This window comes from Oncorhynchus mykiss, chromosome 23, assembly GCF_057628025.1.
Source record: "Oncorhynchus mykiss isolate SJ-2025 chromosome 23, ASM5762802v1, whole genome shotgun sequence".
Lineage (NCBI taxonomy): Eukaryota > Metazoa > Chordata > Actinopteri > Salmoniformes > Salmonidae > Oncorhynchus > Oncorhynchus mykiss.
The window spans coordinates 58,044,249-58,116,337 of NC_143044.1; the positions used below are offsets into that span (position 1 = coordinate 58,044,249).

At 43.8% G+C, this 72,089-nt stretch overlaps 1 protein-coding gene and 1 long non-coding RNA gene across 6 annotated transcripts; one reads left to right on the forward strand and one right to left on the reverse strand.

Moving 5' to 3' along the window:
* Nucleotides 1-12,825: 12,825 nt before the first annotated feature.
* LOC110531428 (glutaredoxin 3) lies at nucleotides 12,826-52,520 on the reverse strand. Of its 4 annotated transcripts, XM_090217773.1 has the most exons (11): nucleotides 52,037-52,520; nucleotides 50,942-51,050; nucleotides 42,200-42,274; nucleotides 36,702-36,906; nucleotides 30,604-30,776; nucleotides 24,619-24,680; nucleotides 24,469-24,526; nucleotides 20,179-20,231; nucleotides 17,907-17,946; nucleotides 17,697-17,789; nucleotides 12,826-13,984 (listed from the first exon to the last, which is right to left on the reverse strand). In XM_090217773.1, the coding sequence occupies exons 1-11, from the start codon at nucleotides 52,099-52,101 to the stop codon at nucleotides 13,934-13,936; spliced, it is 984 nt and encodes a 327-aa protein (XP_090073899.1). In that variant the 5' UTR covers nucleotides 52,102-52,520; the 3' UTR covers nucleotides 12,826-13,933. The 4 variants fall into 4 exon arrangements, with proteins under 4 accessions (XP_090073899.1, XP_090073900.1, XP_090073901.1 ...); XM_090217774.1 differs by lacking the exons at nucleotides 42,200-42,274; nucleotides 50,942-51,050; nucleotides 52,037-52,520 and adding an exon at nucleotides 42,158-42,177; XM_090217775.1 differs by lacking the exons at nucleotides 12,826-13,984; nucleotides 17,697-17,789; nucleotides 17,907-17,946; ... (2 more) ...; nucleotides 24,619-24,680; nucleotides 30,604-30,776 and adding an exon at nucleotides 31,433-31,518 and having other exon boundaries at nucleotides 52,037-52,419.
* Nucleotides 52,521-53,080: 560 nt separating this feature from the next.
* LOC118966092 (uncharacterized) lies at nucleotides 53,081-60,151 on the forward strand. 2 transcript variants are annotated; one of them, XR_016491182.1, is made up of 5 exons: nucleotides 53,081-53,236; nucleotides 53,471-53,546; nucleotides 54,195-54,335; nucleotides 54,895-54,948; nucleotides 56,146-60,151. It is a non-coding gene; the product is annotated as an uncharacterized LOC118966092 (long non-coding RNA). The 2 variants fall into 2 exon arrangements; XR_016491181.1 differs by lacking the exon at nucleotides 53,081-53,236 and having other exon boundaries at nucleotides 53,460-53,554.
* The last annotated feature ends 11,938 nt before the right edge of the window (nucleotides 60,152-72,089 follow it).

Genomic DNA, 72,089 nt, shown 5'->3' on the forward strand with positions numbered 1-72,089 from the left:
GGTGAGAGGATGGTCTGGGGCTGGAGAGAGGATGAACTGGGGCTGGTGAGAGGATGGTTTGGGGCTGGAGAGAGGATGGTTTGGGTCTGGAGAGAGGATGGTCTGGGGGGGATGAGAGGATGGACCGGGGCTGGGGCTGGTGACAGGATTGTATCGAGTCACAGATCTAGGGAAGGGTACCAAAAAATGACTACAGCATTGAAGGTCCCCAAGAACACAGTGGCCCCTGTCATTCTCCAAATGAAAGAGGTTTTGAACCACCAAGACTCTTCCTAGAGCTAGCCAGCCTGACAAATTGAGCAATCGGGGGAGAAGGGCCTTGTTCAGAGAGCAGACCAAGAACCCAATGGTTACTCTGACAGAGCACTAGAGTTCCACTGTTGAGATGGGAGAACCTTCCAGAAGGACAACTGCCTCTGGTGCCCTCCACCAATCAGGCCTTTATGGTAGAGTGGCCAATTGGAAGCCACTCCTCAGTAAAAGGCACATGACTGCCCATTTGGAGTTTGCCAAAAGGACTCTCAGACCATGGAGAAACAATAATCTCTGGTCTGATGAAAACAGCCTAGTGGTTAGAGTGTTGGACTAGTAACCGAAAGGTTCCAAGTTCAAATCCCCGAGCTGACAAGGTACAAATCTGTCATTCTGCCCCTGAACAGGCAGTTCAGTTATTTGTCACATGCGCTCAATACAACAGGCTTTACTGTGAAATGGCCGTCATTGAAAATAAGAATTTGTTCTTAACGTCAGTTAAGCCTAGTAAAATAAAAGGTTTGGGGTCAGTTCCTTTTCAAATCCAGTCATTTCAGACTGTTAACCAAATTTCAATGCAACATTTTCCTCATTGGAAAAAGCATTGAAGATCATTTGGAATGTCAGTGTACTTCCTGAATTGACACCAACTCTGCTGAACAGTACAACAACATAGAAAGGCTGGGTATCCTTTACCCACCGGGAACACCACATCATTTCAACGTGGATAACTGGGTAATGTTTGGTTGAGACGCTGACGAATGAGATTACAACCTGTATTCCGGCCACATTAAAAGACAGCCAAGAGTTAGTTGAATTGCCAATGTTTTATCACAGTTCTCTCAACATTCTAAAAACACAACAAACATTCTAAAAGCACAACCAACATTCTAAAAACACAACCAACATTCTAAAAGCACAACCAACATTCTAAAAGCACAACCAACATTCTAAAAGCACAACCAACATTCTAAAAACACAACCAACATTCTAAAAACACAACCAACATTCTAAAAACACAACCAACATTCTAAAAGCACAACCAAATTCCAAGAAAAAAACTATTTTAGATGTTTTGTTTATTTATATGACAGATTCAAATCAAATTGTATTCGTCACATGCTGTGTAATCAACAGACTAACAGTGAAAACATTGTAGTTTGCATCCTTGAACCTTTTGTGTTGGTTGTCGAGAGAAACAGAAGTTTTAACTGTCATTCACGTGTACGTTCTCTGGCTCATTCTAAAAACAACCTTCATATCAGTTACCCATTAACCATACATCTGACAGGCCAAGTGCGCCCCCCCCCTTCCTGTTCATACAACGACCAATAGAAGAATCCTTTACCATCGATGGTTGCCTGGTCTTTGGCGCCACCTGGTGGTTGAAGTGTTCCTGTCCCCATTCCAAATGGAATCCTATTCAAATCTAATTTTATTTGTCACATGCGCTCAATACAACAGGGGTAATAGACTTTACAGTGAAATGCTTACTATCAAGCCCTTAACTAACAATGCAGTTCAAGAAATAGTCAAGAAAATATTTAGTAAATAAACTAAAGTTAAAAATAAATATATAGAGATAAAAAGTAACAAGAAATGTACCTATTCCCTGTGTAGTGCACTACTTTAGGACCTAATCAAAAGTAGTGCACTGCATTATATAAGGAATAGTTAGCCATTTGGGACTCGATCCCTTTTGACAGGATGAAGCTCAATCAGTAGGGTGTGATGAATGAACAAGAACGGAGAGATTCCAGGAGAAATGAAAGGATCCCAAGCCATCTCTCTCTCTCTCTAGTCACTCTCTCTTAGTCGCTCTTTGTTTTTCTCTCTGTTTCTTGTGTGTGTCTCAGTCTCCCCTCCCTCCATCTCTCCCTCCCTCCATCCCCCCCCCCTGTCTCTATAGAGTGGGTCTGCCTGCTTTAATCACCACTATATATTTGCATTGTGGGATTCTGGAAGTGTTTTTAGGGACAGCCAGCGTGTGGCATGCCCACCTTGGCCAGCGCATCAGAGCAATACTAATACCCTCAGAAATACAATCAATCCAGAGCTATCCAGCTGGAAAAAAAGTCCCTTCCACTTGGAATCGAAGGTATTTTAATGGTTTTTAGGCACTGAATTCACTACGGGCCTCCGGAGAGACTTGGAAACTGAAATTGTGCGAAAGGGAGACACAGACTTTAAAACGGTTCTTGCATTCGAGAGTGAAATCTTTGGCTGGGGGGGGGGGGGGGGGGAATGGAAAGTTTTTTTTTTTTCTTCATGGCTGTAAATCCCTTCCATTAGTTCTACACAATAAGGCAACAAGGGGAATTTGTAAAGAGTGTATCGTCTCAGCATTCCTCTTACGACTGAAAGGAATTTGAATTCCAAGCCGATGAAATGCCATAGACGTCAGAAATATGGTCTTGTTAAAATTGAGGGCAGTTGACTGTTCATTTCTTTGTAAATATTTCAATATCAAGTCATCTATTCTTCAAGCCAAGGCGTAGCCTGTGTATCTTGTACTGTACTAGGAAATGAAGAGTCCTGGTTGGTTCCTGTCTGGTTACACATCATCATAACACTAGACTCACATTCTCTCTCTCTCTCTCTCTCTATCCCTTTCTCTCCCTCGCTCTCCAACTCTCTCTCATCCTTCACTGAATAATGGAAAAAAATGGATGAATAGAAACTACTGGTACAGTTAAGGACCATACCATTACAGCAGAGAGATGAAAGGGACCAGAGAGAGAGAGAGAGAGGGAGACTAGAGAGAGAGACTAGAGAGAGGGACGAGAGAGAGAGAGAGAGAGAGGGAGAGACTAGAAGAGAGAGACTAGAGAGAGAGAATAGAGCGAGAGAGAGAGGGCGAGAGAGAGACTAGAGAGACTAGAGAGAGAGAGACTAGAGAGAGAGAGACTAGAGAGAGAGAGAGAGAGAGAGAGAGAGAGAGACGAGAGAGAGAGAGAGAGAGAGACTAGAGAGAGAGAGACTAGAGAGAGAATCTAGAGAGAGAGAGACTAGAGAGAGACTAGAGAGAGAGACTAGAGAGGGAGAGAGAGAGAGACTAGAGAGAGAGAGAGAGACTAGAGAAAGAGACTAGAGAGAGAGAGACTAGAGCGAGAGACTAGAGAGACTAGAGAAAGAGAGAGAGAGAGACTAGAGAGTCTAGAGAGAGAGAGAGACTAGAGAGAGAGACTAGAGAGAGAGTCTAGAGAGAGAGTCTAGAGAGAGACTAGAGAGAGACTAGAGAGACTAGAGAGAGAGACTAGAGAGGGAGAGAGAGAGAGACTAGAGAGAGAGAGACTAGAGAGAGACTAGAGAGAGAGACTAGAGACAGAGGGAGTTACTGACTATACCATTACAACAGGGAGATGAAAGGGACCAGAGAGAGAGAGAGAGAGACTAGAGAGAGAGACTAGAGAGAGAGACTAGAGACAGAGAGTTACCATACCATAACAACAGGGAGATGAAAGGGACCTTTTACTTAACGAACAGTAAGATATCTCTGTCCTGCTAATGCTGTGTTTTATGGTCTCCACTCTGGCACCCTGCAGCTAGTCTGGGTGTTGAGGACATGGGAGAGACTAGAGAAAGCTTGAAGCTGACAAATGATTTGTGTTGGTGATAAAAACCTAAAAGCTAGCATTCTATAGACAAGATGTGGTGTGTGTGACTCGAGATAGAGATAGTCTGGAAGAGTTAAGAACAATGCCTCATTGTCTCATCTTCCTGGCATCTGGGAAACTAGGTAAAAGACCATCCTGTGTAGATAACCAATGTGGCTTTTGGGAAGGTTCGAAGTGACTGACTAAGCAATCTTAGGTATCAGCTATATAAAAACTGTGCATCGTCTGTAAAGGCTAGACTCTCAGACTAACATTCAGTCAAGACTGGTGGGCCTACAGTCTCATTATTGCAATAATGAATCGATATTAAATAAAGATGATTGTTTTAAAGAAATGACCAAGACCTAGTCACTCTCAGTGCTGAATTTCCACGACAGGAGAGACCATCGTCATCCTCTACACTAGGGGATCCCTTTGAAGATCTAAACTGAAGCTGGGGTCATTTTTACTACTGTCATGCCTCCTGCTGCTCTCCCTCTCTACTAACCACAGGTCCTGGAACCATCATCACACACACCTGGATCTCATCACCTCGATTCCCTTTCCTTCTATCTAGCCCTCTGTAATCATCAGTCATCACACACACCTGGATCTCATCACCTCGATTCCCTTCCCTTTATCTAGCCCTCTGTAATCATCAGTCATCACACACACCTGGATCTCATCACCTCGATTCCCTTTCCTTCTATCTAGCCCTCTGTAATCATCAGTCATCACACACACCTGGATCTCATCACCTCGATTCCCTTCCCTTTATCTAGCCCTCTGTAATCATCAGTCATCACACACACCTGGATCTCATCACCTCGATTCCCTTTCCTTCTATCTAGCCCTCTGTAATCATCAGTCATCACACACACCTGGATCTCATCACCTCGATTCCCTTCCCTTTATCTGGCCCTCTGTAACCTCAGTCATCAGACAGTATTGGGTTACGTTCATTACTCTGCTCCTGTTTAACTATTATCTGGCCCTCTGTAACCTCAGTCATCAGACAGTATTGGGTTACGTTCATTACTCTGCTCCTGTTGAACTATTATCTAGCCCTCTGTAACCTCAGTCATCAGACAGTATTGGGTTACGTTCATTACTCTGCTCCTGTTTAACTATTATCTGGCCCTCTGTAACCTCAGTCATCAGACAGTATTGGGTTACGTTCATTAAAGCAAGGAAAACTGATTCTGTAATGGGACTGGCAATCTGAGCTCATTCAGATGAGGAATCAGGCCTGGGCCAAAGCAAGGAAAACTGACTCTGTAATAGGACTGGCAATCTTTCTGACAATTGAGAAACAGATGTACTACCTTGATTAGGAAAATCCAAATCAAGATATTTTTTATTTTTTAAGCTCCATCTCTGATCCTTCTAAATGCTATCCAGATATCTGGTACTATCTGGTACTATCCAGATATCTGGTACTATCTGGTACTATCCAGATATCTGGTACTATCCAGATATCTGGTACTATCTGGTACTATCCAGATATCTGGTACTATCCAGATATCTGGTACTATCCAGATATCTGGTACTATCCAGATATCTGGTACTATCCAAATATCTGGTACTATCCAGATATCTGGTACTATATGGTACTATCCAGATATCTGATACTAAGGTTTGGAAGGCGGCCCAAGGTGGTGAACCTTGTGACCTAAATATTTAATCTCCCTATTTCTTTCTTGCCTCGCTAAAATATAAAACATCTTCACAGATTCTCAGCTAAGATCTTTCTTATCTTTGAAATGTATTGTAAATGTAAATCAGTCAGGTTTTAGACCAGGTCATAGCACTATCTCTGCTGCATCCCTAGTTATAAATGATGTGGTTAACTGTATGGATAAAAGGCAACATTGTGCTGCCCATCTTCATTGACCTGTCAAAGGCTTTCAACACTGTTGATCCCTCACTGCTAATTCAGAGGCTTTTCTCAATTGGCCTAGACCAGGCTGCATGTAACTGGTTTAGAAATGACTTGACAGATAGAACTCAATGTGTATCTACTGATGGTGTTAAATCAGGTTTCCTGGACATTACTAAAGGTATCCCGCAGAGGTCAGTTCTGGGTCCTGTACATTGGTGTTAAATCAGGTTTCCTGGACATTACTAAAGGTATCCCACAGGGGTCAGGTCTGGGTCCTGTACATTTGAGTGTTTACATTAACAATATGGACTTGTCTTTTAAAAACAATGTAACCTGTACTTGTATGCCGATGATACTATTGTGCCCACGGTTGACCAGGCTCTATCTGAACTACAGTCTGCCTTCGTTGTATTACAGAAAAACTTTATTGACTGTGCTTTATTACGGGTGACAGGTTTAGTACTGCGTTCCCTGCGTTCTCTACCAGAACGTTGGTTAGACCTCTTTGATGTCACGTAGGTTGATATATTGCTATGTTTTAATGTATAAAGCTCTTTTTACAAAAAGTCCCACTGTGTACCTAACATCATTACTACACTTTAGACATACGAGTCACACTCTGGAAATGCCTCTACTGAGTTCGGTAAATCAGATTTTAATTTTCTTGCACCTTATTTGTAGAACTATCTTTAAAATGTTCTGAAATGTGATGTTCTGGTGCCTCTTGGTGAATTCAGAAAGATGATCGAGGTCCTTATTACTGATGAATGTGATGTTCTGCCGCCTCTTGGTGAATTCAGAAAGATGATCGAGGTCCTTATTACTGATGAATGTGATGTTCTGCCGCCTCTTGGTGAATTCAGAAAGATGATCGAGGTCCTTATTACTGATGAATGTGATGTTCTGCCGCCTCTTGGTGAATTCAGAAAGATGATCGAGGTCCTTATTACTGATGAATGTGATGTTCTGGTGCCTCTAGGTGAATTCAGAAAGATGATCGAGGTCCTTATGTTCATTATACTAGCATGTTGTATTTACATTGATGTGTGTATTCTCTGTCCCTCAGGGCTCATTTGTAAAAGAGACCTTGGTCTCAGTATGAAACCCTGATAAAATAATGGGCCAATTACATATTTTTTTGAATAAATGATATTTCTATGGCTGGGCCTATGTCATGATATTTCTATGGCTGGGCCTATGTCATGATATTTCTATGTCTAGGCCTATGTCATGAAATGTATCATGCTCACATTGCTAAATAGTCCGATAAAACATCTGTTAATGTAATCATTCGCAATGCATCTTAATAAACCAATATCCCACAAGTCAAAGAAGGGGTGGAACAGTTGTTGTTTTTTTACGGTGGTCTCCAGAGCTCATCCTCACGATTTGGGATGATATAAAAACGCTGGAGGGAGTCTGAATATATTGACACCACGACATCATCACCGCCAGCTCTGAGGAAACAGACAGATGCATATTTATAGCACCGGCTGCAGACAGACGGGGTGATAGAGCTTCTCTGGAGGGGAGAACGTTCTATTCTAAAGACCAATCATGTCTTGACTCTCAGAAACATATTCTGCATGGAAAAATGGCTCAATGTAATGAGCATAAACCTGAATAGCTGAATCACAACTGATAATGAGAGCACTTATCCAACAGAAGCCTAAAGGATGGACATTTATTTCTGGAAGCTACACACACACACAGTACTGACACAAAACATCTCTGATCTACCAAATGTTACTTCCTGTCTAGGAAGGAAGGTAGCCTCTCTCTCTCTCTCTCTCTCTCTCTCTCTCTCTACGAAACCTCTCTGATCTACCAAATGTTACTTCCTGTCTAGGAAGGAAGGAAGCCTCTCTCTCTCTCTCTCTCTCTCTCTCTCTCTCTACGAAACCTCTCTGATCTACCAAATGTTACTTCCTGTCTAGGAAGGAAGGAAGCCTCTCTCTCTCTCTCTCGCTCTCTACGAAACGTCTCTGATCTACCAAATGTTACTTCCTGTCTAGGAAGGAAGGAAGCCTCTCTCTCTCTCTCTCTTTCTCTACCTCTCTGATCTCCCAAATGTTACTTCCTGTCTAGGAAGGAAGGAAGCCTCCCTCTCTCTCTCTCTCTCTCTCTCTCTCTCTATGAAACATCTCTGATCTACCAAATGTTACTTCCTGTCTAGGAAGGAAGGTAGCCTCCCCCTCTCTCTCTCTCTACGAAACCTCTCTGATCTCCCAAATGTTACTTCCTGTCTAGAAAGCTATTTGAGCTCATGACATCTTTATGAATTGATATATTTTAATCATGGGTCTGCACTGCAATTTAGGATTTAACAACAGTAGAAATTCCACCATTCCGTACAAGATGCCGTCCTAAAACCAATCTAAACAAACAATGAAAAATGCAAACAAAGATGGGGTATATAGTGGAACAGATCTGCATTACAATATACACTGCTCAAAAAAATAAAGGGAACACTTAAACAACACAATGTAAAAATCAAACTGTCCACTTAGGAAGCAACATGGATCGACAACAAATTTCACACGCTGTTGTGCAAATGGAATAGACAACAGGTGGAAATTAGAGGTATTTAGCAAGACACCCCCAATAAAGGAGTGGTTCTGCAGGTGGGGACCACAGACCACTTCTCAGTTCCTATGCTTCCTGGCTGATGTTTTGGTCACTTTTGAATGCTGGCGGTGCTTTCACTCTAGTGGTAGCATGAGACGGAGTCTACAACCCACACAAGTGGCTCAGGTAGTGCAGCTCATCCAGGATGGCACATCAATGCGAGCTGTGGCAAGAAGGTTTGCTGTGTCTGTCAGCGTAGTGTCCAGAGCATGGGGGCGCTACCAGGAGACAGGCCAGTACAACAGGAGACGTGGAGGAGGCCGTAGGAGGGCAACAACCCAGCAGCAGGACCGCTACCTCTGCCTTTGTGCAAGGAGCAGTGTGTATACAGGCCCAGTCACAACATGTTGTTGGGTTATTGGACAGACTAAATGAGTGCTCCACCTGGTGGTTGATCTAGGGAATTACACTTTGGTGTCTAAACACGTTATAAACACCTATTAACATCTAACAGCATCTCTCTCTGTCAGCAGTCACTAACAGACAGTATCTCTCTCTGTCAGCAGTCACTAACAGACAGCATCTCTCTGTCAGCACTCACTAACAGGCAGCATCGCTCTGTCAGCAGTCACTAACAGACAGCATCTCTCTCTGTCAGCAGTCACTAACAGGCAGCATCTCTCTGTCAGCAATCACTAACAGGCAGCATCACTCTGTCAGCAATCACTAACAGACAGCATCTCTCTGTCAGCAATCACTAACAGGCAGCATCACTCTGTCAGCAGTCACTAACAGACAGAATCTCTCTCTGTCAGCAGTCACTATCAGGCAGCCTCTCTCTGTCAGCAATCACTAACAGGCAGCATCTCTCTGTCAGCACTCACTAACAGAGAGCATCTCTCTCTGTCAGCAGTCACTAACAGACAGCATCTCTCTGTCAGCAGTCACAATCAGACAGCATCTCTCTGTCAGCAATCACTAACAGACAGCATCTCTCTGTCAGCAATCACTAACAGGCAGCATCTCTCTGTCAGCACTCACTAACAGACAGCATCTCTCTCTGTCAGCAGTCACTAACAGACAGCATCTCTCTGTCAGCAGTCACAATCAGACAGCATCTCTCTGTCAGCAATCACTAACAGACAGCATCTCTCTGTCAGCAGTCACAATCAGACAGCATCTCTCTGTCAGCAATCACTAACAGACAGCATCTCTCTGTCAGCAATCACTAACAGGCAGCATCTCTCTGTCAGCACTCACTAACAGACAGCATCTCTCTCTGTCAGCAGTCACTAACAGACAGCATCTCTCTGTCAGCAGTCACAATCAGACAGCATCTCTCTGTCAGCAATCACTAACAGACAGCATCTCTCTGTCAGCAGTCACAATCAGACAGCATCTCTCTCTGTCAGCAGTCACTATCAGGCAGCATCTCTCTGTCAGCAGTCACCAACAGATAGCATCTCTCTCTGTCAGCAGTTACTAACAGGCAGCATCGTTCTGTCAGCAGTCACTAACAGGCAGAATCTCTCTGTCAGCAGTCACTATCAGGCAGCATCTCTCTCTGTCAGCAGTCACTAACAGACAGCATCTCTCTCTGTCATCAGTTACTAACAGGCAGCATCGTTCTGTCAGCAGTCACTATCAGGCAGCATCTCTCTCTGTCAGCAGTCACTAACAGACAGCATCTCTCTCTGTCAGCAGTCACTAACAGACAGCATCTCTCTGTCAGCAGTCACTAACAGACAGCATCTCTCTCTGTCAGCAGTCACTAACAGGCAGCATCTCTGTCTGTCAGCAGTAACTAACAGGCAGCATCGCTCTGTCTGCAGTCACTAACAGACAGCATCTCTCTCTGTCAGCAGTCACTAACAGACTGCATCACTCTCTGTCAGCAGTCACTAACAGACAGCATCTCTCTGTCAGCAGTCCCTAACAGACTGGAATAACAACATGGCAATCTGAGTGATTTGGTGGAGAGGAGACAGTCCTCCTGAGCACAGTCATGTGGAGAGAGGATGTGTGTGTGTGTGTGTGTGTTAGTGTTTAAGAGAGAGAGGGAGCAAGAGAGAGCGGTGTGTTGAGTAAATACCATGGTATGTGAGGAGGCTGGGATGAGTAGAGGTGGAAGAGGAAATTGAGGAGGGGAGGGAGAGAAGGAGGAGGGGAGGGAGAGAAGGGCCTCAGTCAGTCACACAGTGGATTTAGTGGAGAACCAGAATTACCTCAGGAGACACACAGATGTACTCCAAGTCAGGAGAGGAAAATGAGGAGGAGTAGGGAGGATGAGGGGAAAATGTGTATCAGGTGAGGTGAGCACACGGACATCCGGCTCACCACCGTCAATTAATATGAATGCTTTGTTTACTCTTATTGACTCCGGTGTGCAGAGCACCGACCGACCCACCGACCGACCGACCCACCGATCGACCCACACACACTTCATTACCCAGACTCTGTGGCTGTGGGTCTCACTCTGGATAAATGAGGGCCCTGCCTTTCCAGCAAATGTCTACATGTAACACCATCTCTTCTGTATTAAGTGATTGTGCATGCTTAAATAAATAAAGGTTAAATTAAATAAAAGGTTCAAGAAATAAAGGTTGGATAAAAGAAAGGTTAAATAAATGCTTCTGTGAGATAACAGGGAAGACTGATCCGGGGGATGTACCTGCTGAATGTCTTATTGATCCACACTGAATCATTCTATAGCTAGAGGACTCCTGATATCTCCAGAAGTGATGTCTTTATCTGTTGTCGTCTAGTACTGTCTTTTTGCTAGCTAGGTCCATCTACTTTAAGTGCTGCCTGTCTTCCCAGTGGTCTACTTGGTGTGTGAACTGCTGACTGATCATAACTTGCAGATAGTTGTTGACACATCAACCAGGATCAAGGGGCGGGGCAATTTGTGACACGTGTTGGTAATTAGTGGCTGTATTGGAGGGGGAGTGGTTTCACCTCTCCTAGGTAGTCAGCAATTAGTACAGGGAGGTGTGGTCTTCACCTCTGTTAGGTCATTCGTTCTTCAGTCTCCCCTGGTTTCTCAGCAGCAGCTGTAAGCGGCGGAGGAAGTCTAGGTCTCTGGCAGAGTTTGTAACTGCCGATCTGCGGTCAAGAACACAGAGTTCATCTCAGCCTATGCTGCCCTTCAGTCCCTAGACATTTTTGGCCCTGATTGAGACATGGATCACCCCAGAGAACACTGCTACTCCAGCTGCTCTCTCTTCATCTGACTACCTTTTCTCTCCTAGTCCGAGAACATCTGGTTGTCGAGATGGTAACACAGGGCTACTCATTTCTCCTAAGTGGAAACTTCAAGTGGGCTTTTTACTGAGGAGTGGCTTCTGTCTGGCCACTATCATAAAGGCCTGATTGGTTGAGTGCTGCAGAGAAGGTTGGCCTTCTGGAAGGTTCTCCCATCTCCACAGAGGAGCTCTGTCAGAGTGACCATTGGGTTCTTGGGTCACCTCCCTGACCAAGGCCCTTCTCCTCCGATTGCTCAGTTTGACCGACCAGCCAGCCAGCTTTAGGAAGAGTCTTGGTGGTTCCAAAATGCTTCCATTTAAAAATGGAGGCCACTGTGTTCTTGGGGACCTTGAATGCTGCAGAAATGTTTTGGTACCCTTCCCCAGATCCGTGCCTCGACACAATTCTGTCTCGGAGCTCTACGGACATTTCCTTCGACCTCATGGCTTGGTTTTTTCTCTGACACACACTGTCAACTGTGGGACCTTATATAGACAGGTATGGGTCTTTCCAAATCATGTCCAATCAATTGAATTTACCACAGGTTGATTCCAATCAAGTTGTAGAAACATCTCAAGGATGATCAATGGAAACAGAAACACAACCAAGCCGCACTGCTTCTTAACAGAGGAGGAAACACCATTCCCCTAGCGACCTGGACAGCGCGCATTGCGCCCAGCCCGCCACAGGAGTCGCTAGTGTGCGATGAGACAAGAATATCCCTACCGGCCAATTCTTCCCTAACCCGGACGATGCTAGGCCAATTGTGCGTCGCCCCACGGACCTCCCGGTCGCGGCCGGCTGCGACAGAGCCTGGGCTCGAAACCAGAGTCTCTGGAGGCACAGCTGGCGCTGTGGTGGTCTGAATACTTTCTGAATGCACCATAACCATGGAAATGTAATAAAACGATAAACAACACAATCTATAGCAGGGGTTCACAAACGTTGTCACTAAGGTTCTAGTTCTTTGCTCTGACTGCTGTGTTCACTAAGGTTCTAGTTATTTGCTCTGACTGCTGTGTTCACTAAGGTTCTAGTTCTTTGCTCTGACTGCTGTGTTCTCTAAGGTTCTAGTTCTTTGCTCTGACTGCTGTGTTCTCTAAGGTTCTAGTTCTTTGCTCTGACTGCTGTGTTCTCTAAGGTTCCAGTTCTTTGCTCTGACTGCTGTGTTCTAAGGTTATAGTTCTTTGCTCTGACTGCTGTGTTCTCTAAGGTTCTAGTTCTTTGCTCTGACTGCTGTGTTCTCTAAGGTTCAAAAGACAAATAAGGAAACCAGTCAGGTAGCATCATGGATGACTTTATTATATTTGCAGCTGGTGACAGAATGCTGTTTGATCAATCAGGTTAATTTGGACACCTGTGCTAAGTTCAGAAAAATCAATGGATGGATAATATACCATGTATTTCAGAGAGGGGTAGAGAAAAGGGTAGAGAGGGGAAGAGGAGGATAGAGAGGGGAAGAGGAGGGTAGAGAGGGGAAGAGGAGGGTAGAGAGGGGAAGAGGATAGAGAGGGGAGGAAGATGGAGAGGGGAAGAGGATAGAGAAGGGAAGAGGGTAGAGAGGGGAAGAGGATAGAGAAGAGAAGAGGATAGAGAGGGGAAGAGGAGGGTAGAGAGGGGAAGAGGAGGGTAGAGAGGGGAAGAGGAGGGTAGAGAGGGGAAGAGGAGGGTAGAGAGGGGAAGAGGAGGGTAGAGAGGGGAAGAGGAGGGTAGAGAGGGGAAGAGGAGGGTAGAGAGGGGAAGAGGAGGATAGAGAGGGGAAGAGGAGGGTAGAGAGGGGAAGAGGAGGGTAGAGAGGGGAAGAGGAGGGTAGAGAGGGGAAGAGGAGGGTAGAGAGGGGAAGAGGAGGGTAGAGAGGGGAAGAGGAGGGTAGAGAGGGGAAGAGGAGGGTAGAGAGGGGAAGAGGAGGGTAGAGAGGGGAAGAGGAGGGTAGAGAGGGGAAGAGGAGGGTAGAGAGGGGAAGAGGAGGATAGAGAGGGGAAGAGGAGGATAGAGAGGGGAAGAGGAGGGTAGAGAGGGGAAGAGGAGGGTAGAGAGGGGAAGAGGATGGTAGAGAGGGGAAGAGGAGGGTAGAGAGGGGAAGAGGATAGAGAGGGGAAGAGGAGGGTAGAGATGGGAAGAGGAGGGTAGAGAGAGGGCGAAGAGGTTAGAGAGAGGAAGAAGAGGGTAGAGAGAGGAAGAAGAGGGTAGAGAGGGGAAGAAAATGGTAGAGAGAGGAAGTAGAGGATAGAGAGAGGAAGAAGAGGGTAGAGAGAGGGCGAAGAGGTTAGAGAGAGGGCGAAGAGGTTAGAGAGAGGAAGAACAGGGCAGAGAGAGGAAGAAGAGGGTAGAGAGGGGAAGGAAGAGTGCAGTAGTCCATAGCTCATTCCCATCACAGTACTACAGGAACCTAGCATTCACCCCTCAGGACAGAAGAAAGGTCTCCACCGTCTTTAAGCTCCTGTAAAAACACAGAACACATGTCAATACAGGTCTGATCTTCATACCAGCTGATACATGAGAAAATAACAGCCTACTGGACCTGTCATGTAACCTTCCAACAGCATCAGAAACAAATACTGTATTGATGCACAATAACTATGAATAGATACACAGAGAACTCCTGTCTCATTAAACTAACTATGTATAGATACACAGAGAACTCCTGTCTCATTAAACTATGTATAGATAGATACACAGAGAACTCCTGTCTCATTAAACTAACTATGTATAGATAGATACACAGAGAACTCCAGTCTCATGAAACTAACTATGTATAGATACACAGAGAACTCCTGTCTCATTAAACTAACTATGTATAGATACACAGAGAACTACTGTCTCATGAAACTAACTATGTATAGATACACAGAGAATTACTGTCTCATTAAACTATGTATAGATACACAGAGAATTACTGTCTCATTAAACTAACTATGTATAGATACACAGAGAATTACTGTCTCATTAAACTATGTATAGATAGATACACAGAGAACTACTGTCTCATTAAACTAACTATGTATAGATACACAGAGAACTACTGTCTCATTAAACTATGTATAGATACACAGAGAACTACTGTCTCATGAAACTAACTATGTATAGATACACAGAGAACTCCTGTCTCATGAAACTAACTATGTATAGATACACAGAGAACTACTGTCTCATTAAACTATGTATAGATACACAGAGAACTACTGTCTCATTAAACTAACTATGTATAGATAGATACACAGAGAACTCCTGTCTCATGAAACTAACTATGTATAGATACACAGAGAATTACTGTCTCATTAAACTAACTATGTATAGATACACAGAGAATTACTGTCTCATTAAACTATGTATAGATACACAGAGAACTACTGTCTCATTAAACTATGTATAGATACACAGAGAACTACTGTCTCATTAAACTATGTATAGATACACAGAGAACTCCTGTCTCATTAAACTAACTATGTATAGATACACAGAGAACTACTGTCTCATTAAACTATGTATAGATACACAGAGAACTACTGTCTCATTAAACTATGTATAGATACACAGAGAACTACTGTCTCATTAAACTAACTATGTATAGATACACAGAGAACTACTGTCTCATTAAACTAACTATGTATAGATACACAGAGAACTACTGTCTCATTAAACTATGTATAGATACACAGAGAACTCCTGTCTCATTAAACTATGTATAGATACACAGAGAACTACTGTCTCATTAAACTATGTATAGATACACAGAGAACTACTGTCTCATTAAACTATGTATAGATACACAGAGAACTACTGTCTCATTAAACTATGTATAGATACACAGAGAACTACTGTCTCATTAAACTATGTATAGATACACAGAGAACTACTGTCTCATTAAACTATGTATAGATACACAGAGAACTACTGTCTCATTAAACTATGTATAGATACACAGAGAACTACTGTCTCATTAAACTATGTATAGATACACAGAGAACTACTGTCTCATTAAACTATGTATAGATACACAGAGAACTACTGTCTCATTAAACTATGTATAGATAGATACACAGAGAACTCCTGTCTCATTAAACTATGTATAGATAGATACACAGAGAACTACTGTCTCATTAAACTATGTATAAATACACAGAGAACTACTGTCTCATTAAACTAACTATGTATAGATACACAGAGAACTACTGTCTCATTAAACTAACTATGTATAGATACACAGAGAACTACTGTCTCATTAAACTAACTATGTATAGATAGATACACAGAGAACTCCTGTCTCATTAAACTATGTATAGATACACAGAGAATTACTGTCTCATTAAACTATGTATAGATACACAGAGAACTACTGTCTCATTAAACTATGTATAGATACACAGAGAACTACTGTCTCATTAAACTATGTATAGATACACAGAGAACTACTGTCTCATTAAACTAACTATGTATAGATAGATACACAGAGAACTCCTGTCTCATTAAACTAACTATGTATAGATACACAGAGAACTACTGTCTCATTAAACTATGTATAGATACACAGAGAACTCCTGTCTCATTAAACTATGTATAGATAGATACACAGAGAACTCCTGTCTCATTAAACTATGTATAGATACACAGAGAACTCCTGTCTCATTAAACTAACTATGTATAGATAGATACACAGAGAACTCCTGTCTCATGAAACTAACTATGTATAGATACACAGAGAATTACTGTCTCATTAAACTATGTATAGATACACAGAGAATTACTGTCTCATTAAACTAACTATGTATAGATACACAGAGAACTACTGTCTCATTAAACTATGTATAGATACACAGAGAACTACTGTCTCATTAAACTATGTATAGATACACAGAGAACTCCTGTCTCATTAAACTATGTATAGATACACAGAGAACTACTGTCTCATTAAACTATGTATAGATACACAGAGAACTCCTGTCTCATTAAACTATGTATAGATACACAGAGAACTCCTGTCTCATTAAACTATGTATAGATACACAGAGAACTCCTGTCTCATTAAACTATGTATAGATACACAGAGAACTACTGTCTCATTAAACTATGTATAGATACACAGAGAACTACTGTCTCATTAAACTATGTATAGATACACAGAGAACTACTGTCTCATTAAACTATGTATAGATACACAGAGAACTACTGTCTCATTAAACTATGTATAGATAGATACACAGAGAACTCCTGTCTCATTAAACTAACTATGTATAGATAGATACACAGAGAACTCCTGTCTCATTAAACTATGTATAGATACACAGAGAACTCCTGTCTCATTAAACTAACTATGTATAGATACACAGAGAACTCCTGTCTCATTAAACTATGTATAGATAGATACACAGAGAACTCCTGTCTCATTAAACTAACTATGAATAGATACACAGAGAACTCCTGTCTCATTAAACTAACTATGAATAGATACACAGAGAACTCCAGTCTCATTAAACCCAGTGACATGTTATCACAATGCAGTTCTTATAAAGAACCGTGATTGACAGGTGATCTATTAAAACTGAACTCCAGCTGACATCAATCACTAGCCACTGCTGGACAATACGCTGCTTTCAACCCACCCGGACTACAGGCCTAGTTTATGCAAAGCAAGGCCCTTGGTGAAATAAGTAGGCATATCTAAACAGAGGATTACTGTTAGACACACACTGGGGACTTTACTATCTCAATGTTGTGTAACCTTCCCTTAGCATGGTTTAATGTAGTTCACTAAGAAACCTTGGTATTTACATTACACCAATCTTTTCCTCTGTGCTTTTTTACTACAGAGGATGACCTCCCTCCCCTTCCATGCTGCCTGTCTGACTGTACACGGCATGACGACATTAAGCAGGCTAAGAAAACAGAACACGGTGTTTTAGTGACACCTGGTGGAGAGTCTGTGGTACTGCTGTTGCCTCTGTCTGTGACACTGTGACATTTGCCTGGCTGATCCTATAAGGGTTGGTTTCCCCCAGACACCAGATTCAGCCTAGTTTAGGACTAAAAAGCTATTTTAAAATGGACGATCTCCATTGTAAATGGTTTATAGACATATTCAGACTAGTCCAGAACTAAGTGGAGGTAATAAGCGCAATTGTGGTCTGAGGTGTAAAACAAAAATCACTTCTCACCTTCACAATGTCCAGCCCGCCAATGAGTTCCCCATTGACGTATAGCTGAGGGTACGTTGGCCAGTTTGAGTACGTCTTTAGACCCTGTCTAACCTGGACGTTGGTGATTGGAAGATAAATGAAGAAAACCATGTTAACATGTAGAAAGACATCTTTAGGTTTCACCAACATGGTTTTGCAAATGTCATAGACAGAAACAGCCTCTTTTACCTCCTCATCTTCCAGGATATCAAAGGTGCTATATTCCACCCTGTAAACAGGAAACACAGGGAAGATACTAACCATCATATTATAAACACAGGGAAGATATAATGAACTGTTCATGATCATGATATAGTGGTGTAAACCTCACCCTACGCTGTTCATGATCATGATATAGTGGTGTTACCTCACCCTACGCTGTTCATGATCATGATATAGTGGTGTAAACCTCCCCCTGAGCTGTTCATGATCATGATATAGTGGTGTTACCTCACCCTGCGCTGTTCATGATCATGATATAGTGGTGTTACCTCACCCTGCGCTGTTCATGATCATGATATAGTGGTGTTACCTCACCCTGGGCTGTTCATGATCATGATATAGTGGTGTTACCTCACCCTGGGCTGTTCATGATCATGATATAGTGGTGTTACCTCACCCTGCGCTGTTCATGATCATGATATAGTGGTGTTACCTCACCCTGGGCTGTTCATGATCATGATATAGTGGTGTTACCTCACCCTGCGCTGTTCATGATCATGATATAGTGGTGTAAACCTCCCCCTGAGCTGTTCATGATCATGATATAGTGGTGTAAACCTCACCCTGAGCTGTTCATGATCATGATATAGTGGTGTTACCTCACCCTGGGCTGTTCATGATCATGATATAGTGGTGTTACCTCACCCTGCGCTGTTCATGATCATGATATAGTGGTGTTACCTCACCCTGGGCTGTTCATGATCATGATATAGTGGTGTTAACTCACCCTGAGCTGTTCATTATCTTCAGTATTGTGATATAGTGGTGTTATGTCACCCTGAGCTGTTCATTATCGTGATATAGTGGTGTTATGTCACCCTGAGCTGTTCATTATCTCCAGTATCGTGATATAGTGGTGTTATCTCACCCTGAGCTGTTCATTATCTCCAGTATCGTGATATAGTGGTGTTATCTCACCCTGAGCTGTTCATTATCTCCAGTATTGTGATATAGTGGTGTTACCTCACCCTGAGCTGTTCATTATCTCCAGTATCGTGATATAGTTGTGTTATGTCACCCTGAGCTGTTCATTATCGTGTTATAGTGGAATTACCTCACCCTGAGCTGTTCATTATCTCCAGTATTGTGATATAGTGGTGTTATCTCACCCTGAGCTGTTCATTATCTCCAGTATCGTGATATAGTGGTGTTCTCACCCTGAGCTGTTCATTATCTCCAGTATTGTGATATAGTTGTGTTATGTCACCCTGAGCTGTTCATTATCGTGTTATAGTGGTGTTACCTCACCCTGAGCTGTTCATTATCTCCAGTATTGTGATATAGTGGTGTTATCTCACCCTGAGCTGTTCATTATCTCCAGTATCGTGATATAGTGGTGTTATCTCACCCTGCGCTGTTCATTATCTCCAGTATCGTGATATAGTGGTGTTATCTCACCCTGAGCTGTTCATTATCTCCAGTATAGTGATATAGTTGTGTTATGTCACCCTGAGCTGTTCATTATCGTGTTATAGTGGTGTTACCTCACCCTGAGCTGTTCATTATCTCCAGTATTGTGATATAGTGGTGTTATCTCACCCTGAGCTGTTCATTATCTCCAGTATCGTGATATAGTGGTGTTATCTCACCCTGCGCTGTTCATTATCTCCAGTATCGTGATATAGTGGTGTTATCTCACCCTGAGCTGTTCATTATCTCCAGTATTGTGATATAGTTGTGTTATGTCACCCTGAGCTGTTCATTATCTCCAGTATCGTGATATAGTGGTGTTATCTCACCCTGAGCTGTTCATTATCTCCAGTATCGTGATATAGTGGTGTTATCTCACCCTGAGCTGTTCATTATCTCCAGTATTGTGATATAGTGGTGTTATCTCACCCTGCGCTGTTCATTATCTCCAGTATCGTGATATAGTGGTGTTATCTCACCCTGAGCTGTTCATTATCTCCAGTATCGTGATATAGTGGTGTCATCTCACCCTGAGCTGTTCATTATCTCCAGTATCGTGATATAGTGGTGTTATCTCACCCTGAGCTGTTCATTATCTCCAGTATCGTGATATAGTGGTGTCATCTCACCCTGAGCTGTTCATTATCTCCAGTATTGTGATATAGTGGTGTTATCTCACCCTGCGCTGTTCATTATCTCCAGTATCGTGATATAGTGGTGTTATCTCACCCTGAGCTGTTCATTATCTCCAGTATCGTGATATAGTGGTGTCATCTCACCCTGAGCTGTTCATTATCTCCAGTATCGTGATATAGTGGTGTCATCTCACCCTGAGCTGTTCATTATCTCCAGTATCTGAAGACTGAATCCACATTTGGCTTGCTACAGATACAGGAAGAAAAACAGACTTTAGAAACCAAACAGATAACTTAATCATACCCATATCTTAACATACCCATATCTTAACAAAGAACATACACTTTATAATCAACATTTAAACTCAATTCAGATCCTTCAACGGGTGAGTCCACACAAAACCATTTTATTGTGGAACAAAATCACAGGAAGCAAATGTTTCTGGTCTTCCATTTTTTTTTTTTTTTTTTTTTTTTTTTAAAGACAAAGATAATTTCAAATAGCCAATATAAAAATGTAGCTTTCTGAGTGAGTAGGAGAAATGCTTTCAAGATAACACGTTTTTTTTTTAAGTGTGCGGCCTAGTGGTTAGAGCGTTGGGCCAGTAACCCGAAAGGTTGCCGGATCGAATCCCCGAGCTAAAAATATGTCATTCTGAACAAGGCCCTGTTCCTAGGCCGTCAGTGTAAATAAGAATTTGTTCTTAACTGACTTGCCTCGTTGGGGCGGCAGGGTAGCCTAGTGGTTAGAGCGTTGGACTAGTAACCGGAAGGTTGCGAGTTCAAACCCCCGAGCTGACAAGGTACAAATCTGTCGTTCTGCCCCTGAACAGGGCAGTTAACCCACTGTTCCTAGACCGTCAATGTAAATAAGAATTTGTTCTTAACTGACTTGCCTCGTTATTCCCTCCAGGAATGAAACCAAACTCAAGCTTTCATTGAGCAAGTTTCCACTGCTATTGGTTTCACAGGACCCCACTTAGAAACGGTCTTTTAAGAAATGGAAAAGGAAATATAGATCCATATCTACAGATAGGAACCCCAGCGAGTGAAAAGGGAGAGACGGGATTCACAGGGGACCTGGTTTAAACTACTCTGAAGATATCTCTTCATCTGTGAGCAGCACCAATCAATATGAAGAGGTAGGAGGGGGGAGGTACTCCTGAATCATTAGTGTGTGTGTCTGGGGGGGGGGGGGGGGGGGGGGGGGGACTCCTGAACCATTAGTGCCTGTGTGTGTGTGTGTGTGTGTGTGTGAGGTGCTCTGTGAGGTGCAGAACATTATTGATTTCAGATTAGCCTCAATTCTGTTGAAATGTATGCAATACCAATTGTCCTTATCTACTAGATTGGCAGAGTATATAGGCCAACTGGTACCTCTTGAAGTAATGTACTGGAGTTCTGTTAGAATAGTATTATATAGGCCAACTGGTACCTCTTGAAGTAAAGTACTGGAGTTATATTAGAATAGTATTATATAGGCCAACTGGTACCTCTTGAAGTAATGTACTGGAGTTATGTTAGAATAGTATTATATAGGCCAAAACACAAGCCTGTATGTTTGTGCATAGCATTTATTAATGATTAGCTGCAATTATATTCAAGTCCTATTCTCCTTTTCTATTCCATTTTTTTTTAAATTAGGCAAGTCAGCTAAGAACAAATTCTTATTTACAATGACGGCCTAGGAACAGTGGAATAACTGCCTTGTTCAGGGGCAGAATTACAGAATTTTTCCTTGTCAGCTCGGGTATTCGATCTAGCAACCTTTCGGTTACAAGTCCAACGCTCTAACCACTAGGCTACCTGCTGCCCCCATTCTATTCCATTAATTAAGTACACAGACCAAACAAACACACAGGTTTATTGTCCTGTTATATAGTGACACCTACGTACCTCTTTATTGTCCTGTTATATAGTGACACCTACGTACCTCTTTATTGCCCTGTTATATAGTGACACCTACGTACCTCTTTATTGTCCTGTTATATAGTGACACCTACGTACCTCTTTATTGTCCTGTTATATAGTGACACCTACGTACCTCTTTATTGTCCTGTTATATAGTGACACCTACGTGCCTCTTTATTGTCCTGTTATGATACAGTGACACCTACGTACCTCTTTATTGTCCTGTTATGATACAGTGACACCTACATACCTCTTTATTGTCCTGTTATATAGTGACACCTACGTACCTCTTTATTGTCCTGTTATATAGTGACACCTACGTACCTCTTTATTGTCCTGTTATATAGTGACACCTACGTACCTCTTTATTGTCCTGTTATGATACAGTGACACCTACGTACCTCTTTATTGTCCTGTTATACAGTGACACCTACGTACCTCTTTATTGTCCTGTTATATAGTGACACCTACGTACCTCTTTATTGTCCTGTTATATAGTGACACCTACGTACCTCTTTATTGTCCTGTTATATAGTGATACCTACGTACCTCTTTATTGTCCTGTTATATAGTGATACCTACGTACCTCTTTATTGTCCTGTTATATAGTGACACCTACGTACCTCTTTATTGTCCTGTTATGATATAGTGACACCTACGTACCTCTTTATTGCCCTGTTATATAGTGACACCTACGTACCTCTTTATTGTCCTGTTCTATAGTGACACCTACGTACCTCTTTATTGTCCTGTTATATAGTGACACCTACGTACCTCTTTATTGTCCTGTTATATAGTGACACCTACGTACCTCTTTATTGTCCTGTTATGATATAGTGACACCTACGTACCTCTTTATTGCCCTGTTATATAGTGACACCTACGTACCTCTTTATTGTCCTGTTCTATAGTGACACCTACGTACCTCTTTATTGTCCTGTTATATAGTGACACCTACGTACCTCTTTATTGTCCTGTTATATAGTGACACCTACGTACCTCTTTATTGTCCTGTTATATAGTGACACCTACGTACCTCTTTATTGTCCTGTTATGATATAGTGACACCTACGTACCTCTTTATTGTCCTGTTCTATAGTGACACCTACGTACCTCTTTATTGTCCTGTTATGATACAGTGACACCTACGTACCTCTTTATTGTCCTGTTATATAGTGACACCTACGTACCTCTTTATTGTCCTGTTATGATACAGTGACACCTACGTGCCTCTTTATTGTCCTGTTATGATACAGTGACACCTACGTACCTCTTTATTGTCCTGTTATATAGTGACACCTACGTACCTCTTTATTGTCCTGTTATGATACAGTGACACCTACGTACCTCTTTATTGTCCTGTTATGATACAGTGACACCTACGTACCTCTTTATTGTCCTGTTATATAGTGACACCTACGTACCTCTTTATTGTCCTGTTATGATACAGTGACACCTACGTACCTCTTTATTGTCCTGTTATGATACAGTGACACCTACGTACCTCTTTATTGTCCTGTTATATAGTGACACCTACGTACCTCTTTATTGTCCTGTTATGATACAGTGACACCTACGTACCTCTTTATTGTCCTGTTATGATACAGTGACACCTACGTACCTCTTTATTGTCCTGTTATATAGTGACACCTACGTACCTCTTTATTGTCCTGTTATATAGTGACACCTACGTACCTCTTTATTGTCCTGTTATATAGTGACACCTACGTACCTCTTTATTGTCCTGTTATACAGTGACACCTACGTACCTCTTTATTGTCCTGTTATATAGTGACACCTACGTACCTCTTTATTGTCCTGTTATGATACAGTGACACCTACGTACCTCTTTATTGTCCTGTTATATAGTGACACCTACGTACCTCTTTATTGTCCTGTTATGATACAGTGACACCTACGTACCTCTTTATTGTCCTGTTATGATACAGTGACACCTACGTACCTCTTTATTGTCCTGTTATATAGTGACACCTACGTACCTCTTTATTGTCCTGTTATGATACAGTGACACCTACGTACCTCTTTATTGTCCTGTTATGATACAGTGACACCTACGTACCTCTTTATTGTCCTGTTATATAGTGACACCTACGTACCTCTTTATTGTCCTGTTATACAGTGACACCTACGTACCTCTTTATTGTCCTGTTATATAGTGACACCTACGTACCTCTTTATTGTCCTGTTATATAGTGACACCTACGTACCTCTTTATTGTCCTGTTATGATATAGTGACACCTACGTACCTCTTTATTGTCCTGTTATGATACAGTGACACCTACGTACCTCTTTATTGTCCTGTTATATAGTGACACCTACGTACCTCTTTATTGTCCTGTTATATAGTGACACCTACGTACCTCTTTATTGTCCTGTTATGATACAGTGACACCTACGTACCTCTTTATTGTCCTGTTATACAGTGACACCTACGTACCTCTTTATTGTCCTGTTATATAGTGACACCTACGTACCTCTTTATTGTCCTGTTATGATACAGTGACACCTACGTACCTCTTTATTGTCCTGTTATATAGTGACACCTACGTACCTCTTTATTGCCCTTCATGAACAGCATGACTGGACTCCTGTTGATGGTCGACTTCAACCTGGAGGTTATAAGGACAGTCCATAAGTCACACAATACAACGTGCCATCTTCCACGAGTGTGTGTGTGTGTGTGTATAAAGGTGTGTTTTACCTGTGCTCCAGTGTGACGGCCTTGGGACAGGTATTCTCCAGCTCTCCAGATTCAGCTAGTTCCTACAACAGGTATCAACACTGAGATGGGTCACTGGGTCACTGCAGAGGCCCTTCGTTCTACTGTACCTACACACTAACACACACACCTACAGTCTGAATCACACTAACACACACACCTACAGTCTGAATCACACTAACACACACACCTACAGTCTGAATCACACTAACACACACACCTACAGTCTGAATCACACTAACACACACACCTACAGTCTGAATCACACTAACACACACACCTACAGTCTGAATCACACTCACACACACACCTAGTCTGAATCACACTAAAACACACACCTACAGTCTGAATCACACTAACACACACACCTACAGTCTGAATCACACTAACACACACACCTACAGTCTGAATCACACTAACACACACACCTACAGTCTGAATCACACTAACACACACACCTACAGTCTGAATCACACTAACACACACACCTACAGTCTGAATCACACTAACACACACACCTACAGTCTCAATCACACTAAAACACACACCTACAGTCTGAATCACACTAATACACACACCTATAGTCTGAATCACACTAATACACACACCTATAGTCTGAATCACACTAACACACACACCTACAGTCTGAATCACACTAATACACACACCTACAGTCTGAATCACACTAATACACACACCTACAGTCTGAATCACACTAATACACACACCTACAGTCTGAATCACACTAACACACACACCTACAGTCTGAATCACACTAACACACACACCTACAGTCTGAATCACACTAACACACACACCTACAGTCTGAATCACACTAATACACACACCTACAGTCTGAATCACACTAACACACACACCTACAGTCTGAATCACACTAATACACACACCTACAGTCTGAATCACACTAATACACACACCTACAGTCTGAATCACACGAAAACACACACCTACAGTCTGAATCACACTAACACACACACCTACAGTCTGAATCACACTAATACACACACCTACAGTCTGAATCACACTAATACACACACCTATAGTCTGAATCACACTAACACACACACCTACAGTCTGAATCACACTAACACACACACCTACAGTCTGAATCACACTAATACACACACCTACAGTCTGAATCACACTAATACACACACCTACAGTCTGAATCACACTAATACACACACCTACAGTCTGAATCACACTAATACACACACCTACAGTCTGAATCACACTAACACACACCTACAGTCTGAATCACAAACCTACAGTCTAAATCACACACCTACAGTCTGAATCACACTAACACACACACCTACAGTCTGAATCACACTAACACACACACCTACAGTCTGAATCACACTAACACACACACCTACAGTCTGAATCACACTAACACACACACCTACAGTCTGAATCACACTAAAACACACACCTACAGTCTGAATCACACACCTACAGTCTGAATCACACACACACACACACACACACACAACTGTTCAAAAGTTTGTGGTCACTTAGACATGTCCCTGTTTTTTAAAGAAAAGCACATTTTGGTTAAAACCTGTTAAGTCTACCCCCTCCTTTTTCGAACATTCTGTTAAAAATCGCGCAACTTTTCAGCGTCCTGCTACTCATGCCAGGAATATAGTATATGCATATGATTAGTATGTGTAGATAGAAAACACTCTGAAGTTTCTAAAACTGGTTAAATCACGGCTGTGACTATAACAGATCGTGTGTTTCATCGAAAAGCGCAAGAAAAACTGCTCTCTGAAAGCTAAAAATAATATCCATGCGTCACTTTCATGGGTTGTTAAAAGGGCACAAAATGTATTATCGACCTGCATGCAATTCCTACAGATTTCACACGATGTCGCCATTGTCGTCATTTTCAATGGAGTTTTTTCTTGGTAAATCCAACTAACTGGATTCCGTTTCTTCCGGTCTCCACCAGGATGTTTTGAATGTGCACATTGGCAGCCATTGATTTGCAGACGAGGAGCTATTGAATATACATCGCCCTGTAATCATTTTGATAGATTATAAACGTTTACTAATACCTAAAGTTGGATTACAAAAGGATTTCGAAGTGTTTTGTGAAAGTTTATCGTCAACTTTTTTAATTTAAAAAAATGACGCAGCGTTTAAAAACGATGTTTTTTTCTGAATGACACAGCTTCCATAGAAAGCTATTTTGGGTATATATGGACCGATTTAAACGAAAAAAATACCCAATAGTGATGTTTATGGGGCATATAGGAGTGCCAAGAAAGAAGCTCGTCAAAGGTAATGAATGTTTTATATTTTATTTCTGCGTTTTGTGTAGCGCCGGATAAGCAAAGTCTTTGTTTACGTCGCATTCAGGCATTTTGAGGTGTTGCATGCTATCAGATAATAGCTTCTCATGCTTTCGCCGAAAAGCATTTTAAAAATCTGACTTGTTGGCTAGGTTCACAACGAGTGTAGCTTTAATTCAATACCCTGCATGTGAATTTTGATTAAGGTTTGAGTTTTAACGAGTACATTTAGCATTTAGCATAGCGCATTTGCATTTCCAGGTGTCTACTTGAGACATCTGCGTCTCAAGTAGGAGCAAGAAGTTAAAATAACATCAAATTGATCAGAAATACAGTGTAGACATTGTTAATGTTGTAAATGACTATTGTCGCTGGAAAAGGCAGATTTTTTATGGAACATCTACATAGGCGTACAGAGGCCCATTATCAGCAACCATCACTCCTGTGTTCCAATGACACGTTGTGTTAGCTAATCCAAGTTCATCATTTAATTTGTTTTATTTATTTATTTCACCGGGTAGGCTAGTTGAGAACAAGTTCTCATTTACAACTGCGACCTGGCCAAGATAAAGCAAAGCAGTGCAACACAATTTCAGTGATTTTTGCAGTTAGTTCCAGTCATTGGCAGCAGACAACTGGAAGGAAAGGCGGCCAAAGGAGGAATTGGCTTTGGGGGTGACCAGTGAAATATACCTGCTGGAGTGCGTGCTACGGATGGGTGTTGCTATAGTGACCAGTGAACTGAGATAAGGCGGAGCTTTACCTAGCAAAGACTTATAGATGACCTGGAGCCAGTGGGTTTGGCGACGAATATGAAGCGAAGGCCAGCCAACGAGAGCATACAGGTCGCAGTGGTGGGTAGTTAATGGGGCTTTGGTGACAAAACAGATGGCACTGTGATTGACTGCATCCAGTTTGCTGAGCAGAATCACACTAACACACACACCTACAGTCTGAATCACACTAATACACACACCTACAGTCTGAATCACACTAATACACACACCTACAGTCTGAATCACACTAACACACACACCTACAGTCTGAATCACACACCTACAGTCTGAATCACACACCTACAGTCTGAATCACACACCTACAGTCTGAATCACACTAACACACACACCTACAGTCTGAATCACACTAACACACACACCTACAGTCTGAATCACACACCTACAGTCTGAATCACACACCTACAGTCTGAATCACACTAACACACACACCTACAGTCTGAATCACACTAAAACACACACCTACAGTCTGAATCACACTAACACACACACCTACAGTCTGAATCACACTAACACACACACCTACAGTCTCAATCACACTAAAACACACACCTACAGTCTGAATCACACACCTACAGTCTGAATCACACACCTACAGTCTGAATCAAACTAACACACACACCTACAGTCTGAATCACACTAACACACACACCTACAGTCTGAATCACACTAAAACACACACCTACAGTCTGAATCACACTAAAACACACACACCTACAGTCTGAATCACACACCTACAGTCTGAATCACACACACACACACACACTACTGTTCAAAAGTTTGTGGTCACTTAGACATGTCCCTGTTTTTTAAAGAAAAGCACATTTTTGAATATTAAAATAACATCAAATTGATCAGAAATACAGTGTAGACATTGTTAATGTTGTAAATGACTATTGTAGCTGGAAACAGCAGATTTTTTATGGAACATCTACATAGGCGTACAGAGGCCCATCATCAGCAACCATCACTCCTGTGTTCCAATGACACGTTGTGTTAGCTAATCCAAGTTCATCATTTAATTTTTTTAATTTATTTATTTCACCGGGTAGGCTAGTTGAGAACAAGTTCTCATTTACAACTGCGACCTGGCCAAGATAAAGCAAAGCAGTGCAACACAATTTCAGTGATTTTTGCAGTTAGTTCCAGTCATTGGCAGCAGACAACTGGAAGGAAAGGCGGCCAAAGGAGGAATTGGCTTTGGGGGTGACCAGTGAAATATACCTGCTGGAGTGCGTGCTACGGATGGGTGTTGCTATAGTGACCAGTGAACTGAGATAAGGCGGAGCTTTACCTAGCAAAGACTTATAGATGACCTGGAGCCAGTGGGTTTGGCGACGAATATGAAGCGAAGGCCAGCCAACGAGAGCATACAGGTCGCAGTGGTGGGTAGTTAATGGGGCTTTGGTGACAAAACAGATGGCACTGTGATTGACTGCATCCAGTTTGCTGAGCAGAATGTTGGGGGGCTATTTTGTAAATGACATCGCCGAAGTCAAGGATCGGTAGGATAGTCAGTTTTACGAGGGTACGTTTGGCAGCATGAGTGAAGGAGGCTTTGTTGCGATATAGGAAGCCGATTCTAGATTTAATTTTGGATTGGAGATGCTTAATGTGAGTCTGGAAGGAGAGTTTACAGTCGAACCAGACACCTAGGTATTTGTAATTGTCCACATATTCTAAGTCAGACCCGTCCAGACTAGGGATGCTGGACGGGCGGGCAGGTGCGAGCAGCGATCGGTTGAAGAGCATGCATTTAGTTTTACTAGCGTTTAAGGGCAGTTGGAGGCCACGGAAGGAGAGTTAGTTAACACAGTGTCCAAAGAACAACTGCACAACTGAGCAAGAGGACAAGTACATTAGAGTGTCTAGTTTGAGAAACAGACGCCTCACAAGTCCTCAACTGGCAGCTTCATTAAACAGGACCCGCAAAACACCCGTCTCAACATCAACAGTGAAGAGGCGACTCCGGGATGCTAGTCTAATGTCTATAGACTCGTTACAACATCCAACAGTGAAAAGGCGACTCTGGGATGCTGGCCTTCTAGGCAAAACGCCAGTCTCAACATCAACAGTGAAGAGGTGACTCTGGGATGCTGGCCTTCTAGGAAAAACGCCAGTCTCAACATCAACAGTGAAGAGGCGACTCCGGGATGCTAGTCTAATGTCTATAGACTCGTCTCAACATCAACAGTGAAGAGGCAACTCCGGGATGCTGGCCTGATGTCTATAGACTCGTTACGACATCAACTCGCTACAAGTAGTTTTGTCCGTCTGTGACCACGAGAAAGTGGTCTTGTCAATTCTACTATATAGTTTTGTAATTAACCCTGTGGAGCACTTTAAATCCCCCTGAGAACATCACAGTGAGATGAAACGGTTATTGTTGCGTCCACTGGAGTCTCCCGTTTCATATGCGCCGTTGCACAGCTACGAGGTTCACAGACACAGGAAATCCTTTCCTTTGTCTGGATAGGCCAGAAAACGTCACGTGTCGCTCCCCATTTGCAAATGGCCGCGCTTGAACAAAAGAAAATCGGGACAACCAGCGCTTTTAAGGAGTGTAAAGCAATTGATGTTGCGCCATTCACAGAGCCCAATGTACACAGAAATATCGGTCGGAACCAGTCCAGAATTGCTCAGTCCCCCCAATTTTTTTATTCTATTTTTTTATTTTTTACAAATGGAATGATTTACTTTTCCGTTGTAGTAGTTGGGATTCGGTAGTTGATCGCGGTGAATCAAATCCTGGGAATTTAAATTAAATTTTGTTGTTGTCCATGTTTGTTTTGTTTTCGCTCGCTCGCCTCAGTTCTCTGGAAAAGAAAAAATGCGTGTTTAACATGACTCACCTTGACAATGTCCAGTCCCCCTACGAGTTCTCCGTTAACGTAAACCTGAGGGTAGGTGGGCCAGTTGGAGAAGGTCTTCAGCCCCCCTCTCACTTCCTCGTCTGACAGGATGTCAAAACTGCTGAACTGGATAGCATGGTCCTTGAAAAGCGCCACTATCTGACGGCTGAAACCTGGGTGATGGGGAGAACACAGTGTGTTTGTAAACCTAGTATAAGACACGGCTGTTATACTGGATAGCATGGTCCTTCAATAGAACTACAATCTGACGGCTGAAACCTGGGTGATGGGGAGAACACAGTGTGTTTGTAAACCTAGTATAAGACACGGCTGTTATACTGGATAGCATGGTACTTCAATAGAACTACAATCTGACGGCTGAAACCTGGGTGATGGGGAGAACACAGTGTGTTTGTAAACCTAGTATAAGACACGGCTGTTATACAGGATAGCATGGTCCTTCAATAGAACTACAATCTGACGGCTGAAACCTGGGTGATGGGGACAACACAGTGTGTTTGTAAACCTAGTATAAGACACGGCTGTTATACAGGATAGCATGGTCCTTGAAAAGCGCCACTATCTGACGGCTGAAACCTGGGTGATGGGGACAACACAGTGTGTTTGTAAACCTAGTATAAGACACGGCTGTTATACTGGATAGCATGGTACTTCAATAGAACTACAATCTGACGGCTGAAACCTGGGTGATGGGGAGAACACAGTGTGTTTGTAAACCTAGTATAAGACACGGCTGTTATACAGGATAGCATGGTACTTCAATAGAACTACAATCTGACGGCTGAAACCTGGGTGATGGGGACAACACAGTGTGTTTGTAAACCTAGTATAAGACACGGCTGTTATACAGGATAGCATGGTCCTTGAAAAGCGCCACTATCTGACGGCTGAAACCTGGGTGATGGGGAGAACACAGTGTGTTTGTAAACCTAGTATAAGACACGGCTGTTATACTGGATAGCATGGTACTTCAATAGAACTACAATCTGACGGCTGAAACCTGGGTGATGGGGACAACACAGTGTGTTTGTAAACCTAGTATAAGACACGGCTGTTATACTGGATAGCATGGTACTTCAATAGAACTACAATCTGACGGCTGAGGAGAAATCAATGTTAGTTCAATGTTATTGTATGTTTATAGGAACAACAGAGCCAGGATATTAAATCAGGTTGTTAGTTCAATGTTATTGTATGTTCATACGAACAACAGAGTCAGGATATTAAATCAGGTTGTTAGTTCAATGTTATTGTATGTTTATAGGAACAACAGAGTCAGGATATTAAATCAGGTTGTTAGTTTAATGTTATTGTATGTTTATAGGAACAACAGAGTCAGGATATTAAATCAGGTTGTTAGTTCAATGTTATTGTATGTTTATAGGAACAACAGAGTCAGGATATTAAGTCAGGACATAATTGCAGATGAGTTTGGTCAGCAGCATGTTTGTTACCCTCGTATAAAAAGGGCCATTTGGAAACACATGAACAAGACAAGAAGAGCTAAAATAAAGATGGTCCCAAACTCTAGCCTGGTATCATCACATTCATTCTAAGTAATACAAAGTGTGTGTATAGATACATACAGTGGGGAGAACAAGTCTTTGTCTCAGCCCCCTCCTGTCTCAGCCTCCAGTGTTTATGCTGCAGTAGTTTATGTGTCGGGGGGGGGGGGCTAGGGTCAGTTTGTTATATCTGGAGTACTTCTCCTGTCCTATTCGGTGTCCTGTGTGAATTTAAGTGTGCTCTCTCTAATTCTCTCTTTATCTCTTTCTTTCTCTCTCTCGGAGGACCATGCCTCACTACTACCTGACATGATGACTCCTTGCTGTCCCCAGTCCACCTGGCCGTGCTGCTGCTCCAGTTTCAACTGTTCTGCCTTATTATTATTGGAGCATGCTGGTCATTTATGAACATTTGAACATCTTGGCCATGTTCTGTTATAATCTCCACCCGGCACAGCCAGAAGAGGACTGGCCACCCAACATAGCCTGGTTCCTCTCTAGGTTTCTTCCTAGGTTTTGGCCTTTCATGGGAGTTTTTCCTAGCCACCGTGCTTCTACACCTGCATTGCTTGCTGTTTGGGGTTTTAGGCTGGGGTTTCTGTACAGCACTTTGAGATATCAGCTGATGTACGAAGGGCTATATAAATACATTTGATTTGATTAGATTATTTGATACACTGCCGATTGTGCAGGTTTTCCTACTTACAAAGCATGTAGAGGTCTGTAATTTTTATCATAGGTACACTTGAAGTGTGAGAGACGTAAAAATCCAGAAAATCACATTGTATGATTTTTAAGTAATTTTCCCAAGAACACAGTGGCCTCCATCATTCTTAAATGGAAGAAGTTAGGAACCACAAAGACTCTTCCTAGATCTGGCCGCCCGGCCAAACTGAGCAATCAGGGGAGAAGGGCCTTGGTCAGGGAGGTGACCAAGAACCCAATGGTCACTCTGACAGAGCTCCTCTGTGGAGATGGGAGAACCTTCCAGAAGGACAGCCATCTCTGCAGCACTCCACCAATCAGGCCTTTATGGTAGAGTGGCCAGACAGAAGCCACTCCTCAGTAAAAGGCACATGACAGCCTGCTTAGTTTGCCAAAATGCACCTAAAGGACTCACACCATGAGAAACAAGATGGTCTGATGAAACCAAGATTAAACTCTTTGGCCTGAAAGCCAACCATCACGTCTGGAGGAAACCTGCCACCATCCCTACGGTGAAGCATGGTGGTGGCAGCATCATGCTTTGGGGATGTTTTTCAGAGGGAGGGACAGGGAGACTAGTCAGGATCGAGGGAAAGATGACAGAGCAAAGTACAGAGAGATCCTTCATAAAAACCTGCTCCAGAGCGCTCAGGACCTCAGACTGGGGCGAAGGTTCACCTTCCATCAGGACAATGACCCTAGGCACACGGACAAGACAACACAGAAGTAGCTTCGGGACAAGTCTCTGAATGTCCTTGAGTGGCCCAGCCAGAGCCCGGACTTGAACCCGATTGAACATCTCTGGAGAGACCTGAGAATAGCTGTGCAGCGACACTCCCCATCCAACCTGACAGAGCTTGAGAGGATCTGCAGAGAAGAATGGGAGGAACTCCCCAAATACAGGTGTGCCAAGCTTGTTGCGTCATCACCAAGAAGACTTGAGGTTGTAATTGCTGCCAAAAGTGCTTTCGACAAAGTACTGAGTAAAGGGTCTGAATACTGATGTAAATATGATCCGTTTTTTTTATGTTTAATAAATGAGCAAAAATTTCTAAACCTGTTTTTGCTTTGTCATTATGGGGTATTGTGTGTAGATTGATAGGAAATGAGACATTTTTTTGTTGTCAATTTTAGAATAAGGCTGTAACGTACAAAATGTGGAAAAAGTCAAGGGGTCTGAATACTTTCCAAATGCAGTGTATCTTACGACTGACATGGGTCCACATTGGCATGGACAGGATCACTGTTAGAATATGAGGCAGGTATGTGTTATGTCCTTGATACATGAGAGTGAGTCAGTGTTTGAGAAGAGACTGTGACAGAGGGGAATAGACAGATGGAAACGAGGGTGGAGGGAGAGAACAAGAGAGAGAAAGAAGAGAGAGAGAGAAAGAAAAGAGAGAGGAGGGAGAGGAGAAAGAGGGAGAGAGGGGAAAGAGGGAGAAAGAGGGAGAGAGGAGAAAGAGGGAGAGAGGAGAAAGAGGGAGAGAGGAGCAGGAGAGAGAGAGGAGAAAGAGAGAAAGAGAGAGAGAGGAGAAAGAGGGAGAAAGAGGGAGAGGAGAAAGAGGGAGAGGAGAAAGAGGGAGAGGAGAAAGAGGGAGAGAGGAGAAAGAGGGAGAGAGGAGCAAGAGGGAGAGAGGAGCAAGAGGGAGAGAGGAGCAAGAGGGAGAGAGGAGCAAGAGAGAGAGGAGAAAGAGAGAAAGAGAGAGAGAGGAGAAAGAGAGGAGAAAGAGAGGAGCAAGAGAGGAGAAAGAGAGGAGAAAGAGGAGAAAGAGGAGAAAGAGGAGAAAGAGGAGAAAGAGGAGAAAGAGGGAGAAAGAGAGAGAGGAGAAAGAGGGAGAAAGAGAGAGAGGAGAAAGAGGGAGAAAGAGAGGAGAAAGAGGGAGAAGGAGAGGGAGAGGAGAGCGAGCGATCAAGAAAGAAAGCGAGAGAGGAGAGAGGAGAAAGAGGGAGAGAGAGGAGAACAAGAGGGAGAGGGAGAGGAGAGATCAAGAAAGAAAGCGAGAGAGGCAGAGAAAAAGAGAAGGGAACAGAAAGAGGGAACTGGAGTAGAGGAGGGGTGATATGTTGCCTGCATGTAGAGCCTGCAGTGAAACTCTCATTCTGATACTTCATTCATTCATGGGGGAATTCATTATAAAACAGCTAGAGGCCCCTAACTAATGGTTATTCAGCTACATGCCACTATATTAACTTGTTTCTACTACACCAGACCCAGCTGCTTTCTCTGGCTAGAGGCTCTCTATCCTAGACCCAGACACGCACGATTGATTGGCGAGGGGTTGTTGCCCCTCTCTCCTTCTCCTAAAGGGTCAGGGGGGGGTCACGCACCGCAGACAGACCATACAGCTCCAGGAGAAAGAAACATAAAAAAGCTGATTTCTTATTTCAAGGAAAGTTAAGTTATTATGCACACACACACACACACACACACACACACACACACACACACACACACAGACACACACAGACACACACACACAGACACACACACTCACAGACACACACACACTCACAGACACACACACAGACAGAGCGTGTAATGTGTTAGGAGCATGTGTTCTACATGGTGTATAAGTGTGTAACCTCTAAATTCAGGTTTAGAGGGCTTCTTTAAAGAACTAGCGAGGTCGTAGTCACAGCATCACGTGGCTTGGTGGGGAATAGATTAAACTAGAGTTCACAAACACTACAACTTGGCTTCTTTATAAAGATGAAAAATATTTAGAGATACATTTCAGGATGAGGTGAAAAATAACACTTATGGGTTTAGATTTTAAACTAAAACTACATTGAACCTAATACTGATACTTATAAACAGTGGTGTGGTTGGGAGTGGAACCTCAACCCCTTACAGTGTAATGTCCTCCTCCACCACCAGGCCTGCCTCTCCTCCACCACCAGGCCTGCCTCTCCTCCTCCACCACCAGGCCTGCCTCTCCTCCACCACCACCAACAGGCCTGCCTCTCCTCCTCCTCCATCACCACCACCAACAGGCCTGCCTCTCCTCCTCCTCCACCACCAGCAGGCCTGCCTCTCCTCCTCCTCCACCACCAACAGGCCTGCCTCTCCTCCTCCTCCACCACCAACAGGCCTGCCTCTCCTCCTCCTCCACCACCAGCAGGCCTGCCTCTCCTCCACCACCAGCAGGCCTGCCTCTCCTCCTCCTCCACCACCAGCAGGCCTGCCTCTCCTCCTCCTCCACCACCAGCAGGCCAGCCTCTCCTCCTCCACCACCAGCAGGCCAGCCTTTCCTCCTCCACCACCACCAGGCCTGCCTCTCCTCCTCCACCACCACCAGGCCTGCCTCTCCTCCTCCACCACCACCAGGCCTGCCTCTCCTCCTCCACCACCACCAGGCCTGCCTCTCCTCCTCCACCACCACCAGGCCTGCCTCTCCTCCTCCACCACCACCAGGCCTGCCTCTCCTCCTCCACCACCACCAGGCCTGCCTCTCCTCCTCCACCACCACCAGGCCTGCCTCTCCTCCTCCACCACCACCAGGCCTGCCTCTCCTCCTCCACCACCACCAGGCCTGCCTCTCCTCCTCCACCACCACCAGGCCTGCCTCTCCTCCTCCACCACCACCAGGCCTGCCTCTCCTCCTCCACCACCACCAGGCCTGCCTCTCCTCCTCCACCACCACCAGGCCTGCCTCTCCTCCTCCACCAGGCCTGCCTCTCCTCCTCCACCACCACCAGGCCTGCCTCTCCTCCTCCACCACCAGGCCTGCCTCTCCTCCTCCTCCTCCACCACCAATCCCCCTGTTTCTCTCTAATTACCAGGCCTGGCCCGTGTGTGTTTTCCACAGCGGGAGCCTGTTCATGAAGACCACACCCCCACACTCTCTCTCTCTCTCTATTTACCGCAGCGGGGTTCCTGGGGGGAGCCCTTCATGAAGAGCATGCAGGGTGCTGCGTTGATCAGTCTCTTCAGACGCTCATTAAGGTCCTCTTTAGGGGGCTCCGCCCCTGGCCCGCCCAGCCCCCCCGAGCTGACCGACAGCCTCTGGACCTTATTGGTCAGCTCTGGGGCATGAGCTCCGTCCAGCCTGTCAATCTTCTGGCCACCCTGAGACCCACCAGAGGATAGGGGGGGGAGAAAGAAAAATAACATTAATATTTTAACGTAATGTTTTTTCTTTTTGTTTGCATGTTTGTATTATTCTAGAGGCGGGTTGAGAGAGAGAGAGATCCAAGAAAGAGAGAGAGGCCGGGAAAAAAAAAAAGAGCGAGAAAGAGAAAGAGATTCAAGGACAGGAGTCCTCTCCCAGTTTAATGTTTGGCATGTTAAATCATCAGTGAAGGCCTGACAGAACAATTGGGAGAATAATTTTGCACGCCCAATTTTTCAGTTTTTGATTTGTTAAAAAAGTTTGAAATATCCAATAAACGTCGTTCCACTTCATGATTGTGTCCCACTTGTTGTTGATTCTTCACAAAAAAAATACAGTTTTATATCTTTATGTTTGAAGCCTGAAATGTGGCAAAAGGTCGCAAAGTTCAAGGGGGCCGAATACTTTCGCAAGGCACTGTATAAACTAGGTTATTATGGAACTGACTGTGGAGAAGCTGTAAACTAGTGTTTTATGGTACTGACTGTGGAGAAGCTGTAAACTAGGTTATTATGGTACTAACTGTGGAGAAGCTGTAAACTAGTGTTTTATGGTACTAACTGTGGAGAAGCTGTAAACTAGGTTATTATGGTACTAACTGTGGAGAAGCTGTAAACTAGGTTATTATGGTACTAACTGTGGAGAAGCTGTAAACTAGGTTATTATGGTACTAACTGTGGAGAAGCTGTAAACTAGGTTATTATGGTACTGACTGTGGAGAAGCTGTAAACTAGGTTATTATGGTACTAACTGTGGAGAAGCTGTAAACTAGGTTATTATGGTACTGACTGTGGAGAAGCTGTAAACTAGGTTATTATGGTACTGACTGTGGAGAAGCTGTAAACTAGGTTATTATGGTACTAACTGTGGAGAAGCTGTAAACTAGGTTATTATGGTACTAACTGTGGAGAAGCTGTAAACTAGGTTATTATGGTACTGACTGTGGAGAAGCTGTAAACTAGGTTATTATGGTACTGACTGTGGAGAAGCTGTAAACTAGGTTATTATGGTACTAACTGTGGAGAAGCTGTAAACTAGGTTATTATGGTACTAACTGTGGAGAAGCTGTAAACTAGGTTATTATGGTACTGACTGTGGAGAAGCTGTAAACTAGGTTATTATGGTACTGACTGTGGAGAAGCTGTAAACTAGGTTATTATGGTACTGACTGTGGAGAAGCTGTAAACTAGGTTATTATGGTACTAACTGTGGAGAAGCTGTAAACTAGGTTATTATGGTACTGACTGTGGAGAAGCTGTAAACTAGGTTATTATGGTACTAACTGTGGAGAAGCTGTAAACTAGGTTATTATGGTACTGACTGTGGAGAAGCTGTAAACTAGGTTATTATGGTACTAACTGTGGAGAAGCTGTAAACTAGGTTATTATGGTACTGACTGTGGAGAAGCTGTAAACTAGGTTATTATGGTACTGACTGTGGAGAAGCTGTAAACTAGGTTATTATGGTACTAACTGTGGAGAAGCTGTAAACTAGGTTATTATGGTACTGACTGTGGAGAAGCTATAAACTAGGTTATTATGGTACTGACTGTGGAGAAGCTGTAAACTAGGTTATTATGGTACTAACTGTGGAGAAGCTGTAAACTAGGTTATTATGGTACTAACTGTGGAGAAGCTGTAAACTAGGTTATTATGGTACTGACTGTGGAGAAGCTGTAAACTAGGTTATTATGGTACTGACTGTGGAGAAGCTGTAAACTAGGTTATTATGGTACTGACTGTGGAGAAGCTGTAAACTAGGTTATTATGGTACTGACTGTGGAGAAGCTGTAAACTAGGTTATTATGGTACTGACTGTGGAGAAGCTGTAAACTTGGTTATTATGGTACTAACTGTGGAGAAGCTGTAAACTAGGTTATTATGGTACTAACTGTGGAGAAGCTGTAAACTAGGTTATTATGGTACTGACTGTGGAGAAGCTGTAAACTAGGTTATTATGGTACTGACTGTGGAGAAGCTGTAAACTAGGTTATTATGGTACTAACTGTGGAGAAGCTGTAAACTAGGTTATTATGGTACTGACTGTGGAGAAGCTGTAAACTAGGTTATTATGGTACTAACTGTGGAGAAGCTATAAACTAGGTTTTATTCTCCTACTGATCCTGATACCCAGTGTGTGTTACCTCTCCTAACAGACAAGCACTTACCAGCAGCCTCGGAGGCTGATAGAGGCATCCCAAGGGGAGCATGTTACTTACCATACTGTACAAAAAAATGAATAAAAGAACTAATGAACTTGACACAGTAAATGTTTATTTCAAACACTTGTTTTTTTCTTCCAGTTTTCCGTTATAAAACGACAAGAAAAATTCATAAACTCCACAACAAACGCAGCTGTGCTGCTGGCAGCAGCGGTTTGGGTCTCACGGTGAGTCCCTTTCAGACCTGGGTCTCACGGTGAGTCCCTTTCAGACCTGGGTCTCACGGTGAGTCCCATTCAGACCTGGGTATCTTTCAGACCTGGGTCTCACGGTGAGTCCCTTTCAGACCTGGGTCTCTTTCAGACCTGGGTCTCACGGTGAGTCCCTCCCTTTCAGATGGTGAAGCATTCTACCTGCTCTACTATTACTGAACCTCAATTCCACCTCACAACGTCTGCATTTCCTTCTACCCTAGTGGTTAGAGCGTTGGACTAGTAACCGGAAGGTTGCAAGTTCAAATCTCCGAGCTGACAAGGTACAAATCTGTCGTTCTGCCTCTGAACAGGCAGTTCCCCCACTGTTCCTAGACCAGTTAACCCACTGTTCCTAGGCCGTCATTGAAAATAAGAATTTGTTCTTAACTGACTTACCCAGTTAAATAAAGGTTGAAAATTAACTTCTCAAAGTTAACTTCTCAAAATTAACTTCTCAAAGTATTGTCATAAAGTACTGCTGGTCTTTCTCTGCCATTTGTCCAACTGTTAACGGCGGTGAAGAGTCGACCCCAAAATAAGTTGATTCCTTGACTCCTTGCATGTTGACTCCTATTTCAGGGGGATTCAATTCCGCCATGAATCGATTCCTATTTCAGGGGGTGTCAAGATTCAATTCCGCCAGGAATCGACTCCTAAGATCCAGCATTTTTGGAATGGAGGAGATGTGATTAGTTGTCGAACTTCCGAGAACACAAACACTGGCATCTTCCATAGCGAGCTAGTGAGGGACGGAGCGAGAGGGCAGACAGGCCTTGTGCACGGTTCTGACTCTATCAGCAGTTGTAGCTCGCAACGAAATAATGTTGCTCACAATTTCTTGGCTTGCAATGTCTCGCAACTTCAGTAAAGCAAGTGATCAGAATATGTGGGAACTCCTTCAAGACTGTTGGAAAAGCCTTCCACGTGAAGCTAGTTGAGCTGCCTTACAACAGGCCTACAAGCCCTCAGTCCATCCTCTCTCAGCCTATTGTGGACAGTCTGAGCACTGATGGATTGTGCGTTCCTGGTGTAACTCGGGCAGTTGTTGTTGCCATTCTGTACCTGTCCCGCAGGTGTGATGTTCGGATGTACCGATCCTGTGCAGGTGTTGTTACACGTGGTTTGCCACTGCGAGGATGATCAGCTGTCCGTCCTGTCTCCCCGTAGAGCTGTCTTAAGCTTCTCACAGTACGGACATTGCAATTTATTGCCCTGGCCACATCTGCAGTCCTCATGCCTCCTTGCAGCATGCCTAAGGCACATTCACGCAGATGAGCAGGGACCTTGGGCATCTTTCAGAGTCAGTAGAAAGGCCTCTTTAGTGTCCTAAGTTTTCATAACTGTGACCTTAATTGCCTACAGTCTGTAAGCTGTTAGTGTCTTAATGACCGTTCCACGGGTGCATGTTCATGAATTGTTTATGGTTCATTGAAGAAGCATTGGAAACAGTGTTCAAACCCTTTACAATGAAGATCTGTGAAGTTATTTGGATTTTTACGAATTATCTTTGAAAGACAGGGTCCTGAAAAAGGGGCGTTTCTTTTTTTGCTGAGTTTATACACACACACACAAAATACATGACCAAAGGTATGTTCATGGCCATAATATGGAGTTGGTCCCCCCCTTTGCTGCTGTAACAGCCTCCACTCTTCTGGGAAGGCTTTCCACTAGATGTTGGAACATTACTGCGGGGACTTGCTTCCATACAGCCACAAGAGTATCAGTGAGGTCGGGCACTGATGTTGGGTGATTAGGCCTGGCTCGCAGTCGGTGTTCCAATTCATCCCAAAGGTGTTTGATGGGGTTGAGGTCAGGGCTCTGTGCAGGCCAGTCAAGTTCTACCACACCGATCTTCACAAACCCTTTCTGTATGGTCCTCGCTTAGTGCACGGGGGCATTGTCATGCTGAAACAGGAAATGGCCTTCCCCAAACAGTTGCCACAAAGTTGGATGCACAGAATTGTCTAGAATGTCATTGTATCGATAAGATTTCCCTTCACTTGGACTGGCCCAAACTATGAAAAACAGACCATTATTCCTCCTCCACCAGACTTTACAGTTGGCACTATGCATTGGGGCAGGTAGCGTTCTCCTGGCATTTGCCAAACCCAGATTTGTCTGTCGGACTGACAGATGGTGAAGCGTGATTCATAACTCCAGAGAATGCGTTTCCACTGCTCCAGAGTCCAATGGCCGCGATCTTCACATCACTCCAGCTGACCCTTGGCATTTCGCATGGTGATCTTAGGCTTGTGTGCGGCTGCTCAACCACGGAAACCCATTTCATGAAGCTCCCGACGAAGAGATATTGTGCTGACGTTGCCTCCAGAGGCAGTTTTAAACTCGGTAGTGAGTGTTTCAACTGAGGACAGACGATTTTTAAGCGTTACAGCACTCAACGGTCCCGTTCTGTGAGCTTGTTTGGCCTACCACTTCACGGCTGAGCTGCTGTTGCTCCTAGACGTTTCCATATCTCAATAACAGCACTTACAGTTGACCGGGGCAGCTCTAGCAGGGCAGAAATGTGACCAACTGACTTGTTGGAAAGGTGACATCCTATGACGGTGCCACATTGAAAGTCACTGAGCTCTTCAGTAAGGACATTCTACTGCCCATGTTTGTCTATGGAGATTGCATGGCTGTGTGCTTGATTTTATACACCTGTCAGCAACGGGTGTGGCTGAAATAGCCGAATCCAATAATACTTTTGGCCAAGTAGTGGAACTTAGTTTTTTACACTACTTGACTCACCTTACAGGACAGGAAGGTCGGGACTGGGGTAATAAGACTCACCTTAAAGAAGAGGAAGGTTGTGACTGAGGTAATAAGACTCACCTTAAAGAAGAGGAAGGTAGGGACTGAGGTAATCTCATATTTCTCTGATACCTCTGGCACTGCTTCTGCCTCCAGCTGTAAGACAGAGAGGAGGGTAGGAGGGAGGAAGGGGTGGAGGGAGGAAGGGATGGAGGGAGAGAGAGGAGGGAGGAAGGGGTGGAGAGAGAGAGAGAGAGAGAGAGAGAGAGGAGGGTAGGAGGGAGGAAGGAAGGGATGGAGGGAGAGAGAGAGGAGGGAAGGAGGGAGGAAGGGTGAGAGAGGAGGGAAGGACAGAGGAAGGGTGAGAGAGAGGAGGGAAGGAGGGAGGAAGTGTGAGAGAGAGGAGGGAGGAAGGGATGGGGGAGAGAGAGGAGGGAGGAAGGAAGGGATGGAGAGAGAAAGGGAGGAGGGAAGGAGGGAGGAAGGGGTGGAGGGAGAGAGAGAGGAGGGAAGGAGGGAGGAAGGGATGGAGGGAGAGAGGAGAGAAGGAGAGAGGAAGGGATGGAGGGAGAGAGAGGAAGGGATGGAGGGAGAGAGAGGAGGGAAGGAGGGAGGAAGGGAAGAGGAAGGGAGAAAGAGATGGAGTGAATGAGGGAGGAAGGGATGGAGGGAGAGAGGAAGGGATGAGGGAGAGAGAGGAGGGAAGGAGGGAGGAAGGGAAGAGGAAGGGAGAAAGAGATGGAGTGAATGAGGGAGGAAGGGAAGAGGAAGGGAGAAAGAGATGGAGTGAATGAGGGATCATCCATATAAATGTTGATACCCCTTTGTTCCCTTTCCAAGCCATCAAACAATGTCTGCATCCACACATGAAGAACCCCACTGCACCCCACAGAGTTTCCCCTCAACACTAGGTTTATTTAGCCAGCAGGCATCACCCTTCAGGGAGAAAATAAAGCACACATTCACCACTTTGATATGTCTAACAAGCAAGACAAATGAGAGAGCAGAACAGCACCATCTCCTGCTCTGCTCGGGGTGCTGTGATCTATGATTGGTGATGGATAGTTGCTTTGTTCTTGACAGTGGTAATCCACCAGGATCAAATTAAAGGAACTGGCGTGACCACACACACCTCAAACTAACAGAGGAATAAAAACTAACAGAGGAATAAAAATAGTTCCAAGTTTTCATTTACTTTAAAATCATTAAATATATATAAATATTTCTCACATGTTCAAGTCAATTCAATGTGTAAAAAAAACAATTGGCTACATGTGAGGAAACACCATGATGTTTCTGATATCAACAGGGGTTAACTTTTTTTTTTTAAGTCAAGTTAGCTACCGTCCTACACTGGAGCATCACACAAACAGGGCTTTTGAAGGTACACCGGAGCATCACACAAACAGGGCTTTTGAAGCTACACCGGAGCATCACACAAACAGGGCTTTTGAAGCTACACTGGAGCATCACACAAACAGGGCTTTTGAAGGTACACCGGAGCATCACACAAACAGGGCTTTTGAAGTTACACCGGAGCACCACACAAACAGGGCTTTTGAAGCTACACCGGAGCATCACACAAACAGGGCTTTTGAAGCTACACCGGAGCATCACACAAACAGGGCTTTTGAAGCTACACTGGAGCATCACACAAACAGGGCTTTTGAAGCTACACTGGAGCATCACACAAACAGGGCTTTTGAAGCTACACCGGAGCACCACACAAACAGGGCTTTTGAAGGTACACCGGAGCATCACACAAACAGGGCTTTTGAAGCTACACTGGAGCATCACACAAACAGGGCTTTTGAAGGTACACCGGAGCATCACACAAACAGGGCTTTTGAAGTTACACCGGAGCATCACACAAACAGGGCTTTTGAAGCTACACCGGAGCATCACACAAACAGGGCTTTTGAAGCTACACCGGAGCACCACACAAACAGGGCTTTTGAAGCTACCCTGGAGCATCACACAAACAGGGCTTTTGAAGCTACCCTGGAGCATCACACAAACAGGGCTTTTGAAGCTACCCTGGAGCATCACACAAACTGGGCTTTTGAAGGTTTGTAATTTCACCATGAATTTCCAGAACCCCCCCCCCCACCCCCAGGCAGAGGAAAGAAAACAAACATTGATGCACAAATTGACCCAGAAGAGATTGTTCAATCATATTTAGCGAGCACATATTGTAATCCATAAATCACTGACCCGGGTTGTCGCAGCCAGCCATTACAGACAGGCGATTACAGACTTCCCTTATTTCCTGCCTGGAGCAGAACTCTGCTGTTGGTGTTCCTGATCCACGAGGCATTATGGCCGACAGACACTTATAGGCCACATGAACACAAGCTACATCAACACAGTGAAATACTGCTATGAGAATGGAAACTAAATATTTATAGTAAAATGCTTGTTTCCATGTGACACGGGTAAGAACAGTGCTATTGATGGGTTAGAGACAAGCTAGGCTGGTACGGGAACTGCAGACTCGTATTGGAATATGTAGGAATATTGTTCATAATTTGGAAAAAAAATAACTTGAAAACATAAATTAAGAAAATATCTGTTTTACAGTGTACAATATGTAGGATTAAATATCAATCTACTGCTCGTCTAAACATTTATATATTCTTAATTTCATTCCTTTACTTTAAATGTGTGTGTATTGTTGTGGAATTGTTAAGATATTACTTGTTAGATATTACTGCACTGTTGGGAGCTAGAAACACAAGCATTTCACTAAATCCGCAATAACATCTGCTAAACATGTGTATGTGACAAATGACATGTGATTTAAAATGACACCATATTATTCCCTTATATAGTTAGTGTACAACATTGCACCTGTGGGCTCTGGTCAAAAGCAGTGGACTATGAACGTAATTCTACATCTCTTCAGAATACTCTAAAATCTCAGGATATAAAATAAAATGTGGGAAAAAACCCTTACAAATAAATAATAATAATACCACTAACTTCTGATCTACAGCAATCTTTTAAGTGGACCACAAAACATATCAAATGTTTAACGTGCTTAAATAAGTGACAACAAACAAATATATATATAAAGATAACTTTTTATTTATTTTATTTAACATTTACTTAATGAGGCACTCAACAATACTCAACGATATGAAATCTGATCCATTTAAATATTTAAATTTAAATGGATCAATTTGATCCATATCTTCCCATGAATCTTCCAGTTAGAAGAAACCTCTTCAGAACGGAATGGATCCTGAAGGTTTTAGATGCATTCTGGGTAATACCAATCACCCCCCCACCGAAGACATTATTTTTTTTATTTAAGAATGCTTGGCCATAATATACTGAATTAAATGGAATGTTTTTCATCTTCCTAAGTCTGAGGGTGGTTTAAACCTCAGTCTGTCCAATGGACAACCTCTTAGAACAAAAAAATATGAACAATTGGATCTAGTAGGGCTTTCGCAGTGACCATATTACCGCCACACCGGCAGTCATGAGTCAAGTCAAATTCAAAACTTCTATGTGACCGTTAAGTCATGGTAATCCTCTTTTATACACTCTGCACATGCTTTGGTGGTATCCAACTACCATCAGGACCTAATGGCCTGGTACTCAGGGCTCTATTGTCCCTCCATCAGGTCCTAATGGCCTGGTACTCAGGGCTCTATTGTCCCTCCATCAGGTGCTAATGGTCTGGTACTCAGGGCTCTATTGTCCCTCCATCAGGTCCTAATGTCCTGGTACTCAGGGCTCTATTGTCCCTCCATCAGGTGCTAATGGTCTGGTACTCAGGGCTCTATTGTCCCTCCATCAGGTGCTAATGTCCTGGTACTCAGGGCTCTATTGTCTCTCCATCAGGACCTAATGACCTGGTACTCAGGGCTCTATTGTTCCTCCATCAGGTCCTAATGGCCTGGTACTCAGGGCTCTGTTGTCCCTCCATCAGGTCCTAATGGCCTGGTACTCAGGGCTCTATTGTCCCTCCATCAGGTCCTAATGGCCTGGTACTCAGGGCTCTATTGTCCCTCCATCAGGACCTAATGGCCTGGTACTCAGGGCTCTATTGTCCCTCCATCAGGCCCTAATGGCCTGGTACTCAGGGCTCTATTGTCCCGCCATCAGGTCCTAATGGCCTGGTACTCAGGGCTCTATTGTCCCTCCATCAGGTCCTAATGGCCTGGTACTCAGGGCTCTACTGTCCCTCCATCACGTCCTAATGGCCTGGTACTCAGGGCTCTATTGTCCCTCCATCAGGACCTAATGACCTGGTACTCAGGGCTCTGTTGTCCCTCCATCAGGTCCTAATGGCCTGGTACTCAGGGCTCTATTGTCCCTCCATCAGGTCCTAATGACCTGGTACTCAGGGCTCTATTGTCCCTCCATCAGGACCTAATGGCCTGGTACTCAGGGCTCTGTTGTCCCTCCATCAGGTCCTAATGGCCTGGTACTCAGGGCTCTAATGTCCCTCCATCAGGTTGCTAATAGTCTGGTACTCAGGGCTCTACTGTCCCTCCACCAGGTCCTAATGGCCTGGTACTCAGGGCTCTATTGTCCCTCCATCAGGTCCTAATGGCCTGGTACACATGGCTCTACTGTCCCTCCATCAGGTCCTAATGACCTGGTACTCAGGGCTCTATTGTCCCTCCATCGGGTCCTAATGACCTGGTACTCAGGGCTCTACTGTCCCTCCATCAGGTCCTAATGGCCTGGTACTCAGGGCTATATTGTCCCTCCATCAGGTCCTAATGACCTGGTACTCAGGGCTCTATTGTTCCTCCATCAGGTCCTAATGTCCTGGTACTCAGGGCTCTATTGTTCCTCCATCAGGTCCTAATGTCCTGGTACTCAGGGCTCTATTGTTCCTCCATCAGGTCCTAATGACCTGGTACTCAGGGCTCTATTGTCCGTCCATCAGGTCCTAATGGCCTGGTACTCAGGGCTCTACTGTCCCTCCATCAGGTCCTAATGACCTGGTACTCAGGGCTCTATTGTCCCTCCATCAGGTCCTAATGACCTGGTACTCAGGGCTCTACTGTCCCTCCATCAGGTCCTAATGGCCTGGTACTCAGGGCTCTATTGTCCCTCCATCAGGTCCTAATGACCTGGTACTCAGGGCTCTATTGTTCCTCCATCAGGTCCTAATGTCCTGGTACTCAGGGCCAAGGAACAAGGTTGGAGAGCCCGTGGCTTACAGAGTTTGGGTGGAATATCACTGGGTAGAATATCACTGGGTAGCTACAGGAACAAGGCTGGAGAGCCTGTGGCTTACAGAGTTTGGGTGGAATATCACTGGGTAGCTGCAGGAACAAGGCTGGAGAGCTCGTGGCTTACAGAGTTTGGGTGGAATATCACTGGGTAGCTACAGGAACAAGGCTGGAGAGCCCGTGGCTTAAAGAGTTTGGGTGGAATATCACTGGGTAGCTACAGGAACAAGGTTGGAGAGCCCGTGGCTTACAGAGTTTGGGTGGAATATCACTGGGTAGCTGCAGGAACAAGGTTGGAGAGCCCGTGGCTTACAGAGTTTGGGTAGAATATCACTTGTCGGGCAGCGAGAACATGAAAACAGTGGAGTGAAATAAGTGTTGTTATATGTATTTCTCAGCTGCTTTAAAACCCAAGTATCCGACAAAACGGACTGGTGGGAAAGCTGGCGGGTCTCCATTCACTATTAGAGTACATACAGATAACATGCATTTTCCCCTGTTCCTGCCCCCTGTTCCTGTTCCTGCCCTCTGTTCCTGCCCCCTGTCCCTGCCCCCTGTTCCTGTTCCTGTCCCTGCCCCCTGTTCCTGCCCTCTGTTCCTGTTCCTACCCCCTGTTCCTGTTCCTACCCCCTGTTCCTGTTCCTGTTCCTGCCCCCTGTTCCTGCCCCCCGACCCCTGTTCCTGTCCCCTGTTCCTGCCCCCCGACCCCTGCCCCCCGACCCCTGTTCCTGTCCCCTGTTCCTGTCCCCTGCCCCTGCCCCCTGTTCCTCCCCCCTGTTCCTCCCCCCCTGTTCCTGCCCCCTGTTCCTACCCCCTGTTCCTGCCCCCCTGTTCCTGCCCCCTGTTCCTGCCCCCTGTTCCTACACCCTGTTCCTGCCCCTGTTCCTACCCCTGTTCCTACCCCCTGTTCCTGCCCCCCTGTTCCTGTCCCCCTGTTCCTACCCCCTGTTCCTGCCCCCTGTTCCTACCCCCTGTTCCTACCCCCTGTTCCTGCCCCCCTGTTCCTGCCCCTTGATAATGGGCCATTCTAAATGGAAAGTCATTTGCCATACTAGTAAAGACGAGATTAAATTGAGAATAGTCTGGTGGGTAAAAACATGACCACTTGATGAGAGAACAGCTGTGCAGCCTGAGGCAAGGAACAAGAGCACAAGCTTTTTTCCCTCAACTTTCTCAACTCATCAATAGTCTATTGTCCCATCATGCAGCCTATGTATGTTTTGATTTCTAAGACGATCTAAAGTGTGTATCATTCACAACTACAGCTGCTGAATAACTCTAAGTCTAGTGTTTAGGACCTGTTTCAAATGGTGACTTCTACACTCAACAAAGTGGCCACTTCCTATCTATTTGTTGTTGAAATAGCCACTTCCTATCTATTTGTTGTTGAAATAGCCACTTCCTATCTATTTGTTGTTGAAATAGCCACTTCCAAAGTTTAAAACAACAACTTTGTTTCTATTGAACAAATAAAGGCATTTTAATGAATTATATGAAGAGTGCCTTGGTCCTCCTTTCTTTTTGATGAGCAATTTATCCCTTTTACCAAAGAGCACCTTCTATCTACCAAAATTTACTATTGTGTACCTTAGTAGCGCTTCCCTTCCTCCTCTTTCTACTACCAAAGAGCACCTTCTGTCTAGCAAAATGTACTATTGTGTACCTTAGTAGCTCTTCCCTTCCTCCTCTTTCTACTACCAAAGAGCACCTTCTATCTACCAACATGTACTATTGTGTACCTTAGTATCGCTTCCCTTCCTCCTCCTTCTACTAGTTACAGCCACTTCCTTTGTCCACTCGCTCCATAACGGGAAACACATCCGTCTTAATGTATTCAGATAACGTCAATTATATTCTTCTTACTATTAAATCATATAATATAAAATAATAGCACAGGACTTATAAATGTATATTGTCTGCTAAATGAACTAGCTGACTTTGGCACGGAGCAGAATCAGATCACAGCCACAGTAGACCAACTCATATTCTGTTCTTCTGAAATACATTCCCTTCACATCATCATGTTTCTTTAGACCCGAATCAAAATAAATCCTGGATTTATTGTGACGGTGTAATATCACATTTATTTATTAGACTATTTTTTTAAATGTGATGTTCCAATGGCGCATCAGTGGCTTGTATGATGGAGGCCTGGAGATGCTCAACGTGTTGAATGTGTCATGACTGCCACAGCCAGAACCAAGGCTTAAAAAATAACAGATGTTGGAGGGAATTTTGGAACATAACTAACAAAATAACTTGTACGCTTAAATTCAGTACAAACTAAAAATGTACAGAATTCATTATACAAGAGACAAAAATTCATAAATTCTACAGCACAACGGCAGAGTCATGTCTTTAAGTTGTAACACTAATTAATGACTCAATAATACATGCCTTCTGGGAATGTTGTGATGTCATAAAGTGATGGGCGGAGACAGAATGTTGGCTGTCAGAAGTACTGTCAATGCAACTTTTAATTCCTCTGTTTGCATATTTTAAAACATGTCAGATTAGGGGGCAGTGAGATGCCCGATGGGTTGTATTATAACTCTTCTCGTTAACTATTTTTGGAAAAACGTATATTTCAAACCTGGAAATCAAGCAACACTCCATTGTTAAGACAATGGAAAAATCATATGCTTCATTATCTACACATTGAAAGAGCGTGGGCGATGTAGAGGAACAAAATGGCAGAGAGTAGTGGTGGTTCTGGGCAGGAGTGATGTTGTTCATGTTTGTCTATGGCATTATTTAGGATGCTTAAGACAGAAGCTTATACTATACTGAATAAAACAATTTAACAGTTCAGAAAGTGTGCTTTCACATTTTTAAAAATATATTTTTTAAAGTGTGCCTTCTAACGGGATTCGACCTCACGACATTCAACTACCTGACTGTCCCCATAGTTCCCTACTCTACCTGCTACAGTACCGGCCAGCTGAAACTATATTTGTAAGTACGGTGTCCAATAGAGGTCAGTGTGTTTGAAAGCAGCTTTGAATAGAAGAAAACACCGGAAGCACGGAGAAATCAGTGGGATCTCACACTCTGCAACACACGGTTTGAGAAAGCAAGTGATCAAACGATGCTTCGGATATTGATGACGCACTTCTGAAAAAAAGAGATGGACACCTCGATACACTGTGCTTCAAAGTTAGCTGCTTAGCGATTTCGACTCATGCCTCGAAGCTCCGGTATCCAATTCAACATCACTACATGTGACATACATCACAAGGTATAGTATGTGCATCAGGCATCATGTAACCTTCATCACAAGGTATAGTATGTGTATCAGGCATCATGTAACCTCCATCACAAGGTATAGTATGTGTATCAGGCATTGTGTAACCTCCATCACAAGGTATAGCATGTGTATCAGGCATCATGTAATCTCCATTACAAGGTATAGTATGTGTATCAGGCCTTGTGTAATCTCCATCACAAGGTATAGTATGTATATCAGGCATCGTGTAACCTCCATCACAAGGTATAGCATGTGTATCAGGCATCATGTAATCTCCATCACAAGGTATAGTATGTGTATCAGGCATCATGTAACCTCCATCACAAGGTATAGTATGTGTATCAGGCATCATGTAACCTCCATCACAAGGTATAGTACCTTGACAAACATGGTGTGTTTGTTCTCCTTTGCCAGCTCTCCCATCACATCGTTCATCTGACTGCACTGAGGGGCCCATGCTGCCTGGAAGTGGACCACCGTCAAGAACCTGGTGGAACAGAGAAGTCCCATTAGATTGGAACGGTGATGTTCAATTGGTCAGTGATCTCGTGCATGATCATCGTTGTATGGCAAGTAAGAATGAACGGGATGTCAGTTAGCTCGGCCTAATTGATGGTAGACAGTAGATGGCAAGTGTGCGTGCATGTCCTACATTTTTAGTGCACCGGTGAGGCTCAAGGAAGAGACAGGGGTCAGATCTCAGCATAGCAATAATAGGTATACAACAGCACAACTTTATAGTGACCCACAGATTCACATGCTAAAGACGTAGGACATGCATGCACACTTGCCAGCTACTGTCTACCATCAATAGGCTGAGCTAAATGACATCCTTTAATTCTTACTGGAATTAAACATTATTTTTATAGCCTACTTGTAAATTATGGATTTCAAAAGCACAATAACTGAATGGACCTAGTTAGCAACCTAACTCTGAAATGGGCAGGCACCTGATGTTATGTAGGATAACACTAGTCATGTCTGATAAAGGGGGGTTAATCTCTCCCTTTCATATAAGGGCTAAACCTAACGTTACATTATCAGGCATAGAATATGTCTGCCTAATAGAAAAGGTCGCCTAGCCCTGCCATATCGTGACAGAGAAATCCACATGAGTTCAAGACACAAGAGCCTGACTGTTTATATCAGGTAACACACATCAGCGTGTACAATGATCAATTACATTCACACCATGTACAATAAACATGTATGTTATTAGCTAGCATGCAAAAGCAAATATCCGCTAAAATAGCTAGCTAGTTAGTTGCACTTTCATTTGGAGCAGCTAGACAACATTAGCTAGTTATCATTCCATCTAACATGGTGAAGCTACATCACGCTAGCTAACGCTAGATTTCGATATAACAGAAAAGTAGCTATCACAGTAAGCTAAATATCACACGGGGCCTATTTGAATGAAAATCATTCAATGGCTAATGGCTTCAATGTCATGTTATGAAATGATACACATACTTGCCAGCCTTTGATAGCAAGTCCTCAAACTGCTGCGAGGATGTTGCCTCCACTAAAGTCGCCATGTTTTCAGACGTGTGTAATCGCTCACCGAGTGATTGTGTTCTATGTGGATTTCCAGCAGACACAAACCTTACTGTTCTCTCAGACGTGTGTAATCGCTCACCGAGTGATTGTGTTCTATGTGGATTTCCAGAAGACACAAACCTTACTGTTTTTTTCAGACGTGTGTAATCGCTCACCGAGTGATTGTGTTCTATGTGGATTTCCAGCAGACACAAACCTTACTGTTCTTTCAGACGTGTGTAATCGCTCACCGAGTGATTGTGTTCTATGTGGATTTCCAGAAGACACAAACCTTACTGTTTTTTTCAGACGTGTGTAATCGCTCACCGAGTGATTGTGTTCTATGTGGATTTCCAGCAGACACAAACCTTACTGTTCTCTCAGACGTGTAGTCGCTCACCGAGTGATTGTGTTCTATGTGGATTTCCAGCAGACACAAACCTTACTGTTTATGCTTGTTAAGACTGAGCTGAACCGGGGGTCGGAACGCAATATCATGGTTAATATGAAAAACACAGTGAAACCCTGCGCTAGATATGAGTCTGAAAACGTACCTCCATGCAGGGGATGGGATATGTCCCTGTACTCCAACATGAGGACTACAGTGGCATATCACATCCCATGCATGGAGGTACATTTTCCCGAACCATATCTCACCTGGCTCCATAGTGAATGTAATGATGACTTTCCGACCCCAGTGCAGCTCAGTGTAAACAAGCTAATGGTACAGTCGGTATATTCTAGCAACTATATGGATAGAACAAGACATAACTACCTACACAGAGTCGGTCTATGACTGATCTATGAACTAAAATGAATAACCAACATGTAAAATATAATTATAATAATAATTATAATGGAGAAAATGTGTTGAGCATGCATTTGGTATGGGGGGGGGGGGGGGGGGGGGTAATTTGTCCTCATATTCCACAAATAAATCAAATCAATGGTATTTAATAAAGCGCTTTTTTACATCAGCCACTGTCACAAAGTGCTGTCCAGAAAGGCCCCCCCGCTACTTGGAAACGGGGACGACACTTTGAAGAGTCAGAAGCAGAGAAATCAAGAGGACGGTTGTCGTGTCCTTGCGGTAGAAAAGCGAACTGAAAGTGAAATAGTGAACCAGCTAACAAGGTAGCCAGAGATTGAACCGTTTTGTAGCCACTTCTCTAGTTGCAATTTCATTGATTTGTGGAATCGCAGCCGGACGTTTCTGAAAAGACCTCGTTAGTATTGAACTAGTTAGCGACACTGGACGTGTTGTGTATGTTTGCTTGCCAGATATCTAACGTTACTGTTACCTTTTGACATTTTGTTATTACATTCAGTCGATAGATAATAAAACTAGGTGTAATAATCTTCCACAAGCATGGAATATATGACAGCCCTCCAGAAGAAGAGACGCCACGAAGGAGACCTTCAAACCCAGAAAGATTGCCAAGCGGTATGACGGTAACCTTCCTTATTAAAAACTAGTTTATAGCCTGGAAACCCGACGTTGAATTGCATTGAACGATTAACGATGAAATACAATTCTATTCAACAACATTGTGGATTGAAGAGAGGCCGTGAGAGGAAACTTCCCTGATTCAAGAGCTCATTTCTGTCCGGCGAAGAATTCAATGCAATTCAACGTCGGGTTTCCAATGTTAAACCGTAACCTTTTGCTTTAGTGGAAACATTATTGCCATTGGTGTATTTCTATAGTTGAGCTAACACCAGTCTAGCTATCTGGCTATTGAAATAGCTGTCCAGTTGTCTTGTTGCTATCTTTAGGCTAAATCAGTTCATAGTGATGTATTGGTTATCACGTGTGCATGTATTTGTGATTGCTACTCGTTTAGCTAACCTTGCATGGATATTTGGTTGTATGGGAGCTCTAGCTAAGCTAAGCTAACTCATAGGGAACTAACGTGTTTACAAAATGTAGAAGCACGTGTCACTATGAATACGTGCTACACAGTCTCTCATGAAGAAACGCTCTCTCAGTACATTAGCTAAGTGCACGCATGCCTATAACCACTTAGCTAACTAGCTCGATCATTATTACCTGTCACGTTACACAACTATGCTGCATTGTTTGAATCCTCAGAAACGACTGTGCAACGGAGCGGGAGTCTGCGTCCAGGTTGAACATGGCGGGATGGTGACTGACGGTGCCATGGATGCCAGCATGCAACAGCAGGGTGTCCCAAACAGCGGTGTCAGCAGCAACCACCCAGCTTCCAACATGGTAGATATGCATATTCAACTATTTTGGATACTTTTGTTGCTACAGTCTAGCCCTATATTTGAAAGGAGTTGGCCTCCCACATGCATTGCAGGAGTGTTCTTACGGTCTATGTTTTCCTCCTTGAATGATGATGACGCTGGAGTCGTAATAAAGGTTCATAGGTCAAGCAGTAAGGGACACTAGGCGTATCCATGACAACATGCTTCCTCAATATCTTTATCTCTAGAAGGTGTAGCCTTGGCTATCTTTACGACAGTTTTTTTTCCCTCAATGCTGGTGATGTCAAGGAAGCAATAACTGTTTGGGAAATTGCATCTCATCCTTACCCAAGGAATGTGGCTTAGTGCCACAATGTTGACATTTATATTTGTATATCTTTTCACTCCACTGTGGATTTGTCCTTCTGTCATATTTCGTTTTACTTTGAATAGTCTTGTCTTCGATGCAGTGTTTATCCTCAAATGTTTTATTGCATAAGTACAATATGACAATCCATTAAATTAATCGAGTGTAATTGTTGCCGTAATAACCCTCCAGGCTCGTGTTGTCTCTTGTACAGGTCTATGCAGTCCAAGGCAGCCAATGTTGTAATCGGTGCCTGGCAGGAGAGCCCGTAAGTAGTGTCCTGATTTTTTGCCTAAACATATCCCAGTAGTGACTGATATCATATGTCAGTGTCTAGGCCTATAACCCAGCATTTTGTACAAGCCATCCCAGAAACACCTAAACAAATGTCTCATCAGTGGCAATCGTGGATTTAACAGCTATAGCACATATAGTCATACATTCCTTATAACTAATATGGGATATTACGTCTCTTACTTTGGGGACAATTGTTGCACCTATAAAATCAACGTAATAAAAGATGGCTATTTTAGAAAGGGTTGGCCCTCGGGCTAAAGAACCTACCATATTGACCATGGAGCCCTTTGCTCTTCATGCTCACCTTGGGCCGAGTCGGCGTTCTGGACTTTCTAATGTTAAACGGGTTAATCAGTCCCTCCAGGTTTCTGCAATTATTATTTTTTTATTCATTTATTTATTGCTAAATCAATAATTCCCTGCGTATTATGCGGGGGGCTTGTAAATTTGACCAATCACTGCACTCTTTCCACGTGCAACAGTCAAATCATCGCAATGTTGTCACACAAACCAGGCCCATCACCGCAGTACAAATATAGGGCTTGCAATTTCAACCAATCAGAGTATATTTACTGCATAATATGTTTAAATGAAGCCACACATCAACAAATCTTATTCCCCCCTCGTCAGCTCAGTTTCACGACAAATTGGACTAAATCATAGCATATTGCCATGCAAAATGTCAAGGTTGCCGCAGCAAAATCAAGCCGTTTGCTCTGCAAAAATCCCATCAAAATGCTGGAGGGACTGATTAATGAACATGACCTGGGTTCAGTCCCAAATGGCACCCTATTCCCTATGTAGTGCACTACCCTATTCCCTATGTAGTGCACTACCCTATTCCCTATATAGTGCACTACCCTATTCCCTATATAGTGCACTACCCTATTCCCTATATAGTGCACTACCCTATTCCCTATATAGTGCACTACCCTATTCCCTAAATAGTGCACTACCCTATTCCCTATATAGTGCACTACCCTATTCCCTATATAGTGCACTACCCTATTCCCTATATAGTGCACTACCCTATTCCCTATATAGTGCACTACCCTGTTCCCCGCGTAGTGCACTATATAGTGGAGAGGGTGCCATTTGGAATGCTACCATCATGTAAACTGTTTATTCCGTAAAGATTACCTGTGTCACATAATGAGTCTCTTCTCAGGGCCACATTAACCACATCATGGGGTATTGATCGGTTATCGTCATGATCAGAGATCGTTTGAAGACCTGAAGGATCCTTGAGGATGAAGAGAATGATTGAGTGCTTGATCAAGCCATTTTGTATGTGGCTGTGAACCGATTTATCAGTGTGCCTTGCCTTTTCTAGCTGTTATTAACCACAAACACTGTACTGCTTCATGTATAGCCTCGCATGTTTACACTACCTAACACTGGTATGGGGAAAATGGCTACTAACCAGACAGTAGACATGATGATTTCATACCATCTCACTAACATTCTGTTTGAATGGAAAGATAACCACTACAGTGTAGTCTACACACAACCATAAGGAAGGAGCCATCAAAGCCACAATTAATACTGTAACTTTACACTGTAATGTGGATACTCCTTTAAAGTCAATGGATGTGTTTTTAAAAAATAAAAATAAATACTTATTGTCCCAGTATCAAGACTGCTTTCTAAAGCTGCCAGAAAATATACATGTAAATAGTAATATTGATAAGTAAAAACTTTTTAAAGTTATATAATTGTTAACCTTTTTAGAAATGGATAATCCTGTCTGCAAATATATTTTTGTGAAATAAATATTTTATATATTTTTCTAAAATGTAATTGGCTGAATATAAAATAAGAAGTTTGGTAACTAATATTTGTGCTAATCGTTTCATTTTGGATAGTGTCCTGAATTGTGTTAATCTCATGAACGTTTTCAGCCAGTTTTCAATAGTTTGATCTACACTTGAAATGTTGAGCCGTTTTGACAAGGATTTGTCTGTTTCCCACTAGATTTGGTTTTGTGTCGTCTTAGAATGATTTGTCTGTTTCCCACTAGATTTGGTTTTGTGTCGTCTTAGAATGATTTGTCTGTTTCCCACTAGATTTGGTTTTGTGTCGTCTTAGAATGATTTGTCTGTTTCCCACTAGATTTGGTTTTGTGTCGTCTTAGAATGATTTGTCTGTTTCCCACTAGATTTGGTTTTGTGTCGTCTTAGAATGATTTGTCTGTTTCCCACTAGATTTGGTTTTGTGTCGTCTTAGAATGATTTGTCTGTTTCCCACTAGATTTGGTTTTGTGTCGTCTTAGAATGATTTGTCTGTTTCCCACTAGATTTGGTTTTGTGTCGCCTTAGAATGATTTGTCTGTTTCCCACTAGATTTGGTTTTGTGTCGTCTTAGAATGATTTGTCTGTTTCCCACTAGATTTGGTTTTGTGTCGTCTTAGAATGATTTGTCTGTTTCCCACTAGATTTGGTTTTGTGTCGTCTTAGAATGATTTGTCTGTTTCCCACTAGATTTGGTTTTGTGTCGTCTTAGAATGATTTGTCTGTTTCCCACTAGATTTGGTTTTGTGTCGTCTTAGAATGATTTGTCTGTTTCCCACTAGATTTGGTTTTGTGTCGTCTTAGAATGATTTGTCTGTTTCCCACTAGATTTGGTTTTGTGTCGTCTTAGAATGATTTGTCTGTTTCCCACTAGATTTGGTTTTGTGTCGTCTTAGAATGATTTGTCTGTTTCCCACTAGATTTGGTTTTGTGTCGTCTTAGAATGATTTGTCTGTTTCCCACTAGATTTGGTTTTGTGTCGTCTTAGAATGATTTGTCTGTTTCCCACTAGATTTGGTTTTGTGTCGTCTTAGAATGATTTGTCTGTTTCCCACTAGATTTGGTTTTGTGTCGTCTTAGAATGATTTGTCTGTTTCCCACTAGATTTGGTTTTGTGTCGCCTTAGAATGATTTGTCTGTTTCCCACTAGATTTGGTTTTGTGTCGTCTTAGAATGATTTGTCTGTTTCCCACTAGATTTGGTTTTGTGTCGTCTTAGAATGATTTGTCTGTTTCCCACTAGATTTGGTTTTGTGTCGTCTTAGAATGATTTGTCTGTTTCCCACTAGATTTGGTTTTGTGTCGTCTTAGAATGATTTGTCTGTTTCCCACTAGATTTGGTTTTGTGTCGTCTTAGAATGATTTGTCTGTTTCCCACTAGATTTGGTTTTGTGTCGTCTTAGAATGATTTGTCTGTTTCCCACTAGATTTGGTTTTGTGTCGCCTTAGAATGATTTGTCTGTTTCCCACTAGATTTGGTTTTGTGTCGTCTTAGAATGATTTGTCTGTTTCCCACTAGATTTGGTTTTGTGTCGTCTTAGAATGATTTGTCTGTTTCCCACTAGATTTGGTTTTGTGTCGTCTTAGAATGATTTGTCTGTTTCCCACTAGATTTGGTTTTGTGTCGTCTTAGAATGATTTGTCTGTTTCCCACTAGATTTGGTTTTGTGTCGTCTTAGAATGATTTGTCTGTTTCCCACTAGATTTGGTTTTGTGTCGTCTTAGAATGATTTGTCTGTTTCCCACTAGATTTGGTTTTGTGTCGTCTTAGAATGATTTGTCTGTTTCCCACTAGATTTGGTTTTGTGTCGTCTTAGAATGATTTGTCTGTTTCCCACTAGATTTGGTTTTGTGTCGTCTTAGAATGATTTGTCTGTTTCCCACTAGATTTGGTTTTGTGTCGTCTTAGAATGATTTGTCTGTTTCCCACTAGATTTGGTTTTGTGTCGTCTTAGAATGATTTGTCTGTTTCCCACTAGATTTGGTTTTGTGTCGTCTTAGAATGATTTGTCTGTTTCCCACTAGATTTGGTTTTGTGTCGCCTTAGAATGATTTGTCTGTTTCCCACTAGATTTGGTTTTGTGTCGTCTTAGAATGATTTGTCTGTTTCCCACTAGATTTGGTTTTGTGTCGTCTTAGAATGATTTGTCTGTTTCCCACTAGATTTGGTTTTGTGTCGTCTTAGAATGATTTGTCTGTTTCCCACTAGATTTGGTTTTGTGTCGTCTTAGAATGATTTGTCTGTTTCCCACTAGATTTGGTTTTGTGTCGTCTTAGAATGATTTGTCTGTTTCCCACTAGATTTGGTTTTGTGTCGTCTTAGAATGATTTGTCTGTTTCCCACTAGATTTGGTTTTGTGTCGTCTTAGAATGATTTGTCTGTTTCCCACTAGATTTGGTTTTGTGTCGTCTTAGAATGATTTGTCTGTTTCCCACTAGATTTGGTTTTGTGTCGTCTTAGAATGATTTGTCTGTTTCCCACTAGATTTGGTTTTGTGTCGTCTTAGAATGATTTGTCTGTTTCCCACTAGATTTGGTTTTGTGTCGTCTTAGAATGATTTGTCTGTTTCCCACTAGATTTGGTTTTGTGTCGTCTTAGAATGATTTGTCTGTTTCCCACTAGATTTGGTTTTGTGTCGCCTTAGAATCATTTGTCTGTTTCCCACTAGATTTGGTTTTGTGTCGTCTTAGAATGATTTGTCTGTTTCCCACTAGATTTGGTTTTGTGTCGTCTTAGAATGATTTGTCTGTTTCCCACTAGATTTGGTTTTGTGTCGTCTTAGAATGATTTGTCTGTTTCCCACTAGATTTGGTTTTGTGTCGTCTTAGAATGATTTGTCTGTTTCCCACTAGATTTGGTTTTGTGTCGTCTTAGAATGATTTGTCTGTTTCCCACTAGATTTGGTTTTGTGTCGTCTTAGAATGATTTGTCTGTTTCCCACTAGATTTGGTTTTGTGTCGTCTTAGAATGATTTGTCTGTTTCCCACTAGATTTGGTTTTGTGTCGCCTTAGAATGATTTGTCTGTTTCCCACTAGATTTGGTTTTGTGTCGTCTTAGAATGATTTGTCTGTTTCCCACTAGATTTGGTTTTGTGTCGTCTTAGAATGATTTGTCTGTTTCCCACTAGATTTGGTTTTGTGTCGTCTTAGAATGATTTGTCTGTTTCCCACTAGATTTGGTTTTGTGTCGTCTTAGAATGATTTGTCTGTTTCCCACTAGATTTGGTTTTGTGTCGTCTTAGAATGATTTGAAGCCAGTTTCCACCTTGCCAAGCAGTGAGTTTTATAGTTGATGCTGTTAAATTTCAGGTTATGACTCAATGTAATAGTTTATTTTTATAGTACTAGGAAAAACAACTTTCAATAAAGTATGATTTTGATGAACAATGTGTGGACATTTAGATGTGTTTTTGTTATTCAAAAAAAGTGTTTTATATGAAGCTTATTTCCAGATGTCATCTATTCACGGGCTTCTGCTGCCTGCTGTACATTGTGGATCTTTACCCTTCGGCAGTCTGGTATGTTTACTATAGTGAATTATATGTGAACAGCGTTTATTCTGTTTTAATTTTAGTCTCTCTTGTTTGAGTATGTTTTAATTCCATATTACTGCTAGCTGTGTTTGGTTCACATGTATCATGTCAGGGGGTAGCTTCTACTGTAGCTAACATCCACATTCTTATCCATGGAGTTTAACTAGATCACACATTTTCAGGCCACTTCTCTATTCCAGTATTTTTCAACTCCCCTGCCTTCTAGAATGTTAGCATGTTCCAAAGGACAGGATATGGACTGTTAGCATGCTCTCTCTGTATCCTATCCTTCTAGAACGTTAGCATGCTATTTCTGTATCCTATCCTTCTAGAACGTTAGCATGCTCTCTCTGTATCCTATCCTTCTAGAACGTTAGCATGCTCCCTCTGTATCCTATCTTTCTAGAATGTTAGCATGCTCTCTCTGTATCCTATCCTTCTAGAACATTAGAATGCTCTCTCTGTATCCTATCCTTCTAGAACGTTAGCATGCTATTTCTGTATCCTATCCTTCTAGAACGTTAGCATGCTCTCTCTGTATCCTATCCTTCTAGAACGTTAGCATGCTCTCTCTGTATCCTATCCTGCTAGAATGTTAGCATGCTCTCTCTCTGTATCCTATTCTGCTAGAATGTTAGCATGCTCTCTCTATGTATCCTATTCTGCTAGAATGTTAGCATGCTCTCTCTGTATCCTATCTCTCCTAGAACGTTAGCATGCTATTTCTGTATCCTATCCTTCTAGAACGTTAGCATGCTCTCTCTGTATCCTATCCTTCTAGAACGTTAGCATGCTCTCTCTGTATCCTATCCTGCTAGAATGTTAGCATGCTCTCTCTCTGTATCCTATTCTGCTAGAATGTTAGCATGCTCTCTCTATGTATCCTATTCTGCTAGAATGTTAGCATGCTCTCTCTGTATCCTATCTCTCCTAGAACGTTAGCATGCTCTCTCTGTATCCTATCCTTCTAGAACTTTCTGACAGTTTCCAGTTCACCTCATATGATACGAAGTCATTGGCAGTCATAATGCCATGATGAATCATATATTCATAGATGTCAGGGTATCAACATGGCTCAACAGATGCAATAGGGGAGGGCTAAAGTTTTGAGGAAAGTCAACCAGGATGGATTAATGAGTATTACCCTTACAATATCCCCTGTCCTCCCCCAGTACAGCCCAGTGTACTAGCCAGAGAAATCCATGTGTTCTCACACAAAGCTAGACCTGGGGGAAATGGCTCTGAGGGCCTAGATTTTCAATAATGTAAGACAATAAAGTATAAGCTTGAAACCTGCTGCAATATGCTACAAGTGTAAAGAGCTTAGCTGCTAATAAAATGGAAAAGAGAAATCCCCTCCAACTCATATTGGGAGATCAAGTGTGCCCCAGAAGAGCCCTTCATGAAGACGTAATGAGCAGGGTGATGATATAGTTTGCGTCAAAAATGGTACCCTACGTAGTGCACTACTTTGGACCAGGACCCATAGGGCTATGGTCCAAAGTAGTGTACTATGTAGGATATAGGGTGCTATTTGGGATGGATGCAGGCTTCACGCAGACCAACCATGACAAGTATCATTTTATGGATGTGGAATTATTTTGATTTCCTTAGGGATGTTGTGGACAATTGCACTTTTCATGTTCCCTTTCGGTCCCCTCTACTTTCTCCTGATCATCTGACTGCTACTGACACCCTGGTCTGACTGTTACTGACACCCTGGTCTGACTGGTCTGACCCTGGTCTGACTGCTACTGACACCCTGGTCTGACTGCTACTGACACCTTGGTCTGACTGTTACTGACACCCTGGTCTGACTGCTACTGACACCCTGGTCTGACTGCTACTGACACCCTGGTCTGACTGCTACTGACACCTTGGTCTGACTGTTACTGACACCCTGGTCTGACTGCTACTGACACCCTGGTCTGACTGTTACTGACACCCTGGTCTGACTGCTACTGACACCCTGGTCTGACTGCTACTGACACCCTGGTCTGACTGTTACTGACACCCTGGTCTGACTGCTACTGACACCCTGGTCTGACTGCTACTGACACCCTGGTCTGACCCTCGTCTGACTGCTACTGACACCCTGGTCTGACTGCTACTGACACCCTGGTCTGACTGCTACTGACACCCTCGTCTGACTGGTCTGACTGCTACTGACACCCTGGTCTGACCCTGGTCTGACTGCTACTGACACCCTGGTCTGACTGCTACTGATACCCTCGTCTGACTGCTACTGACACCCTGGTCTGACTGCTAATGACACCCACATCTGACTGGTCTGACACCCTTGTCGAACTGGTCTGACCGCTACTGACACCCTGGTCTGAATGCTAGTGACACCCTCGTCTGACTGCTACTGACACCCTCGTCTGAATGCTAGTGACACCCTGGTCTGACTGCTACTGACACCCTCGTCTGACTGCTACTGACACCCTGGTCTGAATGCTAGTGACACCCTGGTCTGACTGCTACTGACACCCTCGTCTGACTGCCACGGACACCCTCGTCTGACTGCTACTGACACCCTCGTCTGACTGCCACTGACACCCTCGTCTGACTGCCACTGACACCCTCGTCTGACTGCCACTGACACTCTCGTCTGACTGCCACTGACACTCTCGTCTGACTGCCACTGACACTCTCGTCTGACTGCCACTGACACTCTCGTCTGACTGCCACTGACACTCTCGTCTGACTGCCACTGACACCCTCGTCTGACTGGCACTGACACCCTCGTCTGACTGCCACTGACACTCTCGTCTGACTGCCACTGACACCCTCGTCTGACTGCCACTGACACTCTCGTCTGGCTGATTGCCATGCTTCTCCACAGGGAACCAGACAGATGTAATGGTTTCTCTGCTGAACAGCACTAGGTCAGACCCCTGGAATCTCGTCAGCTGATATACACATCATCATGGTCTAACTTTGCAGTACATTAACATGTTATTGCTTATTTTATTGCCCTGTGCTGTATATAGCATTTGAGTTTTAGATTTCAATATTTTTTATCTGTGTTTTAGATTCAGTGAATCATTAAAGAATAAGAGAAGCTAAGAAAGGTGACAGTTTCTCTTCCTGCTCTTTCTTAAACTCTGACCTTTCCCTTTCATGAATGTGTCCTTCACTGGATCCTGTCTTCCTGTCTTTCACTGGATCCTGTCTTCCTGTCCTTCACTGGATCCTGTCTTACAGCACGTCCACCTACTTTGGTTCAGGCTTTGATCCACAATGTTGCATGTAAAGTTCCACCCATGTTGTGCAAGGTGACCCGGCTCTTCATTCTTCCCTATGGGAACTCTATACTCGTGGAGCCCTTTCTTGTCCCTCCTCAAAAAAGTAGTCCCCTTCAGTAACCAGAGTTCTACAGAGATGCAGAACCAAAGGTCATGCACAGAGACAGACTTTTCTACAGCCTTGGTGGGATTGGTGCTCTGTTAAACTGTTACAAAACGCTGTTTCAGTGTTTTGAAGCAAGGCGAAGAGAACCAATAACTCTTAACGGCTCTATTAATTATTCATAGTGCTGAGCGATTTTTTTAGGCCTGTTTAAGTTCGATAATTAAAATAGAATCCGTTTTCGGTTTCGGAAAAATGTAAGTTTAAAAAAAAAATGTTAAATGCATTATGCAGGTTGAATGCTGTAACATAATATAGCAATTAATAATTGCCATCATTCCATATCACTGCTTATTTTTTACCTTTATTTAACTAGGCAAGTCAGTTAAGAACAAATTCTTATTTTCAATGACGGCCTAGGAACAGTGGGTTAACTGCCTGTTCAGGAGCAGAACAACAGCTCGGGGTTTTGAACTTGCAACCTTTCGGTTACTAGTTCAACACTCTAACCACTAGGCTACCCTGCCGTCCCTACACTCTAACCACTAGGCTACCCTGCCGCCCCTACACTCTAACCACTAGGCTACCCTGCCGCCCCTACACTCTAACCACTAGGCTACCCTGCCGTCCCTACACTCTAACCACTAGGCTACCCTGCCGCCCCTACACTCTAACCACTAGGCTACCCTGCCGCCCCTACACTCTAACCACTAGGCTACCCTGCCGCCCCTACACTCTAACCACTAGGCTACCTTGCCGTCCCTACACTCTAACCACTAGGCTACCCTGCCGCCCCTACACTCTAACCACTAGGCTACCTTGCCGTCCCTACACTCTAACCACTAGGCTACCCTGCCGCCCCTACACTCTAACCACTAGGCTACCCTGCCGCCCCTACACTCTAACAACTAGGCTACCCTGCCGCCCCTACACTCTAACCACTAGGCTACCCTGCCGCCCCTACACTCTAACCACTAGGCTACCCTGCCGCCCCTACACTCTAACAACTAGGCTACCCTGCCGCCCCTACACTCTAACCACTAGGCTACCTTGCCGTCCCTACACTCTAACCACTAGGCTACCCTGCCGCCCCTACACTCTAACCACTAGGCTACCTTGCCGTCCCTACACTCTAACCACTAGGCTACCCTGCCGCCCCTACACTCTAACCACTAGGCTACCTTGCCGTCCCTACACTCTAACCACTAGGCTACCCTGCCGCCCCTACACTCTAACCACTAGGCTACCTTGCCGTCCCTACACTCTAACCACTAGGCTACCCTGCCGCCCCTACACTCTAACCACTAGGCTACCTTGCCGTCCCTACACTCTAACCACTAGGCTACCCTGCCGCCCCTACACTCTAACCACTAGGCTACCCTGCCGCCTCTACACTCTAACAACTAGGCTACCCTGCCGCCCCTACACTCTAACCACTAGGCTACCCTGCCGCCCCTACACTCTAACCACTAGGCTACCTTGCCGTCCCTACACTCTAACCACTAGGCTACCTTGCCGTCCCTACACTCTAACCACTAGGCTACCCTGCCGCCCCTACACTCTAACCACTAGGCTACCTTGCCGTCCCTACACTCTAACCACTAGGCTACCCTGCCGCCTCTACACTCTAACCACTAGGCTACCTTGCCGTCCCTACACTCTAACCACTAGGCTACCCTGCCGCCCCATTAACCATTATTTATTCACATTAATTTAATAAAATATTTCAGTTTTTGTGTGTATTAAATGTTTTATTGAATAACTTTATTTCATTCTAAGTCATCTCATCTCTGTAGCGCTTTCTGACAAAATGACGATTTAAGTAGTTCTTCAAAGTAATTATGGCATACTTTTATGACTGTAGAATATCAACTATCAATCACTTAGATCATGTATTTTCAGGTAGAGATTCCTCCCGAAGAAACTGCATTCTCTTATGTGACAGGCGGACATGTAGGCACGCAATGGATTATGGTCATTGTAGTTAACTACCACCATTTCTGTCGTTAAACTATGTAGAGTATTGGCCTGTTGGAAACTACAACTCCCTACAACATCACACAGTTCGGGCTGGATCTGATTTATCTCTACAGAAACTGCAATGTGCATATTGAGCTCACAGGGAAAAAAAAACAGGAAGGAAATGGAATTCTAATAATTGAACCGACGTTGGTCAATTATAGTTTTAAAAAAAAGAGAAGAAAAATCCCCCAAAAGTAGGTTAATCGCTCAGCACTAGTAATTAAAAACCGTACAATAGCTAACAGTGCATTGTGAATTACATGGTTCCATCCGACAACATATTGAACAAAGTAAATATTCCCAATGCGAAGTGTAAAATGGCTTCAATTATTCTGAGCCAATTTGTTCTAATTCACTATTGTATACAAACACTTAAACCCTGTCATGGTCATTCCTATATAGTGAGTGTTTCGGGTTACACCTCGAGTCCCCCTCTTATTTGACGTGAACCCAAAACCAAAGGAGGAAACCGTTTATAGCGAATTCAGAGGTCATAAACTGTTAAACGGCTGAAAGACAACAGAATATTGAAGCTAAATTCTTAGTTGCTACATCCATTTTTGGACATAAATTTATTTATGATAAATACTCATTGACTCACTCATACTCATAAATACTCATTGATGCTTAAAGAATATTATAAATGAGTGTAGTTCAACTGTAGTACTCTATTAAAGGCCAAATTGATTGCTTTTTTTTACTCCAATGTCTGTAAACAACATAAATGTAAAGATATATATATATACAGTTGAAGTCGGACGTTTACATACACTTAGGTTGGAGTCATTAAAACTCGTTTTTCTACCACTCCACAAATGTCTTGTTAACAAACTATAGTTTTGGCAAGTCGGGTTAGGACATCTACTTTGTGCATGACAAGTCATTTTTACAACAATTGTTTACAGACAGACTATTTCACTTATAATTAAATGTATCACAATTCCAATGGGTCAGAAGTTAACATACACTAAGTTGACTGTGCCTTTAAACAGCTTGGAAAAGTCCAGAAAATGATGTCATCACTTTAGAAGCTTTTGATAGGCTAATTAAACTAATTGGAGTTAATTGGAGGTGTACTTGTGGATGTATGTCAAGGCCTACCTTCAAACTCAGTGCCTCTTTGCTTGACATCATGGGAAAATCAAAAGAAATCAGTCAAGATCTCAGAAAAAAAATTGCAGACCTCCACAAGACTGGTTCATCATAGGGAGCAATTTCCTATCGCCTGAAGGTACCACGTTCATCTGTACAAACAATAGTAAGCAAGTATAAACACCATGGGACCACACAGCCATCATACCGCTCAGGAAGGAGACGTGTTCTGTCTCCTAGAGATTAACGTACTTTGGTGTGAAAAGTGTAAATCAATCCCAGAACAACACCAAAAGACCTTGTGAAGATGCTGGAGGAAACCGGTACAAAAGTATCTATATCCACATTAAAACGAGTCCTATATCGACATAACCTGAAAGGCTGCTCAGCGAGGAAGAAGCCACTGCTCCAAAACCGCCATAAAAAAGCCAGACTCCGGTTTGCAACTGCACATGGGGACAAAGATCATACTTTTTGGAGAAATGTCCTCTGGTCTGATGAAACAAAAATAGAACTGTTTGGCCATAATGACCATTGTTATGTTTGGGGGGGAAAGGGGGAGGCTTGCAAGCCAAAGAACAGCATCCCAACCGTGAAGCACGGGGGTGGCAGCATCATGTTGTGGGGGGTGCTTTGCTGCAGGAGGGACTGGTGCACTTCACAAAATAGATGGCATCATGAGGTAGGAAAATGATGTGGATATATTGGAGCAACATCTCAAGACATCAGTCAGGAAGTTAAAGCTTGGTCGCAAATGGGTCTTCCAAATGGACAATGACCCCAAGCATACTTCCAGAGTTGTGGCAAAATGGCATAAGGACAACAAAGTCAAGGTCTTGGACTGGTCATCACAAAGCCCTGACCTCAATCCCATAGAACATTTGTGGCAGAACTGAAAAAGCGTGTGCAAGCAAGGAGGTCTTACAACCCTGACTCAGTTCCACCAGCTCTGTCCGGAGGAATGGGCCACAATTCACCCAACTTATTGTGGGAAGCTTGTGGAAGGCTACCTGAAACGTTTGACCCAAGTTTTAAAAATTCAGGGCAATGCTACCAAATATTAATTGAGTGTATGTAAACTTCTGACCCACTGGGAATGTGATGAAAGTAATAAAAGCTGAAATAAATAATTCTCTCTATAATTATTCTGACATTTCACATTCTTAAAATGAAGTGGTGATCCTAACTGACCTAAGACAGGGAATTTTTACTAGAGTTAAATGTCAGGAATTGCGAAAAACTGAGTTTAAATGTATTTGGCTAAGGTGTATGTAAACTTCCGACTTCAACTGTATATATACATATATATGGTCTCGAGCCTTGTTAAAACTATAATTCTGATATCATTACATTTCTCTAGGCCCATCCCTCAGCTCTTTACCAAAACAATGGTGGCTTTGTCTCCTTTGTTATTGTTTTTCAACTGCAGATTCTAGCTTTAAAGCAATATTTTTTTTATTGTGTTTTATGAATTAAAGGGTGACACTTTTCATTTGTATACAACTGCAACCTCCCTGTTTCTTTTTTATTGTCCTTCAGAACATCCCCCATCCCTCCAGGAAATAAAACCATACAGACATTGATACTGTTTTTGTCATGTACTGTCATGTTGTCTTGTCTCTGTCCTTTCCCTTCACCCTGTCTCCCTCTGCTGGTCGTGTTAGGTTACCTTTTCTCCCCCGCTTTCCCCCAGCTGTCCCTTGTCTCCTCTAACTACCCATTCACCCCGTTCCCCACCTGTTCCCTTTTTCCCTCTGATTAGGTCCCAATATCTCTCTCTGTTTCTGCTCCTGTCCTTGTCGGATTCTTGTTTGTTTGTGTTTCATGCCTGAGCCAGACTATCGTCATGTTTGCTGTAACCTTGTCCTGTCCTGTCGGAATCTGCCGGTCTATCTGAGCCTACCTATGTTTGGTCATTAAAGAAGCTCTGTTTAAGTTAGTTCGCTTTTGGGTCCTCATTCACTCACCGTAACAGAAGAATCCGACCAAGAATGGACCCAGCGACTTCGGATCCTCTCCACTCAGCCGTCGAGACCCAGGGAGCGATGCTAGGCAGACACAAGCAGGAATTGTCTGCTGCTCGACATGCCGTTGAGACCCTGGCCACCCAAGTCTCCAACCTCACAGAACAGGTTCACCATCTCCGCCTCGATCCACCGGCCACTTCCAGGGCTTTCGAATCTCCGGAGCCCAGAATCAATAACCCGCCGTGTTACTCTGGGGAGCCCACTGAATGCCGCTCGTTCCTCACCCAGTGTGATATTGTGTTTTCTCTCCAGCCCAACACTTACTCCAGGAGCACTGCTCGTGTCGCCTACGTCATATCTCTCCTTATTGGACGGGCTCGTGAGTGGGGCACGGCAATCTGGGAGGCAAGGGCTGAGTGTACTAACCAGTATCAAGACTTTAAGGAGGAGATGATACGGGTTTTTGATCGATCTGTTTTTGGGGAGGAAGCTTCCAGGGCCCTGTCTTCCCTATGTCAAGGCAATCGATCCATAACAGACTACTCTATTGAGTTTCGCACTCTTGCTGTCTCCAGTGGCTGGAACGAGCCGGCCTTGCTCGCTCGTCTTCTGGAGGGGTTCCGCGCAGAGGTAAAGGATGAGATTCTCTCCCGGGAGGTTCCTTCCAGCGTGGATTCCTTGATTGAACTCGCTATTCGCATTGAGCGACGGGTTGATCTTCGTCACCGAGCTCGTGGAAAGGAGCTCGCGCTCTCCGTCGCCTCCCTCTCCGCATCACTACCATCTTCCTCTGCCGGCTCGGGTGCTGAGTCCATGCAGCTGGGAGGTATCCGCATCTCGACTGAGGAGAGGGAACGGAGAATCACCAACCGCCTCTGTCTCTATTGCGGTTCCGCTGGTCATTTTGTCACTTCATGTCCAGTAAAAGGCCAGAGCTCGTCAGTAAGCGGAGGGCTACTGGTGAGCGCTACTACTCCTGTCTCTCCTTCAAGATCCTGCACTACCTTGTCGGTCCATCTACGCTGGACCGGTTCGTCAGCTTCCTGCAGTGCCTTAATAGACTCTGGGGCGGAGGGCTGTTTTATGGACGAGACCTGGGCTCGGGAACATGACATTCCTCTCAGACAGTTAAAGGAGCCCACGGCCTTGTTCGCCCTGGATGGTAGTCCTCTCCCCAGGATTCAGCGTGAGACGCTACCTTTAACCCTCACTGTTTCTGGTAATCATAGTGAAACCATTTCTTTTTTAATTTTTCGTTCACCTTTTACACCTGTTGTTTTGGGCCATCCCTGGCTAGTTTGTCATAATCCTTCCATTAATTGGTCTAGTAATTCTATCCTCTCCTGGAACGTCTCTTGTCATGTGAAATGTTTAATGTCTGCTATCCCTCCTGTTTCCTCTGTCTCTTCTTCACAGGAGGAGCCTGGTGATTTGACAGGGGTGCCGGAGGAATATCACGATCTGCGCACGGTGTTCAGTCGGTCCAGGGCCACCTCTCTTCCTCCACACCGGTCGTATGATTGTAGTATTGATCTCCTTCCGGGAACCACCCCCCCCCGGGGTAGACTATACTCTCTGTCGGCTCCCGAACGTAAGGCTCTCGAAGATTATTTGTCTGTAGCTCTTGACGCCGGTACCATAGTCCCCTCCTCCTCTCCCGCCGGAGCGGGGGTTTTTTTTGTCAAGAAGAAGGACGGGTCTCTGCGCCCCTGCATAGATTATCGAGGGCTGAATGACATAACAGTGAAGAATCGTTATCCGCTTCCTCTTATGTCTTCAGCCTTCGAGATCCTGCAGGGAGCCAGGTTTTTCACTAAGTTGGACCTTCGTAACGCTTACCATCTCGTGCGCATCAGGGAGGGGGACGAGTGGAAGACGGCGTTTAACACTCCGTTAGGGCACTTTGAATACCGGGTTCTTCCTTTCGGCCTCGCTAACGCTCCAGCTGTCTTTCAGGCATTAGTCAATGATGTCCTGAGAGACATGCTGAACATCTTTGTTTTCGTTTACCTTGACGATATCCTGATTTTTTCACCGTCACTCCAGATTCATGTTCAGCACGTTCGACGTGTCCTCCAGCGCCTTTTAGAGAATTGTCTTTTTGTGAAGGCTGAGAAGTGCACTTTTCATGCCTCCTCCGTCACATTTCTCGGTTCTGTTATTTCCGCTGAAGGCATTAAGATGGATCCCGCTAAGGTCCAAGCTGTCATTGATTGGCCCGTCCCTAAGTCACGCGTCGAGCTGCAGCGCTTTCTCGGCTTCGCGAACTTCTATCGTCGTTTCATCCGTAATTTCGGTCAGGTGGCAGCTCCTCTCACAGCCCTTACTTCTGTCAAGACGTGCTTTAAGTGGTCCGTTTCCGCCCAGGGAGCTTTTGATCTCCTCAAGAATCGTTTTACATCCGCTCCTATCCTTGTTACACCTGACGTCTCTAGACAGTTCGTTGTCGAGGTTGACGCGTCAGAGGTGGGAGTGGGAGCCATCCTTTCTCAGCGCTCCCTCTCTGACGACAAGGTCCACCCATGCGCGTATTTTTCTCATCGCCTGTCGCCGTCGGAACGTAACTATGATGTGGGTAACCGCGAACTGCTCGCCATCCGGTTAGCCCTAGGCGAATGGCGACAGTGGTTGGAGGGGGCGACCGTTCCTTTTGTCGTTTGGACTGACCATAGGAACCTTGAGTACATCCGTTCTGCCAAACGACTTAATGCGCGTCAGGCGCGTTGGGCGCTGTTTTTCGCTCGTTTCGAGTTCGTGATTTCTTATCGTCCGGGCTCTAAGAACACCAAGCCTGATGCTTTGTCTCGTCTCTTCAGTTCTTCAGTAGCCTCCACTGACCCCGAGGGGATTCTCCCTGAGGGGCGTGTTGTCGGGTTGACTGTCTGGGGAATTGAGAGGCAGGTAAAGCAAGCACTCACTCAAACTCCGTCGCCGCGCGCTTGTCCTAGGAACCTTCTTTTCGTTCCCGTTCCTACTCGTCTGGCCGTTCTTCAGTGGGCTCACTCTGCCAAGTTAGCCGGCCACCCTGGCGTTCGGGGTACGCTTGCTTCCATTCGCCAGCGTTTCTGGTGGCCCACCCGGGAGCATGACACGCGTCGTTTCGTGGCTGCTTGTTCGGTCTGCGCGCAGACTAAGTCCGGTAACTCTCCTCCTGCCGGCCGTCTCAGGCCGCTTCCTATTCCCTCTCGACCGTGGTCTCACATCGCCTTAGATTTTGTCACCGGACTGCCTTCGTCAGCGGGGAAGACTGTTATTCTTACGGTTGTCGATAGGTTCTCTAAGGCGGCTCATTTCATTCCCCTTGCTAAGCTTCCTTCTGCTAAAGAGACGGCACAAATCATCATCGAGAATGTTTTC

Excerpts from the sequence above, each read along its gene's own strand:
- LOC110531428 (XM_090217773.1), bottom strand. The coding sequence starts at position 52,101 with ATGGCGACTTTAGTGGAGGCAACATCCTCGCAGCAGTTTGAGGACTTG. Across the intron at positions 24,681-30,603 it reads GGGGACTGGACATTGTCAAG|GAACTAGCTGAATCTGGAGA; the intron begins GTGAGTCATGTT and ends TACCTGTTGTAG. Across the intron at positions 24,527-24,618 it reads GCCGTCACACTGGAGCACAG|GTTGAAGTCGACCATCAACA; the intron begins GTAAAACACACC and ends TATAACCTCCAG.